The sequence below is a fragment of the Coptis chinensis genome, chromosome 4, assembly GCF_015680905.1.
Source record: "Coptis chinensis isolate HL-2020 chromosome 4, ASM1568090v1, whole genome shotgun sequence".
NCBI lineage: Eukaryota > Viridiplantae > Streptophyta > Magnoliopsida > Ranunculales > Ranunculaceae > Coptis > Coptis chinensis.
In genome coordinates, this window is record NC_141459.1 from 47,541,479 (window position 1) to 47,611,718 (window position 70,240).

General features: G+C 38.2%; 6 protein-coding genes and 1 long non-coding RNA gene across 21 annotated transcripts; 1 reads left to right on the plus strand and 6 right to left on the minus strand.

Moving 5' to 3' along the window:
• Positions 1–12,842: 12,842 nt before the first annotated feature.
• Positions 12,843–23,988, minus strand: LOC147503747 (fimbrin-4-like). 4 transcript variants are annotated; one of them, XM_086556976.1, is made up of 15 exons: positions 23,852–23,988; positions 23,385–23,537; positions 23,127–23,297; positions 22,798–23,036; positions 22,530–22,701; positions 22,401–22,439; positions 22,196–22,264; positions 21,895–22,011; positions 20,957–21,168; positions 17,068–17,223; positions 16,787–16,986; positions 14,253–14,410; positions 14,080–14,176; positions 13,786–13,877; positions 12,843–13,382 (listed from the first exon to the last, which is right to left on the minus strand). In XM_086556976.1, exons 2-15 carry the CDS (start codon positions 23,469–23,471, stop codon positions 13,116–13,118), a joined length of 2,076 nt encoding a protein of 691 aa, XP_086413102.1. In that variant the 5' UTR covers positions 23,472–23,537; positions 23,852–23,988; the 3' UTR covers positions 12,843–13,115. The 4 variants fall into 4 exon arrangements, with proteins under 4 accessions (XP_086413102.1, XP_086413099.1, XP_086413100.1 ...); XM_086556973.1 differs by having other exon boundaries at positions 23,707–23,964; XM_086556974.1 differs by having other exon boundaries at positions 23,385–23,540; positions 23,707–23,964.
• A 1,046-nt stretch (positions 23,989–25,034) lies between these two features.
• LOC147503748 (rho GDP-dissociation inhibitor 1-like) lies at positions 25,035–29,977 on the minus strand. Its single transcript, XM_086556978.1, has 5 exons — positions 29,201–29,977; positions 29,044–29,110; positions 27,931–28,149; positions 27,713–27,837; positions 25,035–25,548 (listed from the first exon to the last, which is right to left on the minus strand). The coding sequence occupies exons 1-5, from the start codon at positions 29,462–29,464 to the stop codon at positions 25,471–25,473; spliced, it is 753 nt and encodes a 250-aa protein (XP_086413104.1). The 5' UTR covers positions 29,465–29,977; the 3' UTR covers positions 25,035–25,470.
• An 882-nt stretch (positions 29,978–30,859) lies between these two features.
• Positions 30,860–35,450, minus strand: LOC147503749 (rho GDP-dissociation inhibitor 1-like). 5 transcript variants are annotated; one of them, XM_086556983.1, is made up of 7 exons: positions 35,253–35,450; positions 34,737–35,042; positions 34,115–34,344; positions 33,953–34,019; positions 33,371–33,589; positions 33,173–33,297; positions 30,860–31,346 (listed from the first exon to the last, which is right to left on the minus strand). In XM_086556983.1, the coding sequence occupies exons 3-7, from the start codon at positions 34,322–34,324 to the stop codon at positions 31,269–31,271; spliced, it is 699 nt and encodes a 232-aa protein (XP_086413109.1). In that variant the 5' UTR covers positions 34,325–34,344; positions 34,737–35,042; positions 35,253–35,450; the 3' UTR covers positions 30,860–31,268. The 5 variants fall into 5 exon arrangements, with proteins under 5 accessions (XP_086413109.1, XP_086413106.1, XP_086413108.1 ...); XM_086556980.1 differs by having other exon boundaries at positions 34,589–35,042; XM_086556982.1 differs by lacking the exon at positions 34,737–35,042 and adding an exon at positions 35,067–35,133.
• Positions 35,451–38,436: 2,986 nt separating this feature from the next.
• LOC147503750 (protein FAR1-RELATED SEQUENCE 5-like) lies at positions 38,437–39,180 on the minus strand. The gene has a single exon (XM_086604945.1). It carries the CDS (start codon positions 39,178–39,180, stop codon positions 38,437–38,439), a length of 744 nt encoding a protein of 247 aa, XP_086461071.1.
• Positions 39,181–40,612: 1,432 nt separating this feature from the next.
• On the plus strand, positions 40,613–43,067 carry LOC147503751 (uncharacterized). Of its 3 annotated transcripts, XM_086556992.1 has the most exons (6): positions 40,614–40,907; positions 41,033–41,077; positions 41,184–41,468; positions 41,585–41,733; positions 42,553–42,796; positions 42,968–43,067. In XM_086556992.1, the coding sequence occupies exons 1-5, from the start codon at positions 40,685–40,687 to the stop codon at positions 42,748–42,750; spliced, it is 900 nt and encodes a 299-aa protein (XP_086413118.1). In that variant the 5' UTR covers positions 40,614–40,684; the 3' UTR covers positions 42,751–42,796; positions 42,968–43,067. The 3 variants fall into 3 exon arrangements, with proteins under 3 accessions (XP_086413119.1, XP_086413118.1, XP_086413117.1); XM_086556993.1 differs by lacking the exon at positions 42,968–43,067 and having other exon boundaries at positions 40,613–40,907; positions 41,202–41,468; positions 42,553–42,914; XM_086556991.1 differs by lacking the exon at positions 42,968–43,067 and having other exon boundaries at positions 42,553–42,914.
• A 189-nt stretch (positions 43,068–43,256) lies between these two features.
• Positions 43,257–46,921, minus strand: LOC147503752 (uncharacterized). 6 transcript variants are annotated; one of them, XM_086556989.1, is made up of 8 exons: positions 46,706–46,921; positions 46,399–46,596; positions 46,238–46,307; positions 45,972–46,103; positions 45,529–45,685; positions 45,346–45,439; positions 44,141–44,213; positions 43,257–43,563 (listed from the first exon to the last, which is right to left on the minus strand). In XM_086556989.1, exons 1-7 carry the CDS (start codon positions 46,873–46,875, stop codon positions 44,144–44,146), a joined length of 891 nt encoding a protein of 296 aa, XP_086413115.1. In that variant the 5' UTR covers positions 46,876–46,921; the 3' UTR covers positions 43,257–43,563; positions 44,141–44,143. The 6 variants fall into 6 exon arrangements, with proteins under 6 accessions (XP_086413115.1, XP_086413113.1, XP_086413112.1 ...); XM_086556987.1 differs by having other exon boundaries at positions 45,529–45,676; positions 46,217–46,307; XM_086556986.1 differs by having other exon boundaries at positions 43,257–43,472; positions 46,217–46,307.
• Positions 46,922–55,970: 9,049 nt separating this feature from the next.
• On the minus strand, positions 55,971–56,296 carry LOC147503753 (uncharacterized). The gene is made up of 2 exons (XR_015220247.1): positions 56,250–56,296; positions 55,971–56,164 (listed from the first exon to the last, which is right to left on the minus strand). It is a non-coding gene; the product is annotated as an uncharacterized LOC147503753 (long non-coding RNA).
• Positions 56,297–70,240: the final 13,944 nt, after the last annotated feature.

A 70,240-nucleotide genomic window follows, 5' to 3' on the forward strand; every position in this document is an offset into this window, starting at 1 on the left:
GAAGGGTCGCTCACCTGAATAAGGAGTCACTCAGGAATGTTGCTTGGTGCATAAAGTTAAGGATAAAAACTTTTATAAACCTATAGTGGAGTGCTGGTCAAACCTTGTTCGGCACAAGGTTTTGGGTTCGGTTCGCACCTTCACTCGGGGAAAGGGGATTAAAAGGATGACTTCATGAGTGGCACTCACATCCTTCTCCCCTGCTTAGAAGGATTGAACCACGAGCTTTGCCTTTGTATATGTTCTCGGGATCAAGAAAATCCAGAGTGATCTTGAATTATACTTCCAATCTCCCAATGATATATGCCGGAAGTAGGCGTTATAGCCAAGCTATTGGAACACGAGAAAGCAATTAATCGTACCTTGAAACAATTCGTTCTTGCAGCAATGCATTAGCAAAACACGAGGGCTCAAATAACCGTGAAGTCTGAGAACTAGTATGAAAGTTCATAACCGACTTCAGTGAATCTTTTGAAGTCGGCGTCTCTCGAGATCTTGGGAGAAACATGTCTTTCTCAATGATCTATAAAATCCCCCCCTGGACAGATCGACACAAGTTGTTGACATAATATTTTGTGATTCAGGGGACTTTTCTGACATCAAGAAATCTGAAATTTCAGGCTTGTTAACCGAAATTTGAACATCAGGAGTGACACATTTGTCCCTGGTCGACCAAAATTATCTGGAAGTAGCGATGTCAATGTAGGGATTGATCCTTCCCACGGTTCCAAAAAATCTAGAACTCTCTACTCTAGAAGTCTGTAATGTTCTTGGCAAACTGAAATCACTTTATGAAATGAATGATATCACCATTAGAACTCTCCTCAAAGAGTGGGTAGAAACTGTATAGGTAAGAATAATTAATAGGATTTTTCATTAGGCTCTCATCCCCCTTTGCAGTTCCGTAATTCCCTTTTCACCAATCGCCTGTGTTTGTGCTGCCCAAACTCCACCAACAGTTGCTTACATGAATTGTTAGTACTAAATCAAATGAGTAACAGGAATTTCCTATCAAGTATCTGTTAGATTATAAGAGCCATTGGTTACTTGTATTTTGAGTAGGCTGATACATAATTTTAACGACAAAGCCTACTTTTCCTCAGAAGTTAGAGCTTGATACAAATTATGTCACGTGAATGACATGAAATAAGTTATACATGGAGGCATATTGTATAATGGTATGTGTCATTTTATCACATGATTCTGGACAAAATGTGTGTATCATCTCTCCTTTTTTTTTTTTTTTTCTTGTGGCTAGGAAAACGAGAATATGGCGAGATTCGGACCCGGTTGAGAATGTTACACTTTGTGTCTTTATTTTTCTTATGGACATACCTTGGGGAGGCTTCATTACTTATAACGAATAGTTCTCTAAACTTGTGAAGTTCAAGGTTGGTAGTGGGTTGAAAATCTTGTTTGGGATATAACGCTTGGAGATCGATCACCCAAGGGTGAGTAAGAACATGTGCATGAATAAGATACCAAAGGGGTCTATATATGGGAGGTTGATACATTTTTTCTATCTTGGGTTCCGCTTCAATGATTGGGACATCCAAAATTGGATGCATCCACACAAATTAGCTCAAGGTTTGGTGCCCTTTTGGATACGAGAACTCAAGCTCTTCACATTTTAACGTTAAGAAGCGTGTTTAAATGTGGTTCAAGATTTTGTGGTTTGAGGTTTTACTTTTTAAAACTATAGAAATACTTTTAGAAAGTACAAAAATTTAATCTTTTCACATTTCTACCATTACCCTACCAACAAACAACTCACTAGCGCATCATCTTCCCACTCAAACTAGTAGTATACCATTCCCACCATCACCTATGCCATCACAATACCATCACTCGGCTGCTCAAACCAACACCATCGTCACGAGTGGCACTTTTTCCACCCCACCACCAGAAAAGCTGCTACTCTACTACTCCCAGACTTTGTCTACCGCTGCTTGACCAATCCCATTACCAACTCTTAACCATCAGCACCACCTATACACTACCACAACCACCATCATCACTGCTGCCATTGAACTTCACCACTCTTGTCTAGTTGTCATAGTGGTTCTCTACTTCTCTTTAATCGTTAAAGTTGAAATGTGATTTCTCTATTGTATTTCATTAGTAATAAAGTTTCTCTTTTAATCAATCAAATGTAAGTGTAAAGACAAGAGAAAAGGATAAAAAAGACAAAACAACTGAAGAAACTCTCAATAAACTTTCCCCTCCCTTACTAAACCATGAGATAGATGGAGTATATTCTTTCTACTCGTGTTTGTATATACATCCTTGACTGTAAAGCCTTTTGTTATACTTGGGATCAAATGCACAAAAAGTGTTGTCCTTGTTTACTCTGTTGTTTGAATATGCCCCTCTTAAGGATTTTGTTGGGAATGAATTCATTATTGATTAATATATGGAGGCTTATTGATTCACTTATGGAATAAATAACAATTGCAGATTGTGTCTAAGAGTCTATCTGAACCAATTCGTTCGCACAAGGACCTTGATAAAGATTCTGTTCCCTTTTATCATAAAAGTCATTTAAGTTTTTACGAGGGACTTTCAAAGCGACTTGTGAACCAAGGTCATGTTCTGGATGTGTTTGCTTGTGCTCTTGATCAGGTAATTTTTTTCCTAACCACATCTTGGCTAAAAAGTTTGTTGATATCATTGATAAAAGTACTTTATTATTTGTATTTTGTAGTTTGATTGGTTGTGAAACTCCACTTCAGAAAAGAGTTACTTACATGCTTATATGTAAGTTTGTAGATGATCCTTTTCGGATCTAGATTCATACCGGATATCCTCACCACAACGGCATATTCTTTTCGTGGGTGCGGCCGAACCGAAAAGTTGCGTTGAAAGAACTGGGGGCCTTGTCGTGTTGGCGAAAGCTTTGGTCATTACGTTTTCAAAAGATTCTCTTAGGCGTGTTTTCCAATCAAGTGACTATGACCTTGGTCTATCTTTCAAGTAAGGCTTGCTATAACTAATTCTCATCATCTAAGCTGCAAGTTTCTATGTAGTTTTATTTTATAGTAGGCACTTCTTGATCTGCATGCTTTTCCTTTCTCATTTCCAAGCCAATGTGCATTAGTTTATTCTAGAAATACTATGCAAGTGTGTGATTAGTCCGTGATTAGCTTTTGTTACTCGGTTTGCAATTCAATGCGTTATGTCGGCTTGAAAGGAATCTGGGGCATGCCGATGGTGTTGATAGGCGCTTTATTTGGAATAGCTTGCCACACACTACACTTAAACACCCTCTTGATCGCTTATAGCTTGCTTGGAAAATTTGTTTTGTCGACTTTGTTGGTGTTTCTTTACATTCTATTTTCTCCCTACAGAGCCTCTTTATACTTTGTTGTATACAGAGGGCTGGGATTGTTTGTGTTTAATAATTAATTGTTTCGTTTAGACCTTTTATTTATGTGGTGACGTGGTTGCTAAGTGGACATGAATTTAGACTATGCATATTTATTAAGAAGCTTTGCACGTGGTTGTGATATGAGAATTTGGTACAAACTTCATAGTTGTTGCATGTGGTACTTGACTTAGAAAAGACATCTATAAGAGTATGGTTATCTTATGTAAAGGTACATCAACAACTAAGATATACTTGCAGGTTCCGCCCATGTTAGGCTAGCTTTACCAAGAGAAGTTGGATCTTGGCAGACCGAAAGCAAGTTGGATATGGCCATAAGTAGTCTTGTACAATAACTTCCAGTTTCATTCGGAAAGACGAAATGAATTGAATGAAGTCAACTCTTGTGAACTCACTTCTCTGTGTGGAGTGGCGTCGGAATGATAATGCTCTTGCCGTGTTGTTTTCCTCTATGTGGGCTAGCTCTTAGAAAACTCTAAAAGCTGTTTACCGTCATGAAAGGCTATGTGATTCACACGAAAGAACAAAATGTGCATGCAAAGATGATGAAGATAGGAATTTTAAATTGTTTTTTTCATTATGTTCTTATTCTTCTTTGTATACTTTGAAAGCCTAGTTGTTGGCAATCATAAGCTTGAAAATATTGTAAATTGGAAATTATCAATGTATATATCAATTTTTGAAATGTGTTGTTTTAGTATGTTGTTTGACTAATTGATTTTATCATATGAGAAACCTTAAATCAGGTGGGGTCTAGAAAAATAGATTCTACAAAAAAAAAAAAAAAATTATTAAAAAAATTACCTAAACTTGTACGACGGAAATGTCTGTCCTAAACTAAGGACACAAATTCTGACGGTTGGTAGAGTTCCAGTTTTGAAAATGTGGAAAACATATATACGACGGTTTTGAGTGTCCTATATTTAACGACGGCATAAACTGTCTCAAGCCCGTCGCAGTTCTAATTCAGCTTACCACACTCATTTCCGTCGTTAATATTAACGACAGCCCTATTTGCGACGGAGACTGGAACACCATTTCCCATCGTAAATCTCGATTTAAGACGGATTTAACCGTCGTTTTTGGCCATTTCTGGTGTAGTGAGCCCCCCCTAGCCACTGAGAATTTGCCGAATGTTTCTTGAACCTTGTCAGTTATGTGTGAATGTTCCCTTGTTTTTTGTTGTCTTTATGATTGGTTGTTATGATACAATAGAGTTGGTTTCCTGGGCTTGCCTGGGCAATTCACCTTATTTATTGTTGTTACATGGCATTGGCCAGATACATTAAGAGCTGATAACCTAGGGCGACCTGGGCAATTCGCCTTTACTACCCGCTTTAATTTTGGTATTTAAACGAACTGGTTTCCCGGATTGTTCTGGGAAGTTCGAGATTATGACATTATAGAACTGGTTTCCTGAGTATGTTCGGGCAGTTTGTATTTTGCTCTTATGAAATGCATATTTGTTTCAAAGTATTAGCTTACTTTCATCTGAATGCTTGTTGCATGTTGTTGTGACATCTTGGTAGGAATTTTGACCTGGAGATGTATGTCCTGTCGTCTAGGAAGACTAAGGATGTCATGGAACTTTCTACACTAAGTTGATCCTAGAGTTGTAGGTCTACAACGAGCGAGAAGTGTTGGAGCTATGAAGCCGTTGAACTCGAGTGAGCATTTTACCTTAAGTAAGCATGGTGTTCTTAGAGAACGTTCTATACTTAGTTTGCCCTAGAAGTATAGGTCTCCAACTATTGAGGATTGTGTGAGATATGTAGCCCTTAGCTCGAGTGAGCGTTTGATTGTAGAGAACATTTTAGCTCTAAAGAGCGCTTTAGTTCTTCAATAGTGTTCTGCACTAAGTTGACCCTAGAATTGTAGGTTTCCAACTAGTGAGAAGTGTTAAGGCTAAATAGCATGTAAGCTATGTAGCCCTGAGCTCAAGTGAGCATTTTATTATGTTAAACATTTAAGCTCCGGAAAGCGTTTAAGTTCAAATAATCGTTTGGCTCTTAGAGAGCGTTCTGCACTGAGTTGACCCTAGAAATGTAGGTATCCAACTAGTGAGAAGTAGGTGAGCTATGTAGCCCTGAGCTCGAGTGAGCTTTTCGCACGGAGAACGTTGAGCTCTTGAGAGCGTTTTAGTTCAAGTTAGCGTTTTGCTCTTAGAGAGCGAGTTGTGCGTCTATTTGATAACATTGATAGATTGCAGTGCATTGATGCTAAATAAAAACTATGTGTATAGTGTTAAGAGTAAGAACTCAATGGAAACGAAATTTTTATTGATAAAATTTCTTTAACAAGAAAGTATTCCATGGACGTGTAATACCTGTCCGTCTTGGGTTTTGATCCAATATGCTCCATTGCCAACGACTCGTTCCACTATGTAAGGGCCTTCCCATGCTAGTTTCAAGTCATCCTTAGTCTTTTTCAAGACTAGGTCGCCAGGTTGAAAACTTCGAGGGTTAACACGCTTGTTATATGTTTTTCTCAGAGTTTGATGGTAGGATTCCCACTCGAATGGCTGTTAGGTCGCATCGTTCTTCAAGTAAGTTAACCTCTTGTGCAAGAATGGAATCGTTCGGACCAGATTCGACAATCTCAGATTGAGTCGTTGTGATAGTCAGCTCAGTAGGGATGACAACCTCAGTATCGTAGTATAGTGAGAACGGTGACTCGCCTGTACTAGAACGAGTTGTCGTTCTATGAGCCCATAGAATGTTTTCTAGCTGCATTAGCCACTGGCTTTTGTTCTTTACGATCTTCTTTTTCAAGTTCTCCAGAATTGCTTTGTTACTAGCTTCTACTTAACCATTGTTTTGAGCATACTGGGGAGTGGAGAATGCATGAACGATCTTCCACTTGGCCAAGAATTCTTTGACTATTTTTCCCTTGAACTGAGAGTCATTATCCATCACCAGTGTGTGGGGGAGGCCAAATCTGGTAATGTTGTTGGTCCAAATGAAGTTTCTGACATTAGATTCTTTGACATGAGCCAAGGAAATCGCTTCCACCCATTTGGTGAAGTAGTCTGTTGCAGCTAGGACGAACTGAAAGGCTGTGCTTTTCTGTGGAATGAATGAACCCATGATGTCAAAGCCCCACATGTGAAATGGCCAAGGGTTGGCAATATTGATCAGTTCGCGAGCTGGCTGGATGATGTTGTGGCCAAATATTTGGCACTTAATGCATTTGAGTACATACTTCTTGGTATCGATCTGCATTCTTGGCTAGATGAAGTATCCTTGTGAGATCACTTTGTGAGCCAGAGAGCGACCTCCTGCGTGGTTTCCACATTTTCCCTCGTGGATTTCTGTGAAAATCATCTGACCCTGTTCTTGGTTTATGCACCTCAGATGGGGTCCTCCAGCAGATTTTCTGAAAAGTTTGCCGTTTACTAGGTAGTAGTGACCTGACTAATATTGAACTTGTCTGGCCTTGGTGCGATCTGCTGGTGCTTTATCGAGCTGGATATAATCTATGATAGGTTGCATCCATGTTTGACTCATTTGAGTGTCAGAGAGTGGGCATAGGTCTGCAATTTCTAGGACGTGCTCATTTTGGTAAGCAGGTCGATCGACTACTTCGATGAGTAGTTTCCTAGGGTCACAGTTTCGTGTTTGGGTGTGAGGTATGCCAAGCTGTCAGCATGGCGATTCTCTTCCTGTAGGAAATGTTGTAAGGTGACTTTCTTGAAAGAAGACAGTAATTGATGTACAACTTGAAGGTACTTAGAAATGTTATCTTCATTGGTGGTATACTCATGGGCGACCTGGCGAACGACCAATTATGAATCGATAAAGACTTTGAGATCCTGAACTTTGAGCTCTAATGCCATACGGAGTCCCATGATCAAGGCTTCGTACTCAGCTTCATTGTTGGATGTCGCAAAATCGATGCGAACTGATTTTTCCACCATAAAGCCATCTGGTGACACTAGGACTACTCTGACTCCACTACCACCTGGATTGCTAGCTCCATCCACGAAGTGTGACCATACTGCCGGTTCGTGTTGTTTAAAGGTCGGGGTGTTGTCCTCTGGTTCCCAATTTAGGTCGTCAATTGGGAAATCTGCTAAGAAATCAACGATGACCTGACCCTTCTGAGAGGTTCTTGGGGTGAACTTAATGTGGTGTTCACCGAGTTCTTCTGCCCATACTGCCATGCGAGTTGTCTTGTTGGCTTTGAGAAGGATATTCTTTAGTGGCAAGTCGGTGAGCACTTTGATTGGATGTGCTTGGAAGTAGGGCCTGAATTTTCTTATTGAATAAAGTAGTGCCAGTACTGCCTTTTCAATGTGGGAGTAGTTCTTCTCAGCTGGCAACAATGTCTTGCTTGTGAAGTAGATCGGTTTCTCTGCGTTCTGTTCCTCTTTGAAGAGAATTGAACTGATAGCGAAGTCAGACAGAGCTAGGTACATCCCTAGTGTTTTACCATCAATCGGTTTTGCCAGCACAAGTGGTGTTGTCAAATAGTCCTTGAGAGTAGAGAACGCTTGGTGGCATTACTCGTTCCATGAGAACTATTTGCCCTTCTTGAGAATTTGTAGGAAAGGTCAGCATTTGTCTAATGCTCTAGATATGAATCGATTTAGAGATGCCACCATTCTTGACAGTTTTTGTATCTGCTTCTTTGTTTTTGGGTCGGGCATGTCTAAGAACGCTCGAATCTGATCTAGGTTTGCTTCTATCCCACGTTGTGAGACCTGATACCCCAGAAACTTACCAGAGGACACTCCAAAGAGGCATTTCTCAGGGTTAAGTTTCATCTGAGTTCGCCGAAGTTTGGAAAACACTTGTGTGAGATGATCTAAGTGATCTCCAGCTTTCTTGCTTTTGACGACCATGTCGTATATGTAGACTTCCATGGTGTCACCTAACATGTCTTGGAACATATCGGTGACAAGTCGCTGGTAGGTCGCTCCAGCATTCTTGAGGCCAAACGGGAGGACGTTGTAACAGTAAATTCCTTGCTCTATCACGAATGAGGTTTTCTCTTGGTCTTCTTCTGCTATTGGGATTTGGTTGTAGCCACTGTAGGCATCCATGAATGACAAGAGCTCGTGGCCATAGGTCTCTACAAGTTGGTCGATTCTTGGTAAGGGGAAGCTATCCTTAAGAGTTTTTAGATTTAGGTTGGTAAAGTCCACGCAAAGGTGAACTGTGCCATTCTTTTTTGGGACTGCTACTATGTTAGCGACCCATTCAGGGTAATCGACCTTCCTAATAAAGCCAACTTTTTTGAGATTTTTGACTTCTTCATTGATTGCTTTTTAGAATCTAAGGGATAACTTTCGAAGTCGTTGGCGAGCTGGTTTAGCATTTGGGTTAACATTTAATTTATGACATGCAATATTTGGATCAATTCCAGGCACATCGATGTACAACCAAGCAAAAACATCTTTATTTAATGATAAAAAGCTTACAAGTTGTGCCTTGAGAGTAGGATCAATGTTAGCTCTTACACAAATGAACTTGGGGTCATCCTCAGTTCCTAGGTTGACCTTTTCTTTCAGCTCGGTTTGAGAATCCACCTTAGTGGGTTGAGCGACCTCTGGGTTCTTGGTCTCTTGCGGTGTCTCCTTGATCATAAGGGGTGTGGCGACTTATGGGGTCTGAGCTGCTGGAGGGGCGTTTTTGACCGAGCCCCTAGTGTTTTCCTTTTCCAGTTCGCTTCGTGGGGGTCTTGGTCAAGGTCTTGACCTCAAAGATGAAGTCTTCTGCCAGCTTGGTTTTGGCGATCTCTCCATTGTTTTTAGGGAAGCCCCAGCAGGCTTGTTGACTGAGAGGATCTGGTTGCAATTGTGAGCATCGAGCTGGTTACTTCTGAGCTCCATCATGCATCTGGGGCCAGGGAAGCGTAAAACCTGATGGAGTGTTGATGGCACTGCTTGTATCTTGTGGATCCAATGGCGTCCTAAAATAGCAGTATAGGACGAGTTGAGATCTAGAACGCTGAAGCACGTATTGATGCTGACCTTGTCTTCGTGCGACCCAATTGAGACAGGTAGAATGATATCTCCTATTGGGTCGGCTCGTGATCCGTTGAAGCCATAAAGGGGGCGATTGGATCAATCATGACTGACCTGAGCATGTTCATCTTTTTAAGGTAGAATAGGATGTCGCACGAACTGCCTGGGTCGATCAGGACATGCTTGACAGTCCAGTCGCTGATTTTGACATGGACCACCAAGGCGTCATTGTGTGGGAGACACATCTTGTTGAGGTCGGCCTCAGTGAAAGTGATGTCTCCTGAGTTGTGGGCAATTGCTTGTGGGGCAGGAGCCGCTTGTGAGGAGAACTAGTACACTTCTTGGAGGGTGCCTACCCATCTCCTTTTCTCCCTTGTGGATGTGACAGAGTCGTCTTGGAAGGTGATCATGTTGATCGTTTTGTTGTTATCACTATCAGATGAATGTTGGCGACGATCATGACGAGATCGATCTATAGAGCATCCTCGAGCATGGGAGCGATCTCAATTGTGGTTGCGTGGAGGAGTTCGGTTTCACTCTCTGCGAGCCATGAGCTTGTGGCGCTGGTCGCTATCAGCTATATCAGTATAGTGCTTGATATGGCCAACCTCAATGAGGTCTTGGAGGTAGTGCTTGAGTCGGCAGTATTCGTTGGTCTCATGACACTTTTCTTTGTGGAAAGTGTTGTATGACTTTCCTTGTTTGTCTTCTGGCCATTTTACCTCAGGTCGGTAATAGTCCGTTGTTTTTATTTTCTCCAGTATGTAGCTTGGAGATCTTGTCAGCATAGCGAACTTCGGCTTGCGGTAATGCGTCCCGGTACCGGACTTACGTCCTTGTGGTTTGGGGCGCTTTTTAGGGCGAGGCAAAGGGTGAGATTGTTGCAACTTCCTCTTGTTCACCTTTGTTATCTAAAGCTTCCTGTAGCTTTACATATTTGTACACACGAGTGTACAAGTTTTCCAGTTTTTCAAGACGCTCCTTCATAAGCGACCTGTATAGCCAGGTGTTTTTCCGGATTGCCTTGGCTAATGCCAAGGTTGCAAAGGACTCTTGGAGGTCGCTTTTCTGACGACAAAGTCATGTCTTGAATCGCCCCTAAGAAGGAGCCGGATGATTTCGTCTTTCTTCTGAGACAGCATGAAGAGTGAGTCGACATCGGTTTTCTTACGTCTGTTGTGGACGTAATGATTAACGAACTGGTCGGTTAGCTTCTCGAAGCTATCAATGGAGTTCAATTCTAGTGAGTAAAACCAGTCGAGAGCTCCTTCTTTCAGACTTGCATTAAACAAGCGGCATTTCAAGTAGTCGAACTCTTGCGCACTATAGAGTGCGAGGCTCTGGATGTAGTGAGCTACGTGTTAACCGGGACACGTACTGCCATCATACATCGCGAAGCGCAGCTGAATGAAATCGTGCGGCCGGGGAGGGTTTACTGAGTACTTCCGGTGTGAATGGGGATGCTCGATAAGTTTCAGCATCTTCTAGACGATCTGAGTGGCGTCCTTCTTCACAGTACTCTGGTCGATTTGCTGGGATAGCTCGTTGATTTGCTGGTTCACTTCGTTAATATCGTCCTCAGCGGTGACTCTGTTGGGGTTCTGGGTTGCCACCTGACTTTTGAGTGCGGCATTTTCCCGTCGTAAAAGGGTGATGTTGTCGTTCATGGTTCCCATCTGGGCGGCCATGTTCTTCATTTGTTATTGTAGGTTGTCCATGCTTCGTGGGCTTGAGATTTGTTTGAAGGTTTTTCTGTTTGAAGGGTTGTGAACTCAAGAAATCGAGCCACAGACAACACCAATATAGGAAATTTGGAATGACTGAGATAGGTGATTTGGATTTGATCGAGTTCATATGGATGAACTGCTTACGTATCAAGTTCTCTCTCTCTGGGGGGAAACTTGAATCAGGCTAGACGTAGTTCCTCATCCTCTTTATATAGGCAAGGTGCCCGCGCTTCCTGCTCTCCCGCGTCAGGTCAGATCCAGGTCTTGCGAGCCATGATGGCGAGTTAAGGGCATTTACTGTGATGCGTACCTGAAGCTTCGGTCTTGATGGCAGTCATGAAGGCATGCGTTACTAGCCGTTGTGGGATGGGGAGAGTGTGTGCCGGGGAGATCGCTATCGTGCGAGATCGTCTACTCTACTTGAGTCGCTTTGAAGCGAGCTCTTTGGTCGAGTGCCTGAGATTGATTGGTGGTGACATCGCTCTTGGGAATTGCATAGGTCACTTGCCTGAGTTGAGTCACTATGAAGCAAGCTTTGAAGATGAGGATATGAGATTAGTTGTTAACTTTACTGTGCTGGACACGTGTTTGATATTCATTGGATTGTGAATATTACTCCTTAATTTTTAATATTTAAAATACTATAAAATCTATATAATAAAAAGCAATGGTATGGGGCCCGTAGGGCCTCCATCCAGTGGTTGTCATTGTCTTTTAGCAAGTTGTGACATGGCCGATCCAAGTGTTTGGAGGGTTTGTGCAATTTTGTTAAGTGTAATCAATACCATGAGATCTGTCCAAAAATCAACCAAAAGTCAACAATTGCGGCTGTGCTTATAAATTGTTAGGCTTATAGATAATGGGCAATTGGGATGGCCTTGCAGCTGGGCTTATAAATTGAGTTGTTGCGCCGAATATTTTGCACCTATGATGCGTGTACGCCTTGCGCCGAAGGCGCGACAAGTTGTCGGGGTAGTGCCGTAGGCGCGTCGAGTGTCGGGGTAGTGTCGTAGGCGCGTCGAGGTCTTGCGGGCCATAGGCACGGGCATACCCTAGTATTTTAAAAAATTCAAAAAAAATAAAGCATATTACTCATTTACCAATAATGCTAGACCGACATACTTATTTGACTTACTATTTGGACCTACTGATGTGTCAAAAGTAATAATTATTGATTTACATTACCAACATTATCCAAATGTCGCAAATATATAAAACGTTATTCAAAATAAAGAAAGCGTATTACTCATTTACTTACTCTTGAATCTTGATTACTTTACTTGTTGTATTACCATTTAAGAATTTAAGAGCTTCCTACTTAGTAAATTAGTAAATAAAATCTTTACGATCAAAAGTAAGTAAATCTTATATTACCGTAGGAAACAATGTAAAGTATCAATGAAGATATTGCTAATCGAGTAGTTTTTTTCGTAGTAACTTATGTAACCATTGAATGCTTTGACCCATTCTTCTATTTTTTTTCTTCCGAAATTTTATATCTTTCTGTCGAGACACTTTCTCAGTTGTTCTATCCGTATTGCTGAATGTTTCAAGGAGACCTGATAAAAAACTTTCGTGAAATTTAGTAAAATATTGAAAAGTCATACAAAACTATTAGTAAAATATTGAAAAATCATACAAAACTATTAACGTATATTCACTTATACAGAAACTTTTTGATTCAACGAAAGTTCCGATGGCCACCGAAAACGACTGAAAACGAAAATTTTGTGATACTTCCAGAAATTTAGTTCCTTAAGAGTATAAGCAAGATATTTCGGCTTTCTATTATTCATATCATTGATGTTTATAGTTAAAAGAATACACCTAAACACCAGCTAGTCAGCTACCACCTAATTACAACAAAACTGATGAAACATCTGAACTGACGGATTTTACAAGACTTCATCATTTGAATTTTTTTCTCAAACACCAGCCACTATCTTTTTTTCTTTTTTTTTTCTCTAACAAGAGGGCATAAGAGAAAACAATGCTTCCAAGTTCTACGAGAAAATAGATACATCCCTCTTAGACCTCATGTATTACCATTACTATGATCCTCATTTGCATTCGTATGTGTAACATGTGGGGAAGGTGTGCTATCTGAGGCAGCATCATCGATAGTCAAGTTTGAAACATCTTCTGAGAGGGTGCTTCCATCCTCACTATGTACAGAGGGTGCCGGAGATGATGATTCTGGAGTTGCAGCAGCTTCAGCAGAGGAAGACTCTGGACCTACGGGTTGCTGAAGGCTCCAATACATGATACTGGCCGTAAGTGTCAGGATCATCTTCTGGTTTACCTATCACCAATACAAACAATACCCAACGTGAATTACACAAAAAGAAGATGATTATTTCAAATAAATGAGAACAAAAAATCATACTTCAGAGTTCAGAGATGGTAAACAGAAATATCTCGATCAGCAAAAAGAAAGAGGTTGCACTACATCATAATGCTACATATATAACAAATTAGTATCCTCCTTATGGAGCCCTTACAAGGAATTTTGAAAAATAAAACAAATTTCTGATGGTTATGGTCTTGGCTCAAAACTAATATAGTATGTTATATATAACTCCATAGAAGCCGGAGCACAAATGAAAGTTAACATTAGTCATGCTCTCCTAAATAACATTCTTTGAAGAAATCTTTTATCTAAACCTGATAGAGATATAACTAAAGTATTAAAACGACATTCATACCTCCATGATGTCTTCGGGCAACAAGAAAACTGAACACCCAAGCTTTCTTGCAACACTGATTATGTATGTAGCATTTAAGTTTTTTTCCTCGTCTGCCATTTTCACATCAAAACACAAGATGGGTATTGTCAACAATTTGTGCCTCTGAAACCATATATGCTAGTATAAATATATTAAGTTTGATAATATTGGCTTCTTTACTCATTTTTGGCTCTATGGAAATTTGGCTTGACCAAAAAGAGCGACAGAGATATCAAACTTGATATGAATTTATATCAGGCAATCTAAACCTACCACTTTCACCCTTTGTAACGAGATTCCAGTTAACAACCCTTGGCCCCACCGCGCTAAGAAGCTCAAGGAAGAATATCCCATTTGACAAGTTCTTATCCTGAAAAACACATGCAGCAAACTCAAAACATTGCATCATTAATTTGCAATTTAAGTACAGAAAGTACTCTGTTTACCCTGAAGCTCTCCATTTGAGATGTTCGCCCTGTACTCTTCACCTTAGTGTTCGCCCACCCTAATATATCTGCATCTGTCATCTCCTTACCTTTCGAGTGGAATCTCAAATTTTGAAGAAGTTGAAGCATATTAAATCTCATCAACTGCCAAAGGAATGCTGAAAGAAAGAACAATCCTTCAACTGCGAACTAAATATATTTATATGGAAGATATAGCTAAAATGTGTGAAAATAACATTTATTTCTGACAATGTAATACCATAGTCAGGAAGGAATGGCCCACATCTTTGTATATAGGAAATCCAAAAATATAAAATAATCTTAAAAATAAGTGGGAAAGATAAGATCCTAATACTAGTCTATTTGTAATTGTTTTTCTTTTATTAATACTAGTCTATTGGATTTGAAGTGCATCTCCTTCTTATATATACAACTGACATGGGTGAAACAAGCCCAAGCTCTCTAAGCTAATATTGATTATGGATTCACAATTCAGTAGGATTACATATTGGTTACATAATTACTGAGACTCTAATAACATAGAACTTATTAAACTCTAGGACATCTAGTCCAATTGGTGGTGAGTGGAGAGCGCCAAGAACTTATATATTGTTATGCAAGACTTTCAATGTCCCATGTGGGACTAAACTAAACATTTCAATATACCCCCTTATGCGTGGCGTTTCTTCAGCCTAAGACATGGACAAACGACAACAGACTTTGATAACGTAGGGCCAAACACAATAGCCTACTCTGATACCATATAAAACTCTAGGACATCCAACTCAAAACCAATTGGAGATGAGTGGAGAGGCCCAGGAATTTATATCTTGTTATGCAAGGCTTTCAAGGTCCCATGTGGTACTAGACTAAACATCTCAACAGAACTTTATATATACCTAGACTGTACCAGTTCAAAATCAAAAAGTTTCCACAAAGTATGTGCATGTTTGGTTTGTGAGTTCCGCAGTTATTCCACATAGCCCACAACATGTGGAAAGAAAATTGCAAAGAACAGGGACTCTTAACACTAAACGAGAAGTGACACTTAACATGCCAATGAATGTGATCACTTTTCAATAAAAATAAATCGATATTGCATCTGTACATACTTAACTAGAAGTTCTACGTTCCTTTATAGAAGTGGCCGCTTTTTCAAAAACGTATTCTTTTATTTTCTCAAAGGCTCATTCCCAAAAAATATATGCTAAAAGGATTTCCGATAAGGGTTATTTTCAGAAAGAAGAAACGGTGTATCTGATGAGGAAATGATCTGTAATACCTTTATATATGTATGAAGTATTGTACCTTTAATTAGACTATTTGTGAATTGTACTTCACCAGCTTATGGCCCACCAGGGAACAACATTTCGCAATTAGCATTATGAAAAATGCTGATTAATGCTATATAATGAAGCATTTGGAAAAAAAAACACGGTTTAGGAAAACCTTGACCAAGTTATTTGCGATGCAAAAAAAAAGGTTACAATTATTTAGGGATGACCCTCTAGTTGCAAGATTCAACGGCTACGAAATGAAGTTTTTTTTTCACGTGAAGAAGCATTACCGTTGAATCTTGCAACTGGGGGTTCTGCCTAGTATTTTGAAAATGGGAGGTCATTCTTATTTGCAACTAGTAATGGGGTGTCATCCCTAACTAACCCAAAAGGTTATTTCACTTATTTGCAATATAAAATTACTCTCATGGGAGGCAAGCACATACATTAAGATAAGAAGTCTTAGATATGAGACCTTTTCGGCTGGACAATATAATTTTGGTATGTTCACAACTGTACTTTTGCAGTTTGTACTCATTATTCGAGAACAGTCAACTATTCATTACTGGGGTATTATCTCCCAAACTAGATAAACAGGAGCAACAACTGAACGTTGTAAGATAGGTAAAAAAATTCTTAATGCTCCTCTGACATGCACTCCATGTACGGTTGTTGAATGTACTCTATACTTGGTTTATTATAGTAAACCAGATAAAGTTATCTGGGGACACCTTTATATAATATTGGATTCCCATGTTTACGCGCATTCGATGATTTATACGACTTGTTAAGAACTGAAATTTTGGGTGATTTTTAAAAGATGAATTGGATACCAAACTGATGTAGATTTAATTGGCCGAAGCTGCTTACACGTTCAACACAAATATATAAACATAAAAAAACTCTACTACTTCAAAGAAAACCGTAAAGTTTCCTCTTATTAACTCAATATCAAATAACATCCAAAACTACTTTGAAACCATGCGGCTGCAACTAATGGAAAAATTAGAGAAACAACAAAAGAATAACAGGAGAACGCCTACAGATGCCTACATGTGCACAGCCATGAGGCACTCCTACTGCCCACATCACAGATAGTACGACATAACAGACTCTTTTATTAACAGATAATAATAATAATAATAATTGTTCAAAATGTCTTGAACCTTAGAAACGAAAAACCAAATATAGCTTCCATATATGTTATTAAGTATTTTGCACGAAAAGAACAGACTAACTAGAGTGAAGAACTCTTACCAAGTATGAGCTTTTTATTTCCTTGTACAATATCATTTCCAGCTACATTAACCAAGGAGAACTTCAACTGCTTCCCAATCCTAACAACTTGGTTGCAGTTCTCTACTTTCCTAAATGGCATTTTAATGGGAGGCTTAGATGCTTGCTTCCAATTAACTGCACCTGGGGACACTTTGTCAAGTACTTCCAAGAGAATCCATCTGAAGAAGTAGATTACAAGATAAGAAAGACCGAGAAATGATAATGTTGCAGAGTGTTACATATCAAAATGGAACACTCACCCATTTCTGACATCCTCAAATACGTTATTCACATATGAAACAATTCCAAGACTATTTATCCACAGTCTAAAGCATCTTTCTTCCCTAGATGATTGTACATCTTCAGGCATCATCTCAGCAAAAGAGATTTTTTTACTTTCCGTTGACAAACCATTCCTGCAAGGAGAACAAATGAACGCACGTTACATGGACAAAATATACCTGCTTCTTATATAGGAGACTTATATATATCTATATATATATATATATATATATATATATATATATATATATATATAACTCCTAATAAATATAAAACATAGGAGACAGAAGAGTAGAGATAGCCACAAACCACCCAAAAATCAGTAGAATAAAACTAAGTTGTAGGCAATATATAGAATGAAAATGTCAGAAACATAGCAAGTAAAGAACCAAGCTTTTTTGCATCAAATGGAAACATTCAAAAACTTTTTTTTTGTCTGTGATGTGATAAAGTCATAGTATTACAAGTAATACGCCACATAGCAAGGAGCTATGGAATGGCCAAGAACTCTTTATAGTACAAGGTTATCCAGATTAAAAATGAAGTCTTGGCAGGTCACCCTTTTGAGCATGGGTAGCACGCATCCAATCACATAACTCCTCTTTGATCCCTTATAGTACCTTGTGTACGTATTTTTCTAGTTACTCAAATATCCTCGAGTTCCAAACAATGGAGGGGGGTGTTCGAATCCATGATGCCTTGATAGAAAACGGTGACAGTATAAGTTTCCGCCACGGTTTAAGGAACGATGAGCAGTAAATTTCCCAAATATCCTTCAAAAAGGCACAAGTAAGAAAGTGATGATCCACACTCTCCTCACTCACATTGCAAAGTGGACTAACATTTTAGCTCCATACCTCTTCTATTCAAGAGGTCAACGGTTTTAATTCTCCCCAACAAAAGAAATCCACTTATAACGAAATCGAGTCCATCCATATTTTTTTGTAAGGAATCATTAATTATCTCTTCACCTTCTAGATTGTGCAAAGCATACTTTTTGGCCAAAACATGGTAGAAGGACCTCACCAAGAACTTCTCTTAATGGTATAAAAAAGTATTCAATTTCCCAATCATTTAAGCTTCTTCTTAGAGTCACAATAAGACTTCTTTTTAGTATGACAAACACAAATGAAGGGGTTTCAAAACCATTCATTGAGACAGACGTCCAATTACCTGTTCAGCTTAAAGGAAAATTAAAGGAAGATCCATAAAGTGCAAGTCATCACGTATATACAGGGCAAATGTTACAGGTAGAGCTTCAATGTGTCTTCATTTTCTCTCTTCATATTTTTTTTTTGTTATTTGAGTTGTTGGTAAATTAACAAATTCCATCTGTTCCATCAAGAACCAACTACACTATATGTAAGAGTCCAACATGATAGATCAGTTCATCCCCAGTAACTTTTTTTGTGATATAGCATGACATTCAAACTGCATAGGGATTAAAATAGATACATCTAATTGATATACACAGCATCAGAGGAGCAAAAAGGCAAACTTTCTCCTTTTTCTTCTCTTGGTTTTCACAATAAGAAGGCAAACAAGCCCTACAATAAGATATATGACACAGACCTCCGCCTCAACACTAATGTACTGACCACCATTACAACAAAACACTGCCCTAGTGTCCAAAGATACAAACACACAGTATTAGGTACCCATGAAATCATGGCCTTTAAAAAGTCTCTACTGCTGCAGCTAGCAACCTCAAATTTGATGGTGCCATGAATCCACATCACCCAAAGGAGTCCCATACAACCCGTGCACGGAACTTAGATTCTCAGAAACATGGTCTAAAAAGATGCACTTTTGGGCTTTCGCGCACTGAGGCTTAAGCGTTGGCAGTATAATGTGAGGTTTCAGCATTGAGACGCTGTAAGTCACTAAAGCAAGGGATGACCCCACCCGAGACCAAACAAAATCGACTTTTTTTTCATTTTTTTGTTTGCTTTACAATTTTACCCCCAATCCCCAATAACTCACTTAAATGTTTAAAGAAAAATATTAGATCATGTTTTGTCCATCAAAACATCTCATTAATAGAAACAAAAAATTTCCATTCTCAAGCCCTATGTTCCCCCTTCTACTATTTAAAACCTAAGAAACTAAAATCTCTTCCAATTTCAATTCCGTTTCTTTCCAATTTCGAACGATGTTCTAAAGACAAATCCACTTCAATTACACCAAGAAACCAAAAGTTTAGTGTTCTCTTTGTGGTATGTCCTTACCATTCGGTTTCTGCTCTTTTTTCTATTTTGTCTCCATACATGACTGCTTCTGCCACAAGATAAACCTATAGCCTCAATTCTTTTTAGTATTCTCTCTACGGTATGTCCTTACATATTCGGTTTCTGCTATTTTTTCTATTTTTTCTCCATACATGACTGCTTCTGCCACAAGATAAACCTATAGCCCCAATTCTTTTTAGTATTCTCTCTGTGGTATGTCTCCTTACATATTCGGTTTCTGCTCTTTTTTCTATTTTTTCTCCATAAATGACTGCTTCTGCCACAAGTTAAACCTATAGCCTCAACACTTTTGATCTTACTCACACAAACCGTCCCGTACCCCCTTTTCTCCCGCTTTGAAATCGTGCTTTCGCGCTCTTCTAGTAAAAGCTTGATTTGGAAAGCCCGATCCCAGAAAGACAAACCACGCTCTAAGAGAAGTTCTTGTCTCTAGCTAACTATAACTTAAGATTTCAAAAATTATGATAACAAACACCATATAACTGTGTTATACGGTAAGAAGAGGTTCGAAATTGTTCGCTATAGATCTTGAGAACTGAAATTGGGGTTGAAATGAGGATGCAAGAGTGGTTTTCTGAGAAATTTACAGTTACCAAATAACTCAACAAAGATTAGGCGGTTTTCCTAACCAAATCATATGCTATGAGGAGAAAAGGGAAAGCGTGGGAAGTTGTTTATGTGTTTGATGTTTTTGTAATTCTGTCTTTTGTGTTTGCTGACCATGGTTTTCGTCCACAAGTGAGAGACCATGGTTAGTGGTTTATGTGTTTGGCGACCAAGGATTCTGTTCCAAAAGTAATTTTCCTTGCTTTGACCATGGTACAGTGCTTTTGGAGCTTGTGGTGTTAGACATACAATTCCAGGTTCTAATAATTCACTAAATTGGTTCCAAGAAATCTTATTAAATTATTTCAATGCTATTACACTGCTAAAAGTGTTTGATTTTCAATGTATAATGAGATTTTGTCTATAGCATATAACATGTATGTCCGTACATAGGCGCTTTCTAATGTGGAGCTTCTCCAGTTAGGCGCTCTAGCGTTCCCACTTCCCCCTCGCTCCCGCTTCACGATGTCATGACTAAGCTTTTTATTAATCAGTAATTTCATTCAAATAGTAAATTGTTTCTCAGTTTTCTGGCCATTTTTTTCTTTTTTCTGCCTCACGCCTCATAGAGACTTGGCGCCCTGAGGCTGTTTTTATCCCTTCTGTTTTTTGCACTTCTCAGAAGAATATATTTGTTCTCTTAATAGACCTTACAAGATATCCAACAATCTAGAGTAACAGAATAGTTACACACAGTGAAGACAGAAGATTCATTGCAAGATAATAATAAAACAATCCTACTAAAAAATATGAGCTAAACTCGTAACCAAGAAATAGTTATGAGACGGGTCCTTGTCAAATCACGATGAGAACAGTACCAAATCAAAATGAATGTAAAACGTGAAAGTTTTGTCCAAAGAAATTCAAAGAAATCTAATCTGAACAACATCTACATTGTAAACTTGGTCAAATAAAGTTTGTACCTCGATATAATCTATACCACAACTCTAATGAGAAAAAACACAAAGGAAAAGGAAAATTTGAGCAAAAGAAATAGCATGTGCATTCTCACCGATGATGGAATATATGTGCAACAAATGCGAGATTCAGATTAGGTGAGCCTTCAACCATGTCCTTTGGAGTTATGTACTTTTTGCAATTCATTTTTTCTGCGTGATCAAGAATAAGTTTCGCCCTTTCAGTAGGATCCTTGGTATCCAGAGTAGTTGGACTACAGTGCTCTGGTGCAAGAACATTAAGCAGGTAAGCATAAGCCTCTCCATCCTGCAGGCACATAGGTTGATGACATTACTACGCAGCAATGGTAGAAATGTCAAATTATCGTTCGATAACTGCAATCTGCGTGAATATTTGTTTTACAATTCCCCAATTGGAATTAGATCCCCCACTCCTGTGAAATCCAAAGTATGCTTAGGCCTGCCAGGGCTCTAGGATCACCCCCAGAGCTTCCCGCTTAGGCCTTGGCATGCCTCTAAGTGCACCTAAGCTCTCCCTATCCCCTAGTCAGTCCCTGCATCTGCCGCTTCCACTGCATAGCCTCACTCAAGACCATTGACACTAATCCTTTATACGAAAAGCTCCAATTGTAATCTAATGCAATGAAAAATCCCATAGCAATGCCACTCTCACAATTATCAGAAAATTTTGTAAGAAATAATGGAGGAAATAAGTTATTTTTGTGCTTTCAAGAGTGTCAGTGTTTAAAATCTACTTGGAACTAAGAGTATTTTTGAAAAGAATTTACAACAGAAGCTAGAAAGAGGTCTGGAAGAAATCACTTTGTGGTTGCAAGTGATAACAGAAGGAGGCAGTTATAAAAGGGAACTAGTGATTATTAGAAATCAAAGAATTAGACTTCTGTTCAACACGACAAAACTCCACACATCCTCCCCACTCTCTCTCATCCTCTTTTCTGGATTTGGACAACCTGAAATAAAATCTATGTTCTTTCGTTGATCAATATAAATATAAGTACAGAAATTCTTCTACCTTCACATCAGAAGAGAAGTTATTGATGGTTCTCTTATAGCCTGCTTTCTTCAAATGGAAATTCATCCATCGTAGCAAAAGCTTCTCTGGGGATAAAGTCATAAGCTCCTCTACATCCTGCACAAATCAACATCAGGCAAACAGTACATGGTACTTTACTTTCTCTTTCCACATCCTCTATGGAAAAAGAACAGTAAGAAACACAAATACCGGTCCAAGTGAAAAAAAAAAAAACTCCGCGAAGATTAAGCTAAAAGGAACCAAAAAGAAAAAGGAAAAGTAAGAGCCAATGCAGCTTCACCTTGCTGTCATCTACCAATTCCACCAGTTGAGGTGTCTTCTTTAGGTTGAGATCTGCTAAAAGTTGAATCTGGTTTTTTCATCACACACAAATGCAACAAAATGTCAAGTATCAAGGGAGCGAATAGTCATACTTTGATTCCATAGTGTCTATCATTGATTTAATATTTTGAAGAAGCTTACTGACAAGCAATTCAAAAGGGCACCTTTATAATTTGAGAAATCAAACCAAGCACCAGATGGGGCTGTACAAAGAAAAATGAACATACATCAGCAACCATATATTCCATCCTAACAACTACAGAGACGGAAAAATGGAACTAGCATCAACTCACCCTTGCTTCAATCAAATCCTGGGTTCCAATGTTTACTACTGTGCAACCGATAGCCTTTGCAGAGTTGAGACAAAGAGTATGATTTTCATTCCTTTCCCACGGATTAAGTACCCTTTTGGTGTTGATAGCTCGTTCATCTATTGTCCCAGGTACTGCAACATTTATCAGCTTACTGCATACGCCATGAAAAGCATCAGAAACCACCAAAACCTTTTACCTACATTCAAAATCTAGTAGAAAAATGCCATATACTACAGTGCATATGTACCATAGGAGAACACCGTCTTTCACGAGGTTGAATAGATCATTTGTAGATTGATTTAATGGGAGATACTTCTTTAAAAATGGGTCCTCTCCAAGGTAGCTATTAATATGGGCAACATAAGAAGACTTCTCTGATTCACTAATGGTATGCAAAAGTGTTGTTGTAGTGGCCTTAAGAAATGTTGACGATGTCTTTGAACCACCTTGTTTGCCCGTCGCTTGAGCTTGCAAATTCAAATATGCCTACACCAACATTCATAATATATCATCACTATCCACAAATTAAAGTACTTAAAGTTAACGTAAAAGCTCAAACATGAGTAGAAAACTAACCCGAAGGAAAGCTTCAAAATCAACCTCCTCACTCATATCAGAAGTCGACTCACCCAATATATTAGTAATCTCCTCCTCACTAAATATCTGACCAAGTGTCTTCAGTTTCGTCATTACGGGCGCCAAATCTCCCACCGTAACTTTCCCCAACTTACTCCTCAATGTCACAAACTAAATCAAACACATCCCACATATCCACAATCATACATACAAAACAAAACAAAAAATACTACATCTCAAATCAAAACAAACACTTACATTGGAATTAAGCGTACGTAGTTCAACTTGAGTAAATTGGCTTTGAAGCCATGGATCGGAAACATGAACACCAACAAAGCTTGACATCTTTGTCAGTGTGTTTTGCTAAAAAATTGGCAATGCCAAATGAAAATCCACACCAAACTAATCCCTCTGCTTAACAAACATTACCAATTCAAGATCTCAGATCCAAATTCCAAACAAACAAAGTATATTAAGGCTTAAAACACTAAAAAAAACTAATGTCCTACTTGTAATATACTATTAATAGGAAAAATAACAAATATTTACTATGCAAAATTGTAAATTTAAGATGACCAACCTGTTAAATTCGGAAATAATGTGTTTTTGAGATTCTTTCTTGTTTTTCAAGTGTTGTTGAAATGAAATTAGTTAACAAGCTTTTTATTAGGGTGTGAAAATGTTATGGTAAAAAAATGGAAAAAAGAGACATAAATTTTTTTTACCTTATGTTGTTTTCTTTGAAATTGTTGTAAAAGAGTTAAAAAAACAAGTTTTGTGGATTTGGATGGAAAGAGATGATTGCGTCAAATATTTGAGAGCTCTAAATATTGATGACAAGTGGTTGACATGCAAGTATTTGGTGTCTTAATAAAACCCATTTTTAGGGGTCCCACTGACTGTTTAATTTAGACTTTTAGAGGAGGGGTATGTGAATCAGTTAGCCCTCTTCTTCCTTGGCCTGAAAATCCTAGTTGATCTAATAATGCAGGCTAGTCCCAAAATGAGTCACTACTAGTGGATTGTTCCCAGTTAAATCTTCCTCTATCCTGAGTTGGCTAAGTTCTATTGCCCAAATGGGACTAATCTAAACTCGGGACTGATTCGGTTAAGTAATGATCAACAAGTTTTATATAAACTCAGGCCTCATTCAGTTTAAGTTTTTATCAACAAGTTTTAGGTGTGATATTGAAATCGTTGTATATATGAAACAGTGCGCAAGACCCACATATCAATCAAATTATAAATTAAGTATATTAGACTTTAGAGTTTAGACCCACATACCACTTGGGCTCTTGTGCTTGACAGTCTGGGTTGGTCTTATTGCAAATTGGTACATGTATATTGGGCCTACCTTGACTCGAAAAATAAATAAATAAAAGTGGGCTCGCCCACCAGCTAGCATTTCCTGGTATCTGGGTCCATAGTCCATACCCCAAAGGTCTCGGTGTCCAACAGTCTTAAAACAAGGACACTCCTCCAGGCTCCAGCATCGTTTGACCCATGGACACTTGAACAGTCTTGTGACACTTTTAGGTTGAGCGTGTCTGCCCTTAGTTTTGGGGACCCAAAACAAGCTCCCAAACTGGCCCCAGTAACTCAGGGCCACCCCTTTGTTGAGTGACTTAGATATTTGCATCATTAGATGCTAATTGTACTGTAGGTATTGAGTCATTGTAATACCTCTATCACGTATTGTACCTAATGATATTGGTTACTGTGTATCATACTTTTTTGCAATACAGAATATCACAGATGGGGTGGTGTTCATGATACATATCCAAATGGAAGGCTCTACGGATTAAGGACTTCCTTGAGACTCAGGCGACAACATTCACAAAACAGAGCACAAGACACAAAAATGAAAAGCTGTAGTACACCAGCATAAAAAGCACTAGTCCCACAAGATAAGAACACACCAAAAGCAATTAAATTAAAGAAATAAGCAATTCTGAAAGTACCATAACACTCAGGAGAATAATGAGCAGCAAATGAAGGTAGTGATAAAAGAAAAGGTTAACAAGTAATTCAACAAACTTTTTCTACTTCAGTCTCCTTTACAAATGGTTTGCAAGCTTGTCTTAAGAAACAAAACCAAACAATGAACAAATACGGAGGAGCTACTTTCAGCCCAGTCTCAACTCAGAGACATACTTCAGAACAATATGATTTTCTTTTAATAAATGGTAATCACCAATGGCTTTCCAACTTTCTGGACATCTGGCACTCCGTTGCACTAAAAATTAGTCTAAGGTAGGATATGAACATGCTCAATGATTGAAAGTGGAAATGGGAGTGAGGTATGTTCCAATATCCACGATAGAGTGATGTACGAGTTCTTGGTTTAAGATGACGCCCATTCTTTCCGGATATCAAATGTGTAGTTAATCTCCAAGTAGCATTTGTTGTCATCATCAATAAACTGAACACAACAAGAGATATAGTAAGACATTTACATAAGACAAGGCGGATAGAAGAATAACTATTGAATTAATTATCAAAAAACAAAGAAATAGTAACTACTGAATTTAGTATATGACTTGAAGATGCATCATCCCATGTTAGGCAAATTAGCAATTGATTTCGTGTCCTTGACAGTGCTAATTGGAAGTTAACAGAAAATATACTATAGTAACCACTGGATGGGACAGAGTTAGCTATCAAATTTTCATTATAAAGTTATAATCCTTAAACCAAAAAACCGCCTGATTTTAGTGTCAAAGTGTCCTTGCAAGTCCAAAACCTCTTCGGTCAGGGCTTTGAGATCAACATCATCAGTAGTTCTCAGTCTCCCTAAGATCCTGGAATATGGATGGACAATCTTGTCAAATGGACTATGCACAAAAAATCACATTCGGAAGAAATGGAAGCATTACCATTTTAGCCTATCTTAGAGTTAGCTTGGACAATACCCCTAGGCCTGTCACAGCAACTAAGTTCTCAGGAATGAATAAAGAGAACATGTACAGTACATTTTTTTGAAGATGGGCCACAGGTACTTTTTAATAATACAAATATTGTTGTCTGCTACTTTAGAGGGAAAAGCCTCGGGTTAGAAAACAAACTCAAGACCCTTGGTAAAAAGTACAGGACTTGATTTGAATCCATTATAGAAGATGTCTTCACTCTTCAATATGAATGGCCCATATACGAATCGGGACTTTCCAAATGTATGGCTAAGACTGTTATATAATCATAAAGCTAGTGAAGAGCTCATTAGGCGACCCACAAATTAAAGTTTAGACCTCTCAAAAATGGTCTACCTCAAACTTTAGCATTAAGTACAGAACTCCAGACAAGAAAGGAAACAAGAGGAATTCAAAATTCTCAGTTACCGACAATTTACTCTGGAAAATAACTATATAAGTATACATAAATACAATGAAGTCCTTTTGAAGTTCATAATGAACAATTAACTGAAGACAGCACAAGTCAGTAAAGGTGTATGACAGACAGACAGACATCTAGGCAGCATATTTAGTGTTTTTTCATGATTGATTAAATGTTTATTATGGTTAATAACTGTCTAACTATAGTTACAGCTGTGGTTATTAAACGACAACATAATAGCATAAACACTTGGCTATAATCTGAGAACTTCAGATCATTGTAAACAAATTTTCCACATTGAGATCTCATCTATACTCAATATTTCTATAGTTCGAACAGTAACTGACAAGACAAACAAAGCAGTACTGCGCTCACTCCGAAGAACTCATGCAATGGGTTTATCATGATTCATACTACTACCCTACAATGAGGTCAAGGTTTGTAAGGACCATTAGTGCATCTGAATTAATGATGAGCATTATCGTCATTAATAATTGCGTTATAATGATCATATAGGAAAGAAAATGTAAACACTGCCAAGTGCCAAATGAGCAATGACATCCCTAGATGCTTAAAAAGCCACCATCTATGTGTATTCAAAACTAAATTATACACTCAATCTAGTGAATATCTGAAAAAGTAGAGTGCAACTTTATAAGAGCCTTCCAACGACCATTCTTTCCCAATGTCAACACTTCCGACTTCCAACTTGAAAATATTATTTGGAGTAAATATTGTAATCATGATATGTAACTAGATTATAAATTCCACTTTCTCTCTTTTGCCATTTAGGATAACGCTCACTTTGCCGGAATCTATGAATATCCAATACAATGGAAATTGCTGAATGAGAATAAACATATTTTACTTGGGGATGTATGCATGTTCATAAAACAAATGAGTTTAGGACCTTATTTCTGTTAATTCGGTCCTAAGTTACACGGACACAGGTACGTGTATTGGTATCCACATGGAAAATTATCAAAAGTCAAGGAACATAGCCTTAAATATGTCCGTGTGTCATATCCGACATGGCTAAGGGGATACATATCCGACATAGTTCTTGTTTTTTTGGAGAGTCAATGTTAGGTAGTTTCTGTCACAACTTGCATTACATTTCCACATTTATGTTTATACACACATTACTGTGCACATGATACAGATATAATAAATATACATATATACACACAAAAATATTTTAGCTTAATTGAAGTATACAAGGCACTATCAAGGTAAAAGTAATGTAGTTAAGTTACCTTCGTTCTAGCGGAATATGAACCTCTAGCAAAAATGCCAGAAGGAGTAGTCTCTTCTGGCATCACATGTGTGTAAGGTTCTTCCTGTGGACTGAAAACTCCAAGCATTTCTTTCGTGTTGTCCACTGATGAATGAAGCATTTGAAAGACACATAGAAAGGATCAAATACAGAACAGAGTCTCTTTGTTGAAAGTGCGAAGGAAAGAAATAAACTTACCCTTCACCCCAGTTTTCCAAACTGTGTTTGTGTATCTTAAACCAGAGACAATGTTGTTGGTGACCTTAAAAGAGAACTTTAGGTTATAACGGCTGCCTTCTTTCAGTGTAAACCACAAACCCTTAGGCTTTCCTGTTTCAGGAACTGTAAGGACAAGATTGGGTCTGCCAGGGGAGAGAATTGCAAGGCTAAGGATCTTAACTTCTGGTTCTAATGTTTCTGCATATAACACATAAAATGCAGAAGGATGAAATTTTATTAGAAGCAAATCATAACCACTACTAATGAACACGAAATTAAGAATCCAACACAAAACTAATTTATTCATGAAATAAAGTAAAACTTAGTGAAAACACAAATTTTTCAAGGACTTGTCATTCCCACATATAATAAAAATATTTTTATCTTTTTATTGTAACGAGTGAAGTGAGTTTCTTGCGCTTGGGAGATAAAACATTGTTTGTGTCTCTTCCTCTCGTCGTCCTTCAATCCCTCTTCTCTCACATTTAATTTTACATTCCTCCCCCTCTGTTCTCTTTCTTTCTTTTCACCCCACCACTTCCTCTTTCCTTTTCTCTTTTCATACTCCCCAAAGCCAAGTTCTGTTCGTCCTCTCCTCTATTCTAATTTCTTTCGTTTTGAAGAGAATCATGCAAAATCCAGCCACTAAAACTACTTGATTGGTCTAAGGTTTGATTTTTAAAGAGAACAAAGTAAAATCGGCAAAGATTGGCGAGTTCACTCACCATCTCACTATTTGCAGGTTCATTTCCCTGAGGGCAATTACCATGTTATTAACCGAACGAAACTTTAATACAACCTTTTCTGATCCCGGCCTAAACCCTTAAACCCCCACTCCTCTTTTCTTAGTCTAAATGTTACATTTGTTCCTACCATAACAAAATGGATTAAAAATATCAGAAATAAAAAAATTAACTTGGGAATCACCTTGTCCTTTTAATTTGAAAACAGAGATAATGTATGAACTTTATAATCATTATAGTCTCTTAGATCCAACTCTTGACATATTCTCTCAAAATCAATTAGCCAATTAAAGCATATAAATAACAATGCACAAACATGGGAAAATGAAAGAAAATTATTGATATATACCTCCAACAGAATTCATATCAACTTGTCCAAGAAGTTGCTCCTTCCATCTCCTCAGACTCTCATCTTCCTGGGAACCAATATAAATAAGTAAAATACAACAATATATTTCAAAAATGTACAATTAACAATTATTATTATTTAGAAAAATAAAACACACCTTATCCTTTTCAAGCTGTTCTTTGAGAGTACATTGAGGACCCAACTCAATCTTCCTCTCCTCATCATCATCATCTTCTTCCTCAGTTCCAAAAAGAGAAGCTTCACTCATTTGTCTACTTAGTTTCTCTTCTTCTTCCTCATCAACAGTCTCTGGTGGGTTTGTACTACTACTACTACTTGTTATTTCACCTACACTCTTATTCTTCTCATCAAACCCCATTTTCTTGCCGGAACTTGAAACTGCCCCAACAGCTAAAGACATCAACAACAACTCATCCAAAAAAAAAACAGTCAAACAAGAAGAAAAAAGACAAAAAGTGAGCTTCTTTCTTTATTCCAAACAAGAATGCACAAACAAAAGTGAGCCACAGCAAGAAAGAAGACAAAGGAAGAAAATGTTAATGGTGTTGAGCTTGTGAAGGGGAAGAAACAGAGAGAAAGAGTTTTGGGAAGAAAGTGAGGAGGGGGTAGAAAAGGTCGTGTGGTGATCCTGAATAAATGAGGTGTTGTGTTAGATAGATTGATTAGAACGTGAAGCTCACTTTGTTGGCACTTACATCCACGTAGCTTATGCCATGATTTAAGGTTACATACAACCATGATTGAATGGATTTATAGCTGTTGTTGTTTGACCACTTCTTTGGGATCTGTAACATCCAACTTATATTAGGTTGTCTTGGTTGGCGTGGCCGCATGGACCATGGGTATCCAAATATTGGAACCAATATGGAAGTTGGTCTGAAGTTTGGATGCAGCATTGTTGAAACCATAGTTTGTAATGAAATTGGTAATTAGATACTTTGTTGATTTATATAGAGGTTAAGAAAAGTATGTTTCATTTCATTTATTAGTAAGTGTTTATCTGCTTTTTCAAAGGTGTGGGGGAATAAAAAAATTTCCAATCCAAGCAGTCTTTTAGGAGTGATGGATTTAATGTACTCATGAATTAGTGTTATGCAAAACATACGGACTAGAAAACATAGCTTTGTAACAAAATGCCAGCTTGGGATAAATTTCCTGGACAACTTTTCATGACTAAATAGAGTTTCATAGTGATTCAGCTATGCTCCCTCTAGCTTGCCATGTGTTAGATCAGAGTTTGAAAGCATTCCGGGGTGACACTGTCCGCCTGTTGGCTAGAGTTGCCTATTCGGTAGACAACAATTAATTAATCAGACATATAACTGTTCGGGACCCTCTCTTATCAGCAATTTAACCAACTAAAGTAAAGAATCACGAATACAATTTATAGGTGCAAGTGACTCACGGAATTGACATACTAAAATTAAAGAAAATATGCACGCGCGCTTCTTTACAACTCATGTGATGAGAGGGCAAATCAGCGTATGCTACACCGTTTGAATTTTCTTTTTCTGCACTTTGACCTCTTTATGTCTAAAGCGCCTGTTACACTGGTGGTGATAGGTGCAATTTTAGTTACATCTGCAACTTACCAATTAGAGCCTTAGGGTTTGCCCCTAAGACTGTACTATAACCTATGATTTTGAAGCTTAAAAGACAAGTTCTGTTGATCACAACATAAAAGATTAGTGGTTCCACAAGATATAAAGAAAAAAAACAGAGAATTGAAAAAGAAAAGACACAAATCACAATAGCAACTTTACTGGAAAGATTAGTCATGATGAATCGACAGACGTGATAGAAAAAAGATAGTAGTTATCCAATAAAATCCATTATCTGCACTTGTTTCGAATTATGCGTCCTTTACAAATGGTTTGCAAGCTCATCCAAGTGGAAGAAAAATTTCACATGAGGTGCTACTAACCAAGTCTGGATTCACAGACATAAAGGTAAGAAAAGCGAAAAACAACATCTTTGGGAGATATTATTTTCTAATCTAGTAGTGGGTAACCAGTTAGCCACCATATCAAATACCAACTTCTTGGTCTTGTCACACTCCATTGCTCTTAAAAGTTGAAACTAGTCTCAGGCAGAATATGAATTCGCTCAGTGATTGAAAGTGGGGTAGGACTGTTCTAGAATGTAGAAGAAGTCATGAAGGATGAATAACTCCTGAGCGAGCTTGTGTCGTATGGGTTCTTGGTTTAAGATGACGCCCATTCTTTCCGGATGTCAAAAGTGTAGTTAATCTCCAAGTAGCATTTGTTGTCATCATCTATAAACTGCATACAGAAATAAAACAAGAAACACAAATAAGGTTTTAAGAGGCAATTGGAAACGTCAAGCCAGAGCAGAGTACTAGAAATTACGAAAAATATTTAATGGATTGAAGATTCATTCTCCTATGTTCCTAACTTCCATAGGCAGCTTGGGCTAAGGCAAACAGGAAGATCTTGACCTTCTAAGCTTCAATACTTGGATTACTAACTGTGAGGGGAAATCTAGTCCACACAATCTTTGAAGCCATTGCCAACAGTTTCCAGGCTTCCTGTAGTGCTAATTAATTTTGTGTCTATGGTTGCAAACTTGCAATCATTGGACATCTATGGGAAAGATCCTACAATAAGCATCTGGTGCGACAGAGACAGGTTTAGGATTTTCACATATACTACATCTAAAATACCAACTGTCTCCAGCATAGCAAGGCGAACAATTATTCAAACCATATGGACAAAATTTTCCTAACTACTAAGATGCACAACAATTCAACTTCGAGAGTAAAAGACTGTTAGAATTATAGATCCATAGAATTAGCTTAGACCATGCATATCCCTGTTAGTAAGTCTTACCAATTAAATATCTGTCTAATCAATTAGACAGAGCACGTGAAGTACTTGTACTAGAATACAGGGATAATAGGTAATTTCAAAGAACCTAAGCAAATGTTCTCATGGAAAAGCTTATGGTAAAAAGAAATAAACTAAACAACCTTGGTAAGCCTGTCAAGATTCAGAGCACTATAGTGAGTCCCTAGAGTGCAGAATTTTGTCTTCAACATGGAATGGCCTACATAAGAATCATGATCTCCAAAATGTCTGGTAAAGATTGTCTGATCTGTATAAAGTTAATGCACAGCACAATGGATTGAGAGGTGGACCACAAATTAAATAGTTTTAATGTCCCGCAATGATTTACTCCAACTATAACATTAAGAACATGCAATGGAGTGTTCTACATCCAGAAGAAGGGGAACATGAAAGAAAGAAATAATCTTACCGACAGTTTTCTGTGTGTGTTTTGCGCAAGTGAGTTTTAAGAATGCAGGGACACCTTGAACCTCTCCCCCCTCCCTTCTCTTAAAGTTTTGAGCTCTGGGTAATTCGTATCCTTTCCTTATCATGCATGCACTACGAGCATGCTCCAATAAATTCTTATTATCTTTGGCTTTATCAGCGTGGGGACATAGTTTGTAAGGGGGCATTATGACACCTTAAAAATGATGACCATAACCTCACATTACAATCATAGTTTTCGTCTGATGTTATTTGCAGATTCTTAACTGGTTGGTGAATCATAACCAGCATTCAGATCTTGTCATCTTGGGTTTGAGTCTTGTCCCACAGGGCGTGGGTGCCTTTCCTAGTCGATGTAACAACCGAAATAGTAGATAGTGACTGGATCTAGAATAACCATTCTTTAAATTCATAATTAATATGGATGCCTTTCTTCTATTAAATAAACTTCACTATTAGTTCTACCATTTCACTTTCTTTCTAAAATAATTCAAAATTTGCTGAAATTCGTCAAAAAGAGAAAAGAAAAAACTGAAACATAACATTGCAATATCTATCATAATGGGCAATGAAAGTTAACAGGTTGTACTCATGGAAGTATGCATGACCTGTGTCACATACTTGGCAGTCAAAATTAAAACTGGCAATACCAATCAATACTCGTTAGTCATATCTATTTCAACACACACATACGTACACTGCGAGCAATAAACACACGCATACAAATACATAAATGTAGATATTGACATAGTGACATACATGAAGTGAGCAAGTATACAAGGCCATATAGAGTAAAATTATTGTGGTCAAGTTACCTTTGTTCTTGCTGAATATGATCCTCTAGCAAAAAGGCCAGAAGGAGTAGTCTCCTCTGGCATCACATGTGTGTAAGGCTCATCCTGTGGACTGTAAACTCCAAGCATTTCTTTTGTGCTGTCCACTGAATGAAATTAACTTAAGATCAGTACTTAATCAAGGGTAATGATCTGAGCGAAGAAAGATATAGAACTTACCCTTTACACCAGTTTTCCAAACTGTGTTGGTGTACCTAAAACCAGAGACAATGTTGTTGCTAACTCTGAATAAGAACTTTAGGCTGTAATGGCTACCTTCTTTCAGTGTAAACCATAATCCCTTGGGATTTCCAGCTTCGGGAATTGTAAGAACAAGATCAGGTCTACCAGGAGAGAGAATTGCAAGGCTAAGGATCTTTACTTCTGGTTCTAATATTTCTACAATCAAATGTAACAGGCAAAAGAATGCAGTTCATTAGAGGGTATGTATAATCCACTATCAAGAACAAAAAACTATCCAAATTGACAAGAATATATTGCACAAACTTAGTATATAATCATAATAAATGAAGAGCCACTATTAGGGCACAAACTTCAATTTCTCCCCCTTTCTTGTGTGTGACAAATTGAGAACAGATATGAGCCAATTTCTAAAATTTTGCAGAACAGTTAAATAAATTTATAGTTGATCCCATTTGTATGCATAGTTTCTTAACAAATTCAACTAGTGAGAACAACAATGCAGCAAACAATATCAAATCTTATTGTAAAAAAAAAAAGGGAATAGAAAATGAGCAATACCTCCAACAGAATTCATATCAACTTGTCCAAGAAGCTGCTCTTTCCACCTCCTCAAGCTCTCATCTTCCTAAGCTCAGTCCAAAAATCGCCAAAAAATTAGCAAAACAGAAACTTCAAAATTTTACAAAATAACCAAAAGTACATAATGTAATGTTTGCAGACCTTATCTTTTTCAAGCTGTTCTTTAAGAGTGCGTTTAGGACCCAATTCTAATTTTCTTTCTTCATCCTCCTCTTCTTCCTCAGTTCCAAAAAGAGAAGCTTCACTCATTTGTTTGCTTAACTTGTCCTCCTCTTCTTCACCAACATTCTCTGGGTTTGTACTACTACTTGTTCTGTCACCTACAATCTTATTCTTGTCATCAAACCCCATTTTATTGCTAGAACTTGAAACTGATCCAACAACCAAAGACATCAACAACAACTCATCAAAACAACAATTACCCAAGGACTTAAGTAATGCCCACAACTTAGAAAACTAAAAAAAAACAGAACCCCACTTAGAAAAGCTAGACACAACCAAGAACCCAAGTACAAAAGTGGGGAACAGACCTCTCTAAGCAAGAGAAGCCAGGAAAGAAAAGAAGAAAATGTTGAAAAGAAGACAAAGGAAAGAGTGGTTGGTGTTGTTCCCAACCTTTGTGTGAAAATTGTTAATGTTTGAACCTCTCAATACGAGGAAAGAGACAGAGAATGATGGGTAGTTCTGTAAAAAATAGTCAGAAAAGGTCATGTGGTGATCCGAATATAGGAGGAGATCGTGAAGGTCACTTGTTGGCACTTACATCATGCATGCATGCCATGATTAGGGTGTACAACTATAGCTGGTCGTTTGACCACTTCTTTATGGGATCTCAAAAACAAAGATAGTGCTTGGGAAACTTTAATATTTTGTTGAACCCTCCTATTAATGGTCTATCCCTTTTTCTTCCAGAAGCAATGTCTTCTCCCTCCAAGCCACACAGATCCATACATATCCCAAACTCTCATCTCTGCCCCTTTCCTCAATAACACCTCCATTTCTTGACATTCTTTTCCATTTCTTGACATTCTTTTCATTGATTCAAACTTAGATTTTGGCCATATGTACCCTGCAAGAGACATTGGAACAGTACCATCAGAATGACAATAGCGTTGTTATAAGCTTCTCTCTATTCACCCTTCCATGCCCGGCCTTCATAACTGCACAGTTTTCACCTTGCATAAGATCGATGATCTTGTGATGGCAAGAGATAAATAAAAAGTAAATTAAAAAACCAGTAATTATACTGAAAAACAGATTTTTTTTTTTAATCACTCACATCATCAGGGTGCCTATGCTATTGATATCAACGGATTTAAGCGTTTTTATTTTGTTTTTACTTCACGCCTTGGAATTGTATCCTTCCCAACCCCTACGTTACATTGCCCAGGAATTCTGATGGCTGATGCAGATCTGCAGAATGCTTTGTAGGGGTTGACACAACACTACAAGTCTACAACAGACTAAAGAGAAAACAGTCGTACGAATTTTATCATAACATCCCTCTATATTGGCTGTAGTCTCGTGATGTCATAATACCTATTTTAGTTTAATCCACAATTCATGTAGTTTTTAACACTACTCAAAGATCCGGAACCAATTAGCTATCCACTCACGAATCCCTCCGTAAGGCTGAGTACAATGGCTCTCTATTCCTTTAAAAGTAGTGTTAAAGTCAATAAAATAGAGCTAAAGTCAACAAAATAGAGTTAAAGTCAACATATTTTATATTGAGAGTAAAATAGAAATAGAGAGTAGAATCCTTTGTATATATAAAGAGGAAATTAATGATAGAGAGTAAAATCTGTTGACTTTAGCTCTACTTTTAAAGGGGTAGGGAGCCATTGGACTCAGCCTAAGAGTGCTTATTTATTTTCGATAATTAGGAGTGCAAATGACCTGGCCTGGGGAGTGGGTTGGGTGTAACTGGTCGGGTAGACCCGAATCCGACCCGACCTGATTACTGAATACATCGGGTTCGGGTGCATTTTTATATCCGTTTATTTATTCATGTCGGGTTTGGGTTCAGATATAATTTTTGGTTTTTTTTTGAATTTTTAGTGTTATCTGATTGGGTGATCGGGTTATCAGGTTTGGGTCGGGTTTGGATATTAAATTTTAGTTTTATTCGGATTTGGGTTCGGATGTTATGGCGACTCTCATTCACCTTCAGATTGGGTTGGGTATCAACACCATGTTGCATTCGAAATTGTCTGGGTATTAGAATTCTACTATGATCTGGCCAACTTCGATCATTAGGAAAAATGTTTTTAACTTGTCGTATGTGTTGAGACTTTCAGTGGTTGGAAGATGCAAAATTGTCGTCGATGCTACCGCAACAAAAGTTTAGATGCAGAAACATGAATTGCCAAGGATTTCGAAAGTTAAGTACGACAGCAAAGAAAAATGAAAACAGAGAGAATAAGTTTTATAATTGCACTAAATGTGGTGCTGACGTACTTCGAATGGTTGGAGGAGACAATGCTGATGAATGAAATTTCAACAACATGCTCTTCTTCGGCATTGAGTTCTTCCTGTTCTAAAAAAATCAAAATTACTATTGAATTTGATGATGATGCTATATCGAAGGAATTCGAACTTCAATGTAAAATTAAATGAAATGAAAGTTGTGTTGTGGAGAATGGAGTTCTATGTAATGAATTTCTGGGTAGTCGCAATGTACTAATGTTAGTGTTCTAAGTAATGAATTTCGAAGTTAGTGTTCATAGCTCACTATAAACTCCTTATTTAATTTTTATTGTGTTTTGCTGAGTATCAACATTCATTGTTCATAGTTCAATGGTATGAATACTGAATGTTCATAGTCCAACAAGAGTATGAACATTCATTGTTCGTAGTTCAATGGTAAGAACACTGAATGTTCATAGTCCAACAAGAGTATGAACATTTATTGTCCGTAGTTCAATGGTAAGAACACTGAATGTTCATAGTCCAACAAAAGTATAAATATTCATTGTTCTTAGTTCAATGGTATGAATACTGAATATTCATAGTCCAACAAGAGTATGAACATTCATTGTCAATAGTTCACTGAATGTTCACTAGTCCAACCAGAGTATGAACATTCATTGTTTATAGTTCAATGGTATGAATACTGAATGTTCATAGTCCAACCAGAGTATGAACACTGAATGTTCATAGTCTTGTTGCACTATCATCTGTGTGTTAGTTATAGGCGTACAGTATGGACTATATGAACAATGATTGTTCATAGTTCGGTAGCTATGAATAATGAGTATTTATAGTCCATACTGTACTATGAAAAATCAACAGAAACACAATCAGTACGTCTAATAACTTCAAGCAAATCCAGCTCCCTACTCCACTCCCCAATCTCACAATCATAAACCAAAACCAAACCTTCTTTCATCCCTCTACAATTTCTCCCACTTCTTCTCAACAATTCCTTTTGTAAACTGCCCAAAGACAAAATGTCACAGAAAATAGCTTCTACAAATCACCAAAAAACTAGGTCCAAAGACAAAATGGTTAGGCTAAACTCAATCCTTGAGTGACAAGGAACGAAGTTGATCTACAACATCACATCTCGAAGAAACTAGCCGAACAACATCCTCCACTTTCTTTTTCAGAGCATCTGGGGACTTTATGAGATGAAGAACCTCTGTTTGATCCATCTCCAGTAGCATTCCTATGACTTTTGCAACTAGACCATTTGTGAAATGTGCCTACAAAAATAGAAAACCAAAATGTACCAACTTAGATAACCAGGAATAAGAGGTTCAAAATTGTTAACATGCTGAAATTATTCATGCAAGTACTTTTAACTCCACTACAGACTTAAAATTTTAAAGTAGTAATATTTCATCAAGCACCCAAAAATTGAACCAATAATACCTTTACTGGATTAAAATCCTTTAGTCACTCTCTCCATCATCATTTGTATCTTCATCTTCACTGTCATCGTCTTCTTCTTCATCATCATCTCTATCTTTGTCTTCATCATCGTTCTCCTCATCAACAACTGTCAAGTAAGAATGTGATCATAAATGCCAATTTTAAAGTGAACTCCAACAAAAATGTTAAAATACTAGGAAAGAATGAAACTACGGAAATTACTTTACTGACTTATCCCTTTCTCCCTATTTGGATTTTCAGGACAATTTTGTCTGTCGTGATTCATACCAACCTGGTTACAACAAGTACATCTCCTGCCTGTCTTCACTTTGGTGGCTTTTGCAATGCCTTTCTCCAAACCTCCTTTTATTCTAGTACTGCCTTTGTAACCTTTCACTTTTCTTTTCCTTCCTTTAGTTTGTGAGATGTTGGGATTCATAAGTAAAACTTGAGAGGCATGCATCAACTACAGCTTGTGAGTTCTCATTGACAATGCACGAATCCACAACTAAAATCTTGCTCTGGTCATTAGTATTTTTTATTTCCTTGAGCTCCAAAGATAGTTCTTGCAATCTTTTCAACACCAATTAGTAAGTCTCATCTATTTTAGTTGCTTTATAAACCAATTGATTGGCAACCATATGAAGTTGGGTAGTTCTCAGTACTTCAAAACTCTCATGGCCACTAACTAGTCCACCGTCATACTCGGCTCTATATTTGTTAGCCCCTTTCATCCATCTCTTTAGAATAAAGTGATCGGGTATCTCTATATCACGACACTGAAAAACCTTTATGAGGTGTCCACAAGGTATCCCTAGAAACTCAAAAAGTTTGCATGCACAGTTACCTTCTTTTGTGGCTAGGTTGAACTTCACCTTGCACTCACGCTGATCATCTTTCACTCGAGACTTGTAAGTGTAGGTCATGTGGCCATCACTACCCTTTTCATCATCATGCAAGACATACTCAGGTTGAACTATCTCACATTCTTTCTTGAACCTATCATAGACATTCCTCGTATACACTTTTGTTGCACTCTTCAATAGAAAGACATTACTATCGACAATGCGATCCGAGTGTTCAGAAATATAATCCTCTCTTTTTTCTCTTTCTACAATTCTACTCAAACACCTATCATTCTTTAACACAAACTCTCTAAGAGTTGTAGTTGAGCGGAAAAAATTCTTGTAAAAAGAATTCATGCCTTCGGAACGCCCGGTAGTACTTGTACCAACATAGAATGTATCCAAGTGATAAACCGGTGCCCATTTTTCTCGAATCTCATATATTCCTATAAGCCATTCATTATTCTCCAACTCATATGTAGACATCAAAGGACCGTGTGTTTATGCTATGTTCTCAAACTTTGTGTTTGTGATGTTTAATTTGTCAGGTTTTTTACTTGTTCGGTTAGCCTTTAAAGAATAATTTTTTTTTTTTATAGTGTATGCAATTGATTTTTGTGTAGATAATTAGATATGGATAAATTCATAGAAAGCGTATTCCTGATCGATCAATCACCCATGACCGTGGTAGTAGAAATACTCTCCATATCAAGTGCAACATGCGCTAAGGCGAAATCATGTTGTTTTCATATTCAAAAGGTTATTGCGATATACTCCTAAATGTATTAGGAATTTATCATTAGCAGTTCATTAGTAGTCACATTTTGTGGTGTCCTAGATGAAATTCCTGGCTCTGCCACTGCGGACCACATAGATGAAATTCCTGGCTCTGCCACTGCAGTTCATTCGTAGAGACACCACCCGAATCTCATCGACGATCCACATAGTGAATGTTGCGAACTTGCAAATTCCTTTTCTTATATATAAGCACCCAGTAGTTCCCCCACATTGAAAACAGCTTTTCACTGATATCAACTGAATCTTACAGAGAACAATTCTAAACAATTTTTTGATTTTTAATGTATCATGCATGTGGTCCTTGTTGAGCCCACACTCATTCTGTAACATGGCCTAATTATTCCTGTATATCACTAAACTGTAATAATGCTTATGGTCTGAATTCTAAAATTCACACAGACTTTTCAAATCCACAAAAATTAAATATATAAGTAAATATAACAGTGTATATAGACGGAGTTAAAAAGATGAAAATACACAAGACAGTATGTTATATATGCATGGTTCAGCAATATATGTACCCGCAAGTATAGAACGTGCACGGTTAATTGTATCCTTATATTTGAAGGCATGCATATTGATGTATTTCCATGTTTCTCTTGGTACAGTCAAAATAAGCTGTTAAAGCGTACTGATCGATTTCTAACAATCATAAGAAATCTGCAACAATAGCCATAGCCAGTTTCCATCTATCATATCAGTGTGCGAAGAGTGTCAGTGTAATATATTCATTTGCTAATAGCATTATGCATTTTCGTTTCCTTATGCCTGAAATTTCATGAAAATATAATCTTAATCTTTAGGCGCTTTTGTTGGCTGATCCATGTTTGATGCATGTCTGAAAAATACAACATTAGAAATTCACTTCAATTCACAGCAAAAAAAAATTTGCTTCAGTTAGCTTGCTATTGAAATTGTGGAAAATTTTGATACCGACCCGTGAATTTTATTGTTAAGTTTGTCGAATCCGGCAGTTGTACTCAAGGTGGACTGGAGACAATGACATTGCTACTAATATCAATGCAACTCAACTCATAAAACATCCAAAAATAATTGTACTATTTTTTGAATCTGTGGCCAGGACATCAACATGCTGCCTGCTGCCAACAAAATAGCAACTAATTTAAAAGGGGGTAAAAGAAGAAGCTAAGGAGAGGTAAGTTTAGCTTTTAGCTCCAACTACACTTTTCCTATGACTTGTACAGTGGAAAAACCTTCTCTAAGTTCTCAGAGACGCAGTGAACCAGAACTCAATCTAAGAGAGTGGACTTTGAAAGCGAGCATAAGTAGAGATACCACAAAATCAAGAAGACGTTCAGCTTCAAACTTCAGAACTTATGGAGAAGATACAAAGTCCTTCAGATCAAACACAAATATTTCTAGCACTGCTTCTTCACCAGGATACATTTCAAGAGGTAATATACAATACACATATCTTCTCGACTCTCCTAAACCTTGCAAGAGAGAAACGCCACATACTAAAGAAAAGCGTAAGAACATGAGTTAATATAATGCTTCTCTCACTCACTCTTGTGTACAGATGAGATTGACCCATCTACTTACTCCTTCACAACTGCTCTCAAAGGTAAGAATTAAGATTTTTCATTTTTCATTATTCATAGTTTTATACTGGTATATTCTTATCTTTAAATGTCTACCGGTTTCAATGAGTTGGCTGTGTATTTGTGCAGCATTGCAAGCAAGATCAGGATATGGCTGGGAATGGTTATCACCTGAAGGGGTAGCTTTGAACTCAAAGTGGAATGAAGCGGAGAAGTATATATGCAACCCGTTGTCAGGAGAGTTCCCAATGGAGTGTTTATCAGCAAAAACACCGAGTGGAAGATCTTTTGCAACTTTAAAAGCCAAAATTACTATGTCCGGACCTCTTGTTTACTCATCAAGGAAACCACTTGTTCAAACAAAGCCTACTGTGAAGCAAGAACATCATCATGAAGTTCACTCTGCATTTGGAGGTCAAAACACATATTCTTGCTTCTGTTTATTGTAGTTTTAAGTTTAAATTTCATGTTACAAGTACCATTACATTTTATTAGTACTAAAAATAACTTTTACGGATTTTATACTTCAGAGAAGAAAGTGTACAATTTGACAAGAGATGTAGGCACACAAAGTACTCCACCTGATGTTGGTTCCAGCAGTCCCAGCCCTGCATCTAGTCCTATCAGAGGAAAATGTGGATCACCCGAAGCATTTTCGAATTCCAAGTACGAAATCGAGGTATGTCCTTAATTTGAGTAGGATATGGATAAAGAAAAACAAGTTGTTTAAAGTTAAAGTATCTCTGACTCTGAGTAACAAAAAATCTCCTCTAGATCAGGTCTATTGGTTACAACTTACATTCTTCAAGTGGCTGGAATGGCTGCAGAGGTCATTTTCTCCCACAGGCTACAACACACCCATTTGAGCTCACTTGCCCGTATAATGCCGGCTACATACCCATCTCAGTCTTGACCTTAATTGAAATTCTTTTCCATAACAAAAAATTTATTGACCTTATCATAACAAGTGGATGTCACTATGTTATAATTCTCACCCTAGCGCACTAGAGAATGAAATGAGCAGCACAATTTTTTGAGTTAATTAGATTTTTTACAAGTGTTGGCAATACTGCTCCACTAATGCATATACACATGAATATATTTATGCATTCAAAAAATTACATTTAAACAAAGATTCATATGCCAAGCGTATCCAGTTGATAGGCCTGCAATCCCATTTCTGGCTTGATAGTCAGAGTGTCATGTTCATATTACAAGTAATCCTCAAGAAAACTAGCAGTCTGGTTTCTTAAAGAAAACCTATGGTTCATATTGCATAAAACTTTAAAATTCAAAGTTCTGCATCTTTAGTTTTTGGTTATATATTCAGTATGGATTTTGTGCTTATCTGCAAGTAGAACTCAGACCTCTCGTTCTGAGTTAGAAACTTCACAGTCAACTAATATCTAAACTGACAAACTTTGGGGCTTAAATTATTTTGTTGTATGTGGCACAAGCTAAGCTTTTCGTATCTGACACTAAAAAGGTTGTGTTTTAGACTGACATGACAAAGGAGGTAGTAGAATTGAAGAAAGAAGAGCAAACAAATGACAAGGTAATAAACAAATGCAAACAAGGCAAATGTTTGCCATGGAGGAGTTTATGGATGAGGAAGAAGCATAGGGAGAATCTAAAAAGTTTGTGGAAGATTTTGTTTAGGAAGAGGAATCTAAATATCAAAAAGTGTATTGGATGAAGGAAAGATTGGAAGAAAACCCTGCTATATATCAAAGCGAGCATAGGTACTCATGAGCGTGTTTTTGTTTGTATATATTGTTTTGGGCCAAGTATGACAGCTTGGATCTCACATAGTCACATGCAAACTTTAGACTATATTTTCTCATTTTCTCCACAAGATAATTCCCCATCTAGTGAGTTGCTATAAAACTTAGTAAAAGTGAATCCAATTTCAGATATTGTCTGTCAAAAGACCTGCAGGCAAGTCAATCAGAGATTCAGAGGCCATCCTGAAGGAAGGGCAGTTATCCAACTATGTCAATTTTATTGATTTCACTGTTTTGGTTTGAATTCATTGATCAGTTGATGCAATCTGTCGTCTTAATTAGGAACACTAATCCACCCCTTACGAATTAGGAGCAAAATCTCCAAAAGCTCCTACTATTGTAGCAGTTATACACTCTGTAAACGCCGTTAAAGATTTCTTATAAATTATAAGGATTTCAACCAAAGCCCCAGTGAAGATAACTGAAAATCCTCAAGTGCTTCTATTTCACTTCAATTTCAATGCTTCTAGTTTACACTCTTAATACTTGAAACGAAAAAATGAAGTCCATGAAACCTGAACTGTAAAGAACATTACATTACTTTGAACAATAATAGAAGTACCATGAATCCTCAACCATCTTGCAGAAGAAATGCGACTTCATATACATTTCGATCCACATCAAAATAACAGGCCTACAATTGTACATGCACAAGAACAATCTAGGTGAAAATGGAGTTGAAACTTGAATATAGCAAGATCTAATCATTCCTACCTCAGCTCCTTCTACATAGCAACAAAAAATAGTGTTACAATGTGATTAATTTAATACATCATAGAAGACACTCCATAGTGAATAGTGAAAACCAAGGTCTACAAAACAAACGACACCAGCATCTATCCTGAAATAGTTAGTCAACTACCCAACTGTCTTTCATTCCTAATTTCCAACTCATAAGAAGCTATTTTGAGGATTAGCATACGCTGTTTTTCAACGAATCAAGCATACAGAACTATTAAATCACAAACAAAGAAAAATAGATCTAACTACTATACTTTAACTTCTTCAAGATTTTGTGTTTCTAAAACATCGTAGTAGCTAAAATATGTTAATTGCTTGATATACTTTACAAATTTCAATATACAACAAAAGTGCCATTGTCACATTCACTAGAGTAATATTTTGCTATGCAACTTTGCATGAGCTGCTCTTCTATAAAACCAGTAAAATCTTCCCCTGCCTACTGATTTAAGGACATGATATTTCTAGTGAACAAATTAGATAACAGATTGCTGGTAGTTTTATGCCAAAAGATATGAAGGATAAGAATTGTGATCTTTACAGAAGATGGATTTTGTTCACCTTTTACGAAGGACTGTATGAAATTTCGGGTGTTGGTACACTGGTAGCATTTTGTAACCTAATCCTCTTTCCCCTGCATCCACAATGGAAAGACATCAAAATGTTAACACATCAGCAATTAAGACAGCATCTTTGTTTTCTAATAGTAGAAGCACAAAGGCATAGGATTTCATGAAACAACCAAACGGATGTAGATTCAAATGTCTAATAATATAAACACACAGACTTCACGGAAGAGGCAGAATCTGTTGAAAGTCTCCTAAGAGAATTCTTGAGGTTGGAAAGTCACGTATTACAAATAGAATGTACCTTTAACCACTGGCTTACAAGCATTTTGAAAGGAGGATACAGAACAATGGACTATCTATATCTTAGGAATATATAAAAAAAAGGAAAATAACAAAACAAAAAATGAACACTGGCAGGTGCATGTCTTATCAAATGTCATCCCACGACAAGCAAACTTGTTAAAGACTTGAACAAGGAAAAAAAAAGCAAATATCTCAAATATTTTGTGAACCAAATTGGGAAACACAAGGAAAACAATATGTTTTTATGATATAGAACAAATATTGCAATATATTACGAAAGAGGAAAACAGGGTTAAATGCAAGCATGAGGTCATTTCGCTTCGGACTCAGGGTTAGGTGCAATGTTCTCACATACTCTTTGCAATTGACCTGTCCTTATGCCAATCAAGTTCAACGTATATCAGCATTCACATGTATCAACACTTTGTTGTGGAGAACACATTTCAATACATCATCCTTGAATGAAACAACATGAAAAAATAGGATGAAGAGTAAAAAATAGCATACAATCCTTTTCATATATAACTAATCATTATTCTAGGGATTGCCAGTGAAAAGTGATAACTAACCTACTAGTTTCACATATAACACAAACATTCCAAAGTACAGTCAAGCATATACATTGCAAACCGAACAATTCAAAATCAGTGCATTCTACATAAGATGCAGCAAACAAGAATAAAATACACATAATCCACAAAAATGGGTATTGTGTGTCCAAGGGATTCAATAAGCAGGGTGACATAAAAACCGACATTCCAATAATAAATAGGAATGCGGCCAAAATAAACTCATCACATACATAAATGTAAAAAAGGAATTGAACACCAATTACAGTATGAGACAAGCACAATACAGGGAACAAGATATGCAATTGAACTAAGATGTACACACCTTGAAGATATATAGTTTTCGACCATTCCTTTCTGTTCAGCCTCGATAGCAAACCACTTCTCCTCGGCAGTAATAGAGCCCAAGCTTCCTACATCTGTTGTAAAGAAATGACTTAATATAGCAATAAGAATCCTCCAAATATGCAACATAAGACCTGCACATTTGTTTTTTGTTTTCCTTTACCTTGAACCAAAATATCTGCTTTGCCAGAATAGCTTTTCAATCTCCAAAATACATGGCCTTTTCCATCAAAAAACATAGGCTCCGTTTTAACAGCATCTGAACTTTGTTTATCTGCCAACATAGTTAACACAACAGCTGAGTCATTCTTCTGAATGAACTTAGATCACACAGCCCATGTATTGTCATGACCAAAAGACACAGATCAGGGAACTAACATTGCTTAACCATTTGCACTTAAAAACAGTCATTGTATATCTATTTATCCAATAAGGTGTGAAATTGTCAACCAGAGAGCTCGCAAAGAAAAGGCAAAACATCATGAACCCAAAAAAAAACAGAGGCAAAACATCTGTTACAAAGGCAACAGATCAAGAACCCAAATACAAATGAAAGGAACAGATATAGACATTACTCTTAGATATCATATTCAATGCCTCTAGCACCTCCGCATGAGCTTTTTCAGCTTCAACTTTCATTTTTGAGACAAGAGCATCGCGCCCAGAGATAGTGAGGGGGTCTCCACTGATAATAGCTCTTTCCATCTCATCCTGCATTTGTTGCTTCACTTGTTTTTCCTATATAAAGTTCAGACTTAAGTCAAATGAAAATAAACAAAAATATATGAAGAAAACAAGGAAAAAAATTCCACTTAACATCAGTATAAATGTGATGCTCCACATACGACTACCTTTTCTTTTGCAATAAGAACCTTTTGTTTTGGTTCCTTTTCTTTCTCCAAAACTTTTGAGTTTTGTTCGTCAATCCAAGTCCTCAGTTCTCTGGACAGAAACCAAAGCATATGTCAGTCTTCCACCAAGTCAAGGGCAATGCAACGAAAAGGATTACAACATCAGAAAACTTGGCACTTACACCGTACAAAGAGCTTCATCACACAGAAAATTTAAAAGTCTCAATTTCTTTGAGGAGTCAAGTATGTAATATCCACTGCTATCTCTAATAAAACAATTTGAAGGCACTTCATCAAATGAACATTCAGACTCAGATATGCATTTCCCAAGAGCTTGCAACCATGAATTTCCACTGCTTGTTGGACTCAAGGAAGGAGATCTAATTATAAAAAAATATTCAGCTTATCACTTGATTACTCATGGAAAATCATAACAGGAGTTTCTTATCTAAATAGAAGTCACGTGAACTAATGAGCAAGGAACAATACTCTTCTCCCGAGTCCTTCAGTAGCAAAGACAGCAATTGAATATGAAATTGAACAACTGAAGAAAGTGTCTGACTACGCCGAGTGCACCCACATGTTAATTCTCGAAGAATTGACTCAGGCAAAACATCGTAATTAGGAAAAGAGCAAACATGATATAACAATAGATGCATGTATTTCAGTAGCTCTCATACATTTTCAGCTTATCAAGAAAAAAGAAGGGGGTGTGTCATTTCTTTATGAATAATAAGATAATTAGATCAATATCACATTAGGAAACAGCTCTATTTCATATTCTTCTTTACAAGAGTACAAGAGTACCATATCAGATGCTACCCTAAGCAAGCACATAATAACTTTAGAGGATAAGCTAGCCTAGGTGGTGACATTCCACCATTTTGATGTTAAACCGAAGTGCATATATAAAATTGACAAGTTTACTATTACCTGCCCAAAAGCTGTGCAAAATTCTAGAAATTGCAACGCATGTCCAACATCTTCTGCTGGTAAGTCAATCCCTGCTAAATGTTTCAGATCAATTCCTTGAGGCAACGGGATGTCAGCACCAATATTGGTGTTCTGAATTTCCCTAGTGTTCTTGAGTTCATAAACTGCTGGCCTCATGTTAGCAGTTGCTTGATCATTATCATCAATCTAACTGCTGGGTGCTTGTCCCCCATCAATCAACAGTGAACTATTCCCTTCAACCATCTTCCCTTCTTTATCATTATTACACAATTGAGAGCTCTCCTCAGAATTTGGAGAATCACTCATCCCAAATAGATAATTAGCTTTATATTTTTCTTCTTCAAACTTAACTTCCTTCACACTTGACGCCTTTCCTACGTACCCTTGGGATCTCACACTGTTCTCCTTTATTACATGTATCGTCTCCATGGAATTTTTCTTTGTATTAATCTTGGCTTCATTGCTATTGGTACCCCCATTGTCAAGCATTTTCTTCTCATCAAATGAAAATGAGTTATTCTCCTCAACTACCTTCGTACCTTTCTTACTGCATTTCTGAGAGATGTCCTTGGCAAATGCCATCTAGGAATCAATCTTCTCATCTTTTTTACCTTTTTTCGTTCCTTCTTGATGGAATCCAATGAGCTTCTCTTGACATCTTGAGATGGCTTAGAGCTCTTTATTTTTTCTTTGACACCAAAATCTTTCTCTGTCTTCACATCTTTATTATTAATGGAGTTTGAATTAATTTCCTTCAAAACCTTAGACTGCTTAGAGCAATTTTTCTTGGACAGTATCTCACCTCTTCCCCGGCAAGCAGTATCTTTACCAACCTTCTTCCCCAAGGAGTTCCCTTTACAATCTCCTACATCTTCCTCATTGATATCCACAATCAAGGAACATACTTCCAAGTTTGGATCACTTTCCAGGCAAACACGTTATCTTTCCTATTTTTCCCTGGTGAAGCTACTAAAGACTCCTGTTCAAAGTAGGCATAGGTTTAAGCATAACTGAACCCATTAAATTTACAACACCATAAAATTTACGAGCAAAAGATTGTATACCTTAATACAAGTCTTTCCTTGCAAGTTTGGATCACTTTTGTGGGCAAAAGAGTTTTCCTTTCCGTTTTTCACCAGTGAAACTGTGACTGCCTCCTGTTAAAAGCATGAATCACATTCAGCAGAAGTGCAAATGGAACTTAAGAAACTAACTTGAAAGAACTGTAAAATTGGGATCGCAATCAAACCTCAGTAGAAGCAGCTGGCTTCTTCAACATTCTTAGAATTCAAACTATCTTTTCCTTTCCTAATTAACATATCTGAAACCGAAGAAATGCACAAGTATTCCAGTAGGTTTTTGTCCTTTCTTCTTCCCATATTACTTGTTGATACTCATACTCATAAGATCCGTGTTTAGTGCATAACTCAGGCTCCACTCGTATTAGTTGTTACTCTGCTATTTATCTGCCACGCTGTTGCCACATGTCCACATACACATACTTATTTAGGTATTTTGTTTCAGATTTCGTCTTCTCTCTTCAATTTGCCCTTTATTTCGAGACAATTATCCATTTTAAAACCATCTTTGTGCATTCAAAATCAAAATTTGTTTGGACGTGCAGGTGTGCAGCAGTGCCCACTTGGAAGAACTTTTTGCCGTGTCTCCTAAACCATACCTTTTTCCCATTCAAGACCTTAGCACAGTTCTCTGAAAGTCAAATCAAAATGTTCGTTGAGCACAAAAAGGATACAAGCTTTTATGTTTTAGGTTAGAACACCTTCCATAGCCATTTTATGTTTTTGGTTAGAACACCTTCCACAGCAATAACACGGCAGCCATTGGTGGATGCCAAGTACCATGTTATGCTTTACCTGACTATATATTAGGGGTGATAATTTGGCCCTCAGGCCCTCAACCCGGCCCGACCCGGCCCTCAAAAATGCGCGTCAAAACCCTCAAAAGTTGGCCCCCTCACATTTGAGAGTGAGCTGGCCTGGCCCCTCATGCTTGTTATGGGCTAGGTCTAGGTTCCGAGCATAGGCCCGACCAAGATTTGGCCCCTTCCAGCCCCTCACTTGGCCCCTCAAGATATTTTTTTTCGACACGATATATTTTATTTTTTACATTATATATGTAAGGTACCACAATTATCTCTATTTGAATCCAAATATTTTCACTACAAATAATGTTTAATAATAGTAGTTTACCACACATATCATATGAGGTATTTTGTAATTTGAGTAAAAGAGTTCAAATATAAAAAGAAAAGTGAATTATGATTATTTTTGTGTAAACCCAAAATAGAGGTGATAATTTATGTATTATACTATATATATTTGTGTAAACCCTAAAAGAAAACCATATTTTCTTGTTATTTTACATTATATTTATGTATTATACTATAATTATCTAAATTGTATAAAAAAAATTATTAAATTAGTTTTCAATAGGGGATAAATTATAACATAATATAATATATGCACTTTTGTAATTGATTTAATGATATGTATATAAGTCATACATAAAACAAATCCAACCTAACAACATAGTTAAGTATTAAAAATATAGATATTTTAAGAATATCATCTCTTCCACCATCTCTATCTATTTTTTTTCTAAAGATATAAGAATTAGTTTTGTATACTTATATACATATCATTAAATCAATTACAAAAAAAAAAAAAAAAAAAAAAAAAAAAAAAAAAAAAAAAATTAAAAAAAATAGTAAACTAGTGAAGTATAATTAGACCGGGCCCGACCCGGCCCTCATTTGGCCCTCAAAAATGAGGGCCGAGGGGCGGGTTAAGGGCTTGAGTTTTCATGTTTGACCCTACTCGACCCGGCCCTCAATATCAAATAGGGCGGAGCCGATCGACCCCAATCATCATGGGCTTTTATGGTAGCCCGGCCCGGCCCTTTTATCACCCCTACTATATATATATATATATATATATATCGGTTTGTCTAGAGTGCCACTCTTATAGTGACACTCTTATCTCACTCTTCATTTGAGCCGTCGGATCTCGCCCTCAAGATCTGAAGATCTCATTTACTGATATAACCGATATTTCAAAATTTCAGTGTATTTCAAAATTAAAAAAAAAACGAAAATAACAAAATAAACCGAAATTGGGTTCTCTCTCTCTATGGCTCTAGGCTTCTTCTTCTCATCATTTGGCAATTCGGTTTCTTCATTTGGCTTCTTCTTCTCTGACAGGTATCATTTGGCAATTCAACTATAGTGCACTTTTGGTTATGGTGCTTGCCTATTAGAACATTTTAATTGACACTTGGATTGTCATTATACCATAAAAACTTGAATTTTGATTTAATTTAGGTTGCTATGATTATAGTTATGATTGATACCCTCGTTTAAAGACGGCGACAATTTCGGTGAACTCTTTCAGAGTTCGTGAACTCGTCAGATTCTTCATTCCAGATTCGTCGAGTTTTGAACTCGCCGAGTTTGGTGAACTCTATCAGAGTTTTGAACTCTTTCAGAGTTCGGTGAACTCTGTCGTATTCTTCATGCCGTATTCTGTCAGAGTTTTGAACTCTTTCAGAGTTCGGTGAACTCGTCGTATTCTTCATGCCAGATTCGCCGAAGTTTTGAACTCGCCGAGTTCGCCAAGTAGCATATTCGGTAAACTTTGTCGAAGTTCGGTGAACTCGCCGAGTTTTGAACTTGAACTCGTCAGTTTTGAACTTTTCGAGTTCGTGAACTCGTCGTGATTCTTCATGCCATATTCTCGTCGAGTTTTGAACTCTATCGAGTTTTGAACTCGCCGAGTTCACCGGGTAGCATATTTGGTGAACTCGCCGAGTTCACCGGTAGCATATTTGGTGAACTCGCCGAAGTTTTGAACTCGTCGTATTCTTCATGCCGTGATTCTCGTCAGAGTTTTGAACTCGCCGAAGTTCGTGAAGTAGCATATTCGGTGAACTCGCCGAGTTTTGAACTCGTTAGAGTTCGTGAACTCTATCGAGTTTTGAACTCTGTCGAAGTTCGTGAACTAGCATATTCGTGAACTTTGTCGAGTTCGTGAACTCGCTGTCAGAGTTTTGAACTCGATTGAGTTCGGTGAAGTAGCATATTTGGTTAACTCGTCGAGAGTTTTGAACTCTGTCGAGTTCGTGAACTCTGTCGAAGTTTTGATGTTTAAGTTATTTACACTGTTTATGTACATTGGGATTTTTGACTGTTTAAGTTATTTATATTTTTAATTTTTTCGATTTATAGAAATGGAGACAGAGACATCAATCAATATGGAAGAAGACGTAGTTGGGTCTTCGCCTACTAAAGCCCCCGCTCAAGGCACGCAAACATTAGTCGCTCCTTATATAGGAATGACTTTTACAAGTGTTGACGAGGCAAAGACTTATTACAAAGAGTATGGTCAACAAGAGGGATTTGAGACTCGCGGTTGGACGACTTCCAAGCAACAAAATCAGGTGGATTTGGTTAGTGGTTGTTTATCGGTTTGCTCACGCGGAAGGGGTTAACAAGAGAGATGAAGTCCGATCAAGAAATACATCAACTATCCGTGTGGTTGCCAAGCTTAGAATTATTAAGAAAAGAATGCATGAAGAGATATATGAGGTCGGGTTGCTCATAATGACCATAGTCACGGGCCCGGTGACCCCATCGAAGAGAATTTGCATGAAAACTAACAAACATATGCCCGGGCAAAAGTGCTTGACCGAGATATTTAGTGATAAAGGTTTATCCGTTGGGAAAGTGGCATCCGTTTTTCCATGGAGAGGAAGTTGGGTTTACACGTAAAGATTGTTGGAACCATTATTATGGTTTGACCGTAAAGATGCCTAAAGAAGGTGATGCAACCGCCGCGGCCGCAATATTTTATGCGTAAGAGTGCCGAGGATCCCCGGTTCTATTACGCTTATTGATTTAGATGAAAATGGGATGCGGTGAACTTTTTTCGGGTTCATGGGAGGTCTCGATGCCGATGAATATTCGGGGGATGTTGTGGTCTTTTGATACCACATATCGCACTCAATGCATATTCCATGCCTTTTTTGCCCCTTTTAATCGAGTCAACCATCATTATCGTCGATTCAGTTTGGTCAAGCGATTGTTGCTTGATGAGACGTAAGATACATTCATATGGCTATTTAAGGCTCGGGCTTGCAGCCATGGGTGGTCGGCGCCAACCGCAATCATCATCGACTGTGATAGAGCGATGACGATGACAGCCCATTGCCAAAGTGTTTCCTAATACTCGCCATCAGCATCGTCTTTGGCATATTATGCAGAAATTCCAAGAGAAGATGTCATTTACCAAATTTGAGACATTGGTAACCGAAGTTGAAGAACACTATTTCTTTTTCAGATAGGATTGTTGATTTTGAGAGAAGATGGTGTACAATCATTGAGAAGTATGAGTTGTCGAAAATCCTTGGTTGACAGAGATATATTCAATGCGGGGAGAAATGGGTTCCTTGTTATCTCGCTGGCACCTTTTTGCTAGTATGCACATGACCGGGTCGAAGTGAATCGATGAATGCTCATTATGACCCGGTTTGTCAATTCGGACGACTCACGCTTTATGCAGTTTGTACATGGTAATGAGAAGTCTTTGGCTTTGCTTGCTAGGAAAGAAAGAGATTCCGATTCGCGACCGAAGCATAGTTCACGGATTGTGCCTAACGATGCTTTCATCCTTATACATGCCGCAAGGGTCTATAATGATCTCAATATTCAATAAATTTAAAGAGCAACTAGAAAAGGCAAAGATGGAGTACAAAATTGATGGGGAACAAATTGATGTGTATGGAACCGAAGCTACATGGTGAAATGGAGAGACCATTGAAGAATTCTGTTTGGAGAGTGAGTTTCGATAGAGGAACCTTAGAGGGAGATCGCGAAATGCAAGTACTTTCAGTTTATGGGTTTGCTTTGTGGTCATATCTTAAAGGTTTTTACGCTACTACGAGATTGAAGAGATTCCAAACCATTTTAGATTGACGCGCGGTGGATGCAAAAGTCTAACACTTATAGAGCGGAGTTTGATACTAGATTTGTGGTCGGAATGTCTCAAATGAACCTTTGAGAGTGGCTCATTCTATCAAGGTTGCTTCTCAAGTGGCTTTTACGACGTCGCGATACTTTTGAGGGTTATTCATATTTTATTGAAAAGATTGGTGAAATGGCTATTGAAATTTCAAAGTTTAATGAGACTTCCTACAAAAGGAGACGCAGAAGTTGCAGAGCCTTCGATACCTTCGGTTATACACATCACGTGTTTTTTTATTTGAATGTTTAATTTGATATAAATTTAGTGTTTAATTGGGTGTTTAATTTGATATAAATATTTATTTTAATTCGGTCTTTATTTCAGCTATTGATTTTGAATCCCAACATTTCTCAAACAAAAGGGAGGGGAAGAAGAAAGCGGATAGATGGAAATCCCCAAAGAGATAGCCCTAAACAATTCAGAAGAAAGTGTCACGATGTGGAATGATTGCTAACCATGACTCGAGAAATTGTCCCGAGAAAAAAAATAATACGTAATCTGTCGAGTGTAAGTATAGCTTTATTCAAAACTCTTTGATTCTAAATGTTCACTAGTTCTAATGATATTTTATCAAGGCAAGGCCATGGACTTCATTGATGTCCGGACTTGTTAAGAGTGGTTTAGATATGGCAGCCTTGTTAGAGTTTTATCAAGTGTTGTTAAGTTGAACTGCGGTCGAGGGTTGTGTTCCATTGCATCATTATGTCCATTGGATAGTATCTAATGTTGTCCGCTAGCTAGGCTCTAGATAGGAAACATCATAATGATAGACCGTGCTTTTTTGATAACTTCTTTCTCCCTTTTTATTTTCAAAGTTCAATATTGCTGGTTTAGGTTACATTTGGGGAGTTTAATTAGACCGAAGTTCTAATCTCATTGATGTTGTAGAAAAGAGAAGTATGGCTCAAGGAGAAATGGAGAATCGGAGGCAAAGCTTTGCTTTAGGTAAAAATACCGCCTACTCATCCTGCTCGTTTCAGCCCCTCGACTTTGCATCGGTCGATCTTGATCTTTTCATCATTCTGGGTTATGTTTATGATCGCTACAGTTCCACAAGATGCCACAAGATCACCGCCACCTTGACTATGCACCATTCAAGAAAGTCGCCAAAATTGAGTTATTAACTACAACGGAGAAATTGTCGCGGAAAAGAGTGAGAGAAGAAGCGTATGTTAAAAGAAGGTGGAGAAGTTGAAGAGAGTTGAAACTTGGAGTGAAAGGCTTGAACAAGCCAAAGCTAGGTGCAAAAGGGCTATACTTGTTGCTAATTCATTCGATGTGCTTAAATGTTGTAATACTGAACAATAATATTTGGGATTGCATAAAGCATTTTGATGTGCTTATTATAAATGTTATCGTTGTTACACTGGCGTGCCCACTTGCAATTTTGTTCCGTGAAGTTGATATGATGTATTGATGCAGATACTATACCACCAAAGATAATGCCAACGCTTGTCAACAACAAATTTACCTCAACTCATATGATCATCAATCAACATCAACACAAACAAACCAAACCGATAAATTGCCAAAACATCAACATCAACGATATGGACTTAGTACGCCATATCGCGTTTGGATTTGAATTTGGATAAAAAAAATGGCGTCCGTTTGGGACTAAGTCCAACGGTGTGGCCATGCCGTTTGGGGACAAAGTCCAAACAGACACGCCATTTTTTTGCAAGTTCAAAGTCCAAACGGCATGGCCACACCGTTTGGCCTTAGTCTCAAACGGCATGGCCACACCGTTTGGCCTTAGTACCAACCAACGGTATGGCCATGCCGTTTGGGCCTTAGTCTCAAACGGCATGGCCACACCGTTTGGACTTAGTGGCCTTAGTACCAAGTACCAAACGGTATGGCCATGCCGTTTGGGACTAAGTCCAAACGGTGGCCATGCCGTTGGGGACAAAGTCCAAACAGACACGCCATTTTTTGCAAGTTCAAAGTCCAAACGGCATGGCCACACCGTTTTGCCTTAGTTCCAACGGCATGGCCACACCGCTTTTGAGACTAAGGTAAGCGGGTGTTGATTTTGAACTTGCAAAAATGGCGGTTCTGTTTGGACTTTGTCCCAAACGGCATGGCCACACCGCTTGGACTTAGTCCCAAAACAAACACGCCATATTTTTGCAAGTTCAAAGTCCAAACGGCATGGCCACACCGTTTTGGCCTTAGTCTCAAACGGTGTGGCCATGCCGTTTGGAACTAAGTCCAAACGGTGTGGCCATGCCATTTGGGACTAAGTCCAAACAGACGCGCATTTTTTTGCAAGTTCAAATCCAAACGATATGGCCACACCGCTCAAGAGGCAAAAAGGCAAAAAGATCTTTTGTGTTTTGGCAAAAACATTTGCATCGCATTAGATTTTTGTGTTTTGGTAAATAACATTGGGATTTTTGTTGATAACATTGGGATTTTTTGTTTCGCATTAGAGATACTAATAGAGATAACATTGGGTCATTAGAGATAACATTGGGACAATGTTCTCGCATTAGATTATTAATAGAGATACTTCGATGTGACAAATTAAAATGCTAAATTGTTGGAGAGCACAAGAAGAGCCATTGAATGGATATAAACCGAGATCTAAGCAAAGCACATACGCCAGCAGCCCCTGGTAAAGTAGTATAACCTATTTTACTCTAATCGACGCCAGACGTCCTATTAAAATCAATGTCTGCTAATAGCATAAACATAACCAAAGGCAATGTGACATGAAATACATGAAACCCTAGGATCTTAGGTGAACATGAAAAGAATGACAAGTCCAAAGCAAGATCACTATCATTTCATATTTCAACAATGTGACACCATGTGAAATACATTGTCTGAATTACTGAACATAAAGCTAAGTTGCTACATATCAACAACTTGCACTTACAAAAGAGTCCTAACATAACATTTTTTGACTACAAAGAGATTTCCAATCTAACTTTCTGACTTTATCTCCTTCCTGCAAAAAAAAAAATTGAATAAACAGATCAGTCAAGCAAAGTTAAATCAAACCGCTTTATTAAGGTCCGACAAGAAAAACTAACCTCTCCACTTGCTTCCTCATGTTCACCATCTTCCGCCACCACCATTTGCATAATTACCCCAATAAAAAACACATGAATCAAGATAAATACTACCACATATGTCAAATCCAACACCAAATCTAGAAACCTCATTGATTGGAAAACTCTTGAACTTAAGTCATGATCAACTCTCAAAAGAACAAAGAAAGACAAATGCCAATAAACACTCCCCGCGATCATCTCAACTAATACAAACTGAAAAAGTAAAGCAAAACCCGCGATCATCTCAAATGCCAATAAACACTCCCCGCGATCATCTCAACTAACACAAATTGAAAAGTAAAGCAAAACCAAAGATCATCTCAAATGCCAATAAACACTCCCCGCGATCATCTCAACTAACACAAACAAACCATTTCCATTTCCAACACTCGTCCCAACACAAGATAAAAAGGAGGTAAACTAACCAAACTAACCACTAAACCCTAAACTAACCAAACTCAACATACCTAAATCCTATGCTCCTTCACGATATCGTCCGCCAATGAACTTGCACCGGGTCAAATTGTATGCCTCCATGAACTCGTTTCGTGCATCCCTCCGAATCGCATTCCCACCCAATTGCAGGCCTTGATTGAAGCAAGCGAGAAATTTCATCGACGACGGGTGTCTTTGTCAAAAATTAAAACACAAAACTACATTAGTATATACATTTACATTTATAAAATACCAAAACAAAACAAAACAAAAATTAACGTTGTAAGATATTAACTCACCGATTATGATATGGAAGACTCTCGTAGGGAGTAGTGACTAAGATGATCGTGGTTTATCATTCGAATACGACTATTGTTTTCGCATCAACTCATGTATCTACTAACACACTCCCATGATAAGACGGAATGGGTCCTCGTTGTTCAAGTTGAATCAAGTGATTTCCGCCAATTACTCCAGGAAGGAAGACGCAATATTAAATTTCACATCATACCCGTCCGAAGTAGTTCAAGGCCGAGGTCTTTGGTTTTGGGGATCCGAGGGTACAAACTGCATATGACCTAACCGACGACAACCCTCGCAGAACATTGTAATCTTTCGACATTATCAAGAAAGCATATAAATCCCTCGAAAAATGCTATTTCATCCAATCGGCCGTAGTAGCTTGACTTGAACATAGGGATACCATTCAACCTCGGTCAAATAGCATATGATCTAGGAAATTAATCATTAATCACATACTAATAATATTAATTAATAAATAAAACTATTTACATACAAAAATGCTTATATCGGTACAAGTCATATTATCAATGGTGGCTCGGTATACTTCAATGCAATTTTTAGCTAGCATAAAAAGATCGAAAGTAATCGAAAGTACCTATTAGCACGGGACATGCTCAAATGATAGTCCCTCATTTGGGTATGGCCTGAACACCGGAAGTACTCATAAATCCATGCCTACATTAATATAGACACCGAAGTTAATATTGTAATAGATAGATAAAATTGACATTGAAAAGAAAAACAAAAAACTAATACCGTAGGAGAGTGAAATAGCCCGAAACACCTTTCACCTTGGCACTTGTGGCAGTCCCAAGACCCTCAGACAAGTAAGCCAAGAAGGCTGCACCCCACGCCAGTAGTCTCTCGATCTTGGCAAATTTCAAAGCGGCCTCGGATAACAAACGGAACTGCAGTTCCAGACGTGTCGGTGAAGGCGGTACATCCAAAGAAAAATAATGTGATAAGCTCTCACAAAGAACGCACCTCTTTTGGGTTGACGCCTTCTTCACAACAACCCCATTTTCATCACGTAAATCTTCATCTCTTACCTTCCCAGCAAACTGCTTCATCAAGAAATCCATCCTAACTTTGGAAGTGAACTTATTGGATGTGAACTTATTGGATTTCATCTCCGCATCTATCTTATCCATGGGTATGCCAAGATTTTTGTGGAGGAGTCTTTTTGTCTGTTCCAAGGTCAAATCGGTTGTCCCCTACCACCGCTTTGCCTCGATCGAACTCCTAAGAGTTGGGAAACATCGCCCAACGTGATTGTCATCTCGCCCCACGGCATATGAAACGTGTTGGTCTCGGATGCCACCTCTCCACAAACGCAGAGACCAACACAGGATCCTGATGCCTGTATACACCTAAGACCAGAGCACATAAGCCGGTCCTTTGAAGCTCCACATGAAAAGTAGAACAGTCTAAACACTCTCCTCTGATATCCCATTGTACCAACTTGTTTAGGTGCCCATGGCACTTCAACACCCCTCGCTCCGCCTAAAACAACAAAAACTTAGTATTAATGTATGCACAAGTTTCAGAATACAAAATTTAAATACTAATAGACACTATATGATAATATTACCCGCCCGTCCCAAACATTTTTAATGCAGACCGTGATAGTTATATAACAGATGTGACACACAAGGGCCACCTCCATAAACACCTCTCTTGAACTCCAAGTCATTGTTAGACTTTCTCACAATATTCACTGGAGGTATAGGTACATGGACTTCCTCGTCATTCTCGTCATCCTCCTCCTCCTCCGCGTCCTCTTCCTCCTCGTTAGTCTCCTCTTCTGCATCATCAACACCCTCTTCTTCACTATTAGCATGACTTAGAACTACACTCTTCCTACGATCCATATTTACGTCATCGTCATCTACATCTACATCTACATCTACATCTACATCTAAATCTACATCTACATCACTCAGAACTATCCCCTTTCTTCTCTTTTGATTTCCTAACTCTACACCACTTACAACATTACTTTGGGATCATCCGCTTTCCGATCCCCTACTTAACCGATGCGAAGTGGTTGTTCTCCTTCCTCTCTTTTTCTCAGGCTCCTCATCGCTAACCTAACTACTACTCCCCCACCTAACAACTTCTTAGCACCCGCGGAAAACACTTTTTGCTACATTCTTCACATTCACATTCTTTGTTCGAGGCATTGCTACAAAATAAATAGGAGTTAAAAATAAGACATTCAACTAATTCAAATTGTTGCAATACCAACGGAAAAAAAACAAAGAACGAAATAAGGCGGTGTGCATGCCAATCTATATCTAAGGTGTGCATGCTATCTAGGCAAACTATACTCTATTAAATCCCCTCCACACACTAACAAAAAACCCAATCTAATTCAAGCATGCGAACCCAATCTCATTATTCAATTTCTCTTTGGATTATTCTACTATGAAGATTTTTATTTCATGGAACCCCCGAAGCTAGCCACTCGTTGTCGGGGCCCGTGATCATCTTTATGAGCTTATCAAGGCACGAAAGTGGGCATTTCTAATTTCATTCTTTTTTTATTTCATGATAAGTATTTTCATAGCAATCATGTCCCGCACCTAGCGACAAAACTATCAGATTGGGAATCCCGAGCGGAATATTTGTTTTCGTTTTTATTCATTTATGGCTTTTTTTGGGCTTGTACTTTTTCAAAGATAGCCTACCCAGAGGAAAGCAACCCTTAGTACCGCTATTTTTCAGTGGTCTTTTCTTATTTCTAGGCCATTTACCCGAGCTTGCTTGGCTTTCAAAGTGGATTGAAGGGATAGACCTTCTTCTGTTAATCTTAGGTGTTTTTTGTTTAGTTGAGGAGGACTATAATGCAAAAATGATCAGAAAGGACTGGGCTGGAAAGGGAGGAGAAAACAATTCAAATGGATAGCATGCCGAAAATGATCTACTATTATTATAAGAGGGGGCCGCCCTCTTTCTTAAGTTATAGCATCGTTTCGAATGGACAGAACGACAAGAGCTTGATTCGACTCACTTACGCTTTGGATATGTCGGCAAGTCCAATACAAACAAAAAGAAAGAAGTTGGACCCCAAAGACCACGGCGTTTGCATTTCATCTCAAGTAAAGATGAATAAGCATTTACCTTTTTTTGCTTTGGCAAAGACTACTCGCCGCGGTAGACTTTTCTAGCTTTATTTCGGGCTCTAAGCCTACCACTTTGAAAACCTAACCTTCGTTCGATAGAGCTAACCCCTTTGATATGAAAGTTTTCCAACCCACCCAAGAGAGGAGAGCTAGGAACCTAAGGAAATAAATTGAATTGGCTCTACATCATCGGAACTAAATAAGCTTCGGTCTTAATTTCAATTCTAATCCGCGATATAGAATTAGAACGGGCTATCCCATGATCGTGATTTGATCATCATTATAGTATGGAGAGAAACCACGCCTTTATGATTTAAAGGGGAGCATTATGTCCGATCAATGCACCATCTAGCGCTCTAATTCTAATAAAGGGTGCTATGGAAGAAATTAGGCACTAAACCGAGGTTTTTAGCGGTGCTTATCACTCGGATGACTAGACTCCGGTCGCCGGTTTATTGGAAGATTTTCTGAAAAGCTTAGTGCAAGTGTCGACTACACGAGCATTCCTTTACTCGCAGAGCTTTCTCAAGAAAAAGGAAATAACTACGACGGATAATCTTCGCTCGGACTACACGCCGATCTTTTTCACCAAGAGCTTGTTCCAGAATGGGGCTTTATGGGGAAGTACTTTGGAATGATTTGATTGGGACGCTAGTGAGTTAATGAGCACCGCTTTTGCATGGTTCCATCAACGCTTTTCTTGCGTGTTCAATCGAATTCATAATCTATAAAGCTATAAAGAAGAGATGCCAGTAGAAGACTCTAGGCCACCGGCTAACAAAAGGCTAAGGATACCCATTTAGTTGTTTGTTCTTATGCCAACTAAAGCTAGCTGGCCTAACGCCTTGAATCTCCCTAGAAATCCCCACTCGTAGCCCTTGACTTGGGTGTGTTAAGCATATTCTTGGTTTCTTACCAAAGCCTTGGTTGGCTCAACTTTTTCTCTATCTCTAATGGCTAGATCAAAATCCCCACTTAAGCCCCCGCCTAGAATCTTGCTTCCGGGTCGCCTCTCTAGAGAAGTCGCTTTAAACCCCATCCCCCTATAAGAGGTCGAATTGCTTGTACAACTAACCCGCTACCTCTAAGAAATCTGAGTACTTAACATTTTCGATCCCATATCGAGGAAGTGAGCCAAAATGAGCCATCAATACAGTATAGAATATATAGGACTCCCTTCTTTTTTCAGCTTAGCCACGTCGACCGGATCAATCCACTTTAGCTCAAAACTCTGATAGAGTTCACCGAACTCTGACAGAGTTCACCGAATATGCTACTTCACCGAACTCTGACAGAGTTCACCGAATATGCTAATTCACCGAACTCTGACAGAGTTCACCGAATATGCTACTTCACCAAACTCTGACAGAGTTCAAAACTCTGACAGAATTCAGAACTCTGACATAATTTAAAACTCTAACAGAGTTCAAAACTCTGACAGAATTCACCGAACTCTGACAGAATTTAGAACTCTGACAGAATTCAAAACTCTGACAGAATTTAAAACTCTGATAGAGTTCACCGAACTCTGACAGAATTCAAAACTCTGACAGAGTTCAAAACTCTCACATAATTTAAAACTTTGATAGAGTTCACAAAACTTTGACAGAGTTCACCGAATATGCTAGTTCACCGAACTCTGACAGAATTTAAAACTCTGACAGAGTTCAAAACTTTGACAGAATTTAAAACTCTGACAGAGTTCACCGAACTCTGACAGAGTTCAAAACTCTGACAGAATACGGCATGAAGAATACGACAGAGTTCAAGCTAATTAAATAACATTCAAACTTCAACGAAAATACCATTAAAGCTAATTAAATTAAATACCATTCAAAGCTAATTAAATTTGCAAAATTATTACATGTACCCAATTTGAATAAAGGTTACCCAATTCGAATAAATTCACTACACAGAAGGTTACTCAATTTGAATAAAGTTCATACACGCGGTTGTCTAATGTTTTCTTCAAATACAGAAACTTGTTTACTTCCAAGTTTCTTGTTCCAAACAACAATATAAACAATTTCATACCCAATAAACGGTTGAACCAAGCGTTTTAAACTTGTTTACTTGTTACAGTATTCACCCAATTTCGCGTTTTAAACAATTGCCAAGAATAAAGTTTACTAGGTTCAACCGTTTAAACAACATCCAACAATATACCCAATTTGTTGTTTACTAATTAAACAACAAATCAAACGAATTAAATGTTCGAAAATACCTTAATCCAGAAGCTTGGTTCAAATTGGAGAAGAAGAAGGAGAGAGAGAGAGAGAGAGAACCCAACCCAATTTCGTGTTTTTGGTATTTTCGTTTTTTTTATTTTGAAATAAACCAAAATTTTGAAATATCAGTAAATTGGGTGAATTAGATCTTCAGATCTAGAGGGCGAGATCGGACGGCTGAGGAGAAGAGTGAGATAAGAGTGTCACTATAAGAGTGGCACCCTAGACAAAACTGATATATATATCAGTTTTGCTCTTATGCGGACCACTTAAAGTCCGGACTTGAACGGACTCACACTTAAAAGGAATCTCACGAGGAATGTATTAAACTCTTGGAAACTCTTTCACCCGGTAAAGAAGGAAACAAGTGAAAAACGGTTCCACCTCCCTACTATCTCTCTCCCTCTCCGTGTTTTGTCTTTTTTTGAAATAATTATTTTAAATCTTAGTTCTTATTATCTTATTCTTAGTTTTTGAATAATTAGTAAGTCTTATTGTTTGTTCGATTCTTTAGTATGCATGTACGACTGTAAGATTTTCGACCTACAAAAGATTCCTGTCTACCTAATTTGAAAAGGGAACTACGTGAACGAATGCATCTTTCAACCATCTTCTTTTGTCTTTGATGAATATGTCTAAACTCTAAAGTAATATGGTGCGTGATCTTCACAAAGTAAGGAATTTTGTATCTCTTTCAACCGTGTGAGCATCTTTCAACTAGCAGGTATTAATTACATGTAACAATCGAAGTTTCGTCTTCATGCAAGCATTTAATCCTCATACTTGCAAACTATAAATAATTAGTTTTTGAGAAGGATAAAGTCTTTGTTCTCTTATTCTTAGCAAGTAACAACATTTCCCCACTGATTTATACAAATTTCGAAATTCTTGAATATTGGAACACCAATTTTGAAATTAAAATGGGTGAAATTGTGCTTTTAAAAATAATGAAGTAGCAGTTGTTCATAGAATAATTAATATAGAAGAGACAGTGGAATCAATAGAAACTTGTTGATTGCTCGAACTTTCGAATTTCGATTACCCATTTCAATCCAAAGTCTAACACTAGTACTAGTGGTATACAAAAATTACACTATCAAAAAATTTAAACAGTACTGGAGATGGGATGATGCCATGAAATCAAAGTGCAAATCCTTGGGTGCTCTTGATGGAGTTTGTCGGTTGGTGATGGACTTCTGACGTTCCATTATATATAAAATCTGGATCTAATTCTTCATTGCCAATTTGTGATGAAAGTTGTGAAGAAAATGAACAAAGCGGTATTTAAGCATGAAAATTAACAGAAGTTATTTGACTTTGGCACAAAAGGAATCAGGAAATTGCTTATATGTTAGCACTTATCAATCAAGAAATTTCATGGAACTCCAAGTGTTGGGTAGGAGAGATAAAAAGAATCAAAGGAGAAACATGACTGGATGAAGAGACAAGGAAATGGTAAAAAGAGGAGAGATCAAGTAGTTTTTCTTTTTTGGTATACTCACGTGATTCATTTTGACTTGTGGGACCTAGTTCTTAGATTTATTTGGTGAGAGAAATTTTAATTACTAAAAAAAAACACGTGAGATTCCTTTTTTATTGTAAGTCCGTTCAAGTCCGGAATTAACAGTCCCACAAAGCTAATGTGTTCAAACTTCAAAGTACCCCATGAAATAAAAGTCTATACTCCAAAAGGGTGTTCACTGCTAAGGTTAGGAAGCTGCATTGTAAATGAAGCACAAGTCACTATTTAACCATTGGGACTTAATAGACACTCCATTACATAGACCTCTTAATCTTTTTCATACTAGAGAAAAACTTCTCTACTCTCAGAACTCCAGAAATTTAAAATACAGTACTGACACTTGCAATCTGTATATTACACATAATACAAGGTCTGTTAGGGGCAGATTCATTGCTTTCCTCTTCCTTGATAATACCTACAATGTTGAGTGGGCCCAGAACAGCCAAATGTAGACTCGCCTAGAAGTCCTTTGAATGCTTCAAAACCTGTTCCTGTACATCAGATTATTCATAAGAAACCAGTATTAGGATGTGTTGGTGGCTGTTGCATTTTGTAAATAGAATCATGCTATAAGATCTTAGACGCAAACACACTCAAGATTACAAACGAATAAAAAGAAATACATTGATAATATTAGAAAACGACAGAACTATCAAAGTCATGTAGCCACCTACAGCCCATAAACATCAAGACAACAATTTACTAACCCAGCTTTTCATTACCATTTGTGAAGAGTCTCAATACCTCAATTATTTTTTTATTTTTTTTGGGTTGGTAAGCAAGGTTGTTTTAGAGGCCCCTACCCTTTTTCATTAAACAAAAAAAGCTTTCAGTTACATCTCTCATACTCTCTTCCTATGACATCATCTTAGGCTATTTTCCTTACATCCTCTGCAAAAGAACTAGGTACAAGTTCTATAAATGTTACATTTGGGCAGTTCGCAATGAGTGCGTCTGCAAGGTGGTTTGTCTCTCGATATATATGGTTTATGGAGAAAAAAGTGAGACGACTTAGCATTGCTTCTATGTTTTTTTATCATTTTTCTCGCCTACCAGGGGTATCTCTTCGTTTTTAGAAATGCTTCCACGTTGGAGGAGTCTATCTGCGCTTCTACCCTTCTGACATTGTGTGCAAAGGCTAGAACGATCCCTTGCTCTACCCCTTACAATTCCACCAGCGCTATGTTGTTGTCTGCTGAATGCCCATGGGCTGCTGCAACTACAAGCCCATTGCTATCTCGTATTACTGCTGCCCACAGTCCCTGTGTTCCTTTCACACTCCCATCAGAGTTTAGAGTGTCATTGCCTTCCCTCGCCTTCTGCCACTTGCATCTGATTTTTTTATACTGAGTCCCCTTTATTTGCTTCTGTCACAGTTGTTCGAACCTCTCCTTTTCAGGCCCCTCCATTTTAACCTCCATTGCTTGGACCTTAATCTTAATTTCATTTATGATCAGTTGCGTTACTGTTGCTGCAGTCGCAAACTTGTGTTCGAAGCATCTGTTGTTCCTCTCTTTCCAGGTCCAATAAATGTATCCTGTGAACAACAGCCTCAACACATCTTGGTAGCCTCCTTTCCCTATAGTTTTCTGCGCTATCCAGTCCTGTTCATGCTGCCAAGTGGTTTCTATCCCTCTTCGATACCCAGCTCTTGCTATTAACCTTTCCCATATCTCTCGGCCATAGCTGCAAGTAAAGAACAGGTGTTCCTCTGTTTCACAGTCCTTATTGCATAGTACACAACCATCATTAGCCACCACCTTCCATTCCTTCAATTTTTGCAGTGTTTTCAACCCTCTCCTCATCGCTAACCAAGTTATAAATGAGTACCTGGGTATTTTGTTGCGAAACCAGACTATGTGGTACCACTGAGTGCTTTGTCTGACAGTTCTGATGCTATCATGTGTCCTTCATCTCATAATCTCCCCTCTGTAACTATCCAGATCACTTTGTCTTCACCCGAATGGATGTTCACCTCTTCTTCGATGCCTTGCACTAATTCTGGGTAGTATCTTTTGAATCGGTGTGGTATTTGCCAATGCCCATCCTCGATAAAACTTGAGACCTTAGTTCTCCTATTACATGCCGAGTCATAGAAGAACCTTGTGTCAAATTTTCTTGCCAAGATCCCCACTGGGTGCCAAGGGTCGTACCACAGGCTTGTACCTTCCCCATCCCCCTATCAGATGCGTGGTGATGGCCCTCGCTTCATCTCGGTCTTTCAAAATGTGGCGCCAGCTCCAGGAGCAATCACCAGGGATTTTCAGCTGCCAAAAATTTCGCCCCTTTATCAGGTTGTTTTGTATCCAGTGTACCCACAGAGTGTCTTTCTTGCTCACTATATGCCATATGTGCCTTAAGTTCGCAGCCTGATTAGCGATTACTATGCTTTAGATTCCAAGCCCACCTTCCTCGTATGGATAACGCACATCCTCCCAGAGCCCATGGGAGGTGCCTCCGTCAGGTCCTACCCATAAGAAATTCTTGCACATTCTATTCAGTTCATCAATAGCTCTTTTCGGTAAGATGGAGGCTGCTAACCAGAAAATGCTTAAGTTGTTGACCACCGACTTAAGCAGCTATAGCCTTCCAGCATAGGAAAGAAATTTCCCCTTCCAACTCTGGATGCGTCTAATAACCTTTTCTAACAGTGGCATGCAGTCTGTATAAGTCAATCGGGTAGTGATGAGAGGGAGCCTTAAGTATTTCACTGGTAGGGTGCCTTGTGGGAACTGTATGACCTGCCTTGCCTCCTCACAAAGCCTATGATCCATTCTTGTGCAAAATAATTGACTCTTCTGTACATTAGCTTCGAGCCCTGTACAGCCACTAAACAGTTTGAGAGTGTCCCTGAGTGTCATGATTGTAATGAGATTGTCATGCATAAAGGCAATGAGGTCATCCGCAAAAGATAAGTGGGTTATCACTGGGTTCTAGCATCTGTGATGTAGTTTGTAGTCCCCTACTGTGACACTGTGTATCATAAGTTCTGAGAACATTTCCATAACAAGCACGAAGAGATATGGAGACAAAGGGTCTCCCTAACGGATGCCTCGCTTACCCTTGAAATACCCATGTGGGGCTCCATTAATCATGATGGAGTAGTGAGCATCCTGAATACATGCCATTATCCATGCCACAAACCTCGTAGGAATTCCAACTCTGTTTAGTGTAAATTCCACTGTTTCCCACCGCACCGAGTCATATGCTTTCCTCAAGTCTATCTTTGCGGCCATCCTCGGGTTCTCATCTTTGTGGTAGTTGTGTAGAAGCTCATGGGACAACAAGATGCTATCCTGTATGCTTCTTCCTGATATGAAAGCAGATTGGCATGGAGACACTATTATGGGCATAATGTCCTTCATTTTGGCCGTCATTATTTTTATAATGCATTTGTAAACTACACTGTAGCAAGCTATTGGTCTGTAGTCACTCAGGGACACTGGACTCAGATTCTTTGGCACCAGAGTAACACATGTAGAGTTTACCTCACTTAGAAGTCGCTCTGACACAAAGAAATTTTTGATTGCTTTGACGAAGTTATCACCCACAATTCGCCATGCGGATTTGAAAAAGTGGGATCCAAACCCATCCCCCCCTGGAGCTTTGTCACGGTCAATCCTTGACAGGGCTTCTACAATCTCATCTCTTATCACCTCCACTTCTAACCTCACTCGCAGATCCATTCCAATCTGAGTCCTATGAATACCCTCAAACGCTGAGAAGTCCAAGGTGTTGAGTGTGACGGGGCTGTATAGGTTCCGGTAGTACTCTACACATTCTTTTCCAATCTCTTCGGTATCCTCAAGAGCCCTCCCATTTATATCCTTGAGGCAGGTGATTTTGTTCATCATTCTTTGGGTCTGGATGGACTTGAAGAAACAGACGGTGTTGTCATCCCCTAGGACAATGACTTGGTCTCGGGATTTCTGCTTGTGGAATGCCTCCTCATGCATTAATGCTCGCACAAACCCAGTGATGGCAGCCCTCTCTTCCTGAATAAGTAGTGCATCCAGCGGCTGCTGTTGAAGTTTTTCCTGTACCTCAATCATGCGCTGTTTCTCCTTTTCCAGTCTGATCACCACATCGCCTACTCTATCTTTATTCCATGCAATGAGGGCCCCCTTAGTTACTTTCAGCTTTTTCATGAGGATATACATCGGGTTCCCCACCATTGGGGTATCCCATGCTCTCTGTATGAGCGCCATATAACCATCTTCCTTGGACCAGAAGTTAAAGTACCTGAATGATTTTTTCCGCTTGTTCTTCTGTGTTAGGGAGTATACTACCATCGGTGAATGATCAGAGGTCACCTGGGTTCATAAACTCAGCCTCGTAGTCGTTGCATTCATCTACCCATTCTGCATTCACCATGACCCTATCTAGCTTACACCACACCGTACCATGTTATCTTGCTTATTATTCCAGGTTAGGTAATTGCCCTTGAACCGTAGATCAACTACCCCAGCAATAGATGTGCAATCCATTAACTCCGCAAACTGGCTAGGCCTTACTGCTATACCCCCCCACCTTTTCTTGTGAGTTTATGATGGAATTGAAGTCCCCCATCACAATCCACGACACTTGAATTATGTTAGACATGTCTATCAAGTCATTCCACACCTTCCTTCTAACTCTATAATCAGTACTTGCATATATCACAGTAATCACTAACGTTTTCCCATCATTCATTGCTATGTCGAGGCTGATGTACTGCAGTTCCCTTGTCACATTCATAACTGTACATGAAGTTGGATCATAGCATATCCAAATCTTTCCTGTGTCATTCAACTGATAATTATGGATTAATTCCCAGCTTGGAACCACTTTATGTTGAATAACATCCACATTTTGTTGCTTTACTCTGGTGTCCAGCAACCCGAACAGTCTAATATCAAACTTCCTGATCATTTCCTTCACTTCCACGTGCTTAAAACCCATATTGAACCCCCTCATGTTCCAACAGGCCATATTCATCATTTAAAACGATTAGGGGGTAACTGGTTAGGCTTTGGATGGTCTTTCACTCCCATCTTTTGTGTACTGCCAATGCTACTAGTTGATTTGAGGATTGTTACAGCGGTCCCTGGCCTACCCTCCCGAGCACTTGTTGCTCTGTCCCTTGGATTATCCTGTTGGAGCCCTGTTGTGCTGCCTGTGGTCAGTCCCTTTGGGTCACCTTCCACTGTCTTTCCCTTTTCTGCACTACCACTTGTAGTACCTCTCTTGGGCACCCTGTGTTCTGGCTCTTACCTTATGGCTTCGTTTCAGGGATTCCCATCCTTCCTCATGGCTAGCCCTTTCCTCTAACCCATCCCCTTGCTCTGTCTCTGTTGCTGCCTCTGTGCCTTTCATTGGTACTGCTTCTGTATCGATCCCAGTACATTGTTCTTTCCCACTCATTGTGCCCTGCTGTGCACTTTGCTCCTGTTGCTCTTTCCTTGTTAGCAGTACTTGGGGTTGTACTGCTTCTGTATCGGTCCCATTACTTTGCTCTTTCCCACTCATTGTGCCCTGCTTTGCACCTTGCTCCTGTTGCTCTTTCCTTTTGAGCCATACTTGTGGTTGGTCTGTGGTTTTCCTCCCTATCTTGGCACACTTAGCATCGCTATGCCCAAAAACTTTGCAGTGGGAGCAGATCGGTGGTCTCCAATTGTACTCAACTGGTATGTTAAAGGCCCTTACTTGGTTTACCACCACTGGTATCTCTGTTGGGAATGTGCAGTCCACATCTACGTCCACACACAGCCTTGCATAGGTGGTTCTAGTCATTTCCTCTGTCGACTTGTCAGTGAACATTGGAATGCCTAATACACTTGCTCTTTCCCACTCATTATGCCCTGCTTTGCACCTTGCTTCTGTTGCTCTTTCCATGTGCAGTTAAATCGCACTCAGTCGCTGCTCGGTCGAGGAGCGAGTAGCGAGTAGGTCTAGTTGGTCGGGGAGTAATCGGGATTACTCGGGCAATTTTTCATAACACTATATTCTTTTATAAATACATGTTAAATGTAATTAACATTGAAATACTAACATAATATAGCCAATTAATATCTATTACCCTTATCAGCTAATTGCACATTATTTATGTGTACTTGTTGGATTGATCATTTGATAATGAGCTACTAATCACTTGTTTTTTTCTTATTGGCATAGCACTTGAAAGAATGTGTTGTCAAAACTAGTGTTGTAAACTCATAATGCTATTGAATCGAAAAGATTATATATCATTGTAATTTCTTCAAAGATCTATTCATTTACTTCATTCAAAGTCTCAAAATTTTGGAATGCTGTTGTGATATTGGTTAAAATTTTATAAAAAGATTGAAATTAGTTGAAATTTCAATGAAAATGGTATAA

Excerpts from the sequence above, each read along its gene's own strand:
- LOC147503750 (XM_086604945.1), bottom strand. The coding sequence starts at position 39,180 with ATGTCTACATATGAGTTGGAGAATAATGAATGGCTTATAGGAATATAT.
- LOC147503748 (XM_086556978.1), bottom strand. The coding sequence starts at position 29,464 with ATGTCTTTAGCTGTTGGGGCAGTTTCAAGTTCCGGCAAGAAAATGGGG. Across the intron at positions 28,150-29,043 it reads TGATATGAATTCTGTTGGAG|AAACATTAGAACCAGAAGTT; the intron begins GTATATATCAAT and ends TGTTATATGCAG. Across the intron at positions 27,838-27,930 it reads TTGGAAAACTGGGGTGAAGG|TGGACAACACGAAAGAAATG; the intron begins GTAAGTTTATTT and ends TTCATTCATCAG.
- LOC147503749 (XM_086556979.1), bottom strand. The coding sequence starts at position 34,366 with ATGTCTTTGGTTGTTGGATCAGTTTCAAGTTCTAGCAATAAAATGGGG. Across the intron at positions 34,020-34,114 it reads AACAGCTTGAAAAAGATAAG|GAAGATGAGAGCTTGAGGAG; the intron begins GTCTGCAAACAT and ends GACTGAGCTTAG. Across the intron at positions 31,347-33,172 it reads CATATTCAGCAAGAACAAAG|TTTATAGATGATGACAACAA; the intron begins GTAACTTGACCA and ends TTCTGTATGCAG.
- LOC147503747 (XM_086556976.1), bottom strand. The coding sequence starts at position 23,471 with ATGTCAAGCTTTGTTGGTGTTCATGTTTCCGATCCATGGCTTCAAAGC. Across the intron at positions 23,037-23,126 it reads ATTTTGAAGCTTTCCTTCGG|GCATATTTGAATTTGCAAGC; the intron begins GTTAGTTTTCTA and ends ATGTTGGTGTAG. Across the intron at positions 21,169-21,894 it reads ACTTCTCTTCTGATGTGAAG|GATGGAGAGGCTTATGCTTA; the intron begins GTAGAAGAATTT and ends ATGTGCCTGCAG.
- LOC147503751 (XM_086556992.1), top strand. The coding sequence starts at position 40,685 with ATGACTTGTACAGTGGAAAAACCTTCTCTAAGTTCTCAGAGACGCAGT. Across the intron at positions 41,469-41,584 it reads AGTTCACTCTGCATTTGGAG|AGAAGAAAGTGTACAATTTG; the intron begins GTCAAAACACAT and ends TTTATACTTCAG. Across the intron at positions 41,734-42,552 it reads ATTCCAAGTACGAAATCGAG|ACTGACATGACAAAGGAGGT; the intron begins GTATGTCCTTAA and ends GTTGTGTTTTAG.
- LOC147503752 (XM_086556986.1), bottom strand. The coding sequence starts at position 46,875 with ATGCATCTATTGTTATATCATGTTTGCTCTTTTCCTAATTACGATGTT. Across the intron at positions 46,308-46,398 it reads GATGAAGCTCTTTGTACGGT|AGAACTGAGGACTTGGATTG; the intron begins GTAAGTGCCAAG and ends GTTTCTGTCCAG. Across the intron at positions 44,214-45,345 it reads GAAAACTATATATCTTCAAG|GGGAAAGAGGATTAGGTTAC; the intron begins GTGTGTACATCT and ends TTGTGGATGCAG.